Below are 63,714 nucleotides of genomic sequence, written 5' to 3'. Positions count from 1 at the left end.
CGTACAATGTAGGCCTAACAGTTACAGTGACATGTAATCCCATCAGTTCCTTAAACTTGAATTATGAATCACTGAACTTTCAATTAATTATCATAAAGCAGAATGTGGCTGTCAGAAAGAGAGTCACCCGGTTAAACGGCAACGTTGGCAGTCCAGGGGCCTCATTTATAAAACTGTGTGTAGATTCTATTCAGAAAGATTTCGTGTGCCAAAAAGTCAGAACGCACTCTTCTCGTTATAAATACGGACGTGCGTTACCTTGTGCGGTCCTGCACGAGCCTCACGCTCCTCCCAAGGTCGTCCCATATTTGTCCTTTATAAGGTCCATGTTGATCAATCAATGAATATAGCAGCCTTGTAAAGAAGCCCTTGATGACCAATCATGAAACGTAAAATATGGGAAAAAAAACATGATCGTGAGATCAAGGTGCTCCTAAGTTAGAACATCAAAACAAAATCCTGTTTGGAGGCCCTAACCCTTGTGTGGTGTTCATATTTTTAAGTCAGTGTTCATTCAGCCACCACATTATTAGGCTTTTAAATCAATACAGCCATACAATTTATGTAAAAATACTTTTTTTTTTTTTTTTTATTTTTTTTTTTTTTTTTTTTTTTTTTTTTTTTTTTTTTTTTTCTTTTTGAAATCACATTTCTGATCATATGATTATTTTCGTTTTTTGTGAGGAAACAAGGAAATTCAATTATAAAAAGGGGGGGGTGGGGGTACCATGTGCAGTCATTGAAAATAAGGTATTTGTTATGTTCTTCACAGAAAATGAATAAATTGCATAATTTTTCTTTTAGCAAACATTGAAAACCATACAATGGTTAAATATATTTATTTGTTGGATATAAATATCCATTTCTATAATTCATGGATAGACCTAATTGGTTGTTACGCTATGCTATGCATCCAGAGTACTTTATCCATGTGATATTTCGTGTTACCATTGGAGTTCACTAAAACGCAGTCTACAAAACCTTGGGAGCATCAAGCACGATCACACGCATGGTCAAAAGGTTGCGGAAAACTGAGCACATTTTTATGCATGGAAATTATTTATGAATCCTGACTTTTGCGAGGAATGTTGCGATGGCAAATTTCACCCTGCCTCACGCAACTTTTTCTTGCGTAACAGGTTTTATAGATGAGGCCCCAGGATCCAGCCAAGTCTTGGCTAAAGGTCACCACAACTCCTGACATCTAGCTGAAGGCCATGACAATCTTGACAATTGTAGTGGAAGATTTTGTGTGGTTTGACCGGGAAAAGAAATAGATCTGACAGAAACTGAGTCGTTTTGTCCATTAATTGCTTGCAAGCAAGGAGAGCTGGTTTCACTGACACAGAGTACAGAGCACAGTGAAAAAAGCCTTGAAAAAGGCACAGGCAATTGTATCATTTATATAACAGAAAACACGCCTTAAACTCCCCAGTCACACAAGATAACAGAGGTGCATTGCTGCATGTCATTCCCCCTCTCTCCCCTTTCATTTCTTCAGCTGTCCTGTCACTAAAGGCCTAAAAATGCCCAAAAAATAATCTTAAACAAATTAAAAATAAAACTATTTTCCTTTTTGCTGGGACCCCATGGAACCCCCTCAAGGAACCCTGGGGGTCCACGGACATCACATTAAGAAACAATGTGCTACAAGCACAGGATGGAAATTAAAATAACAGCCTCAATATTAAATCATATCTACCTTTACCTTAACAGCCTCTTATTGATGTCCCTCGTGAGATATGGTTTCAAGAGAACAGAACCAGATTGTATGAAGACAGTTTATCAGAGCATACATATTATTAAAACAAGATACTCCTGTTTACATAATTATGAGTGTTTTGTAAGATATATTAACTGGGTTGTGCTTTTGGTTGATGAGAAGTGGGAAAATTCCATTTCTTTTGTTGCAATTTTCCTTTTTTATGTAAACAAAACCTACGAAATATATGTAAAATCCAACTGAAATAAGATTATTAAATTAGGATTTTTTTTTTTTAAGTACGTATTACATATTAGTTGTTTGAAGTTGAACTTAATGTGAGGTGTACTCACTGTTAATAACGTGTGGTTTCTGTAACAGGAATAAAAACAGTTGACAAACTGAGTTGGGAACTCATTACTCATTGGCTCGCCCTGACATTCTTACCCTAACCATAAGCAATCTCACTCCTCTTGCCTAAACCTAACCAACCCAACCAGAGCAGGCAACGAGTACTAGCCGTTCAGGAATGAGTTCTTTAATGAATATTCATGAGTCTTCCCCTACCATCCTGCAAAAAAAAATTCACATTTGCAGGCCCTGACTTGCGCAATGACATGCAAATTATCCAATCCAAACTGAAAAAAAACAAGATCTCCTCACTGAGGAACTGAACCCCTGACTCCCAGACCATGGCTCACTGTTCTAACCATAGACAGTATATAAGGTTCTAACCACTCATCTGGCAGTTCTTGTGGAATGTAGTGCAACCGTTGACCACTTGATGTCTTTAAGCCTTGGTTGCTAGGTAACCATACTGTATACAAAAAATATGTACTAACTAACAAACTAACGGTTGTATGCTTTCACTGTAGACAGAATGTGCAACTGTAGTATCCATTTTCCGCTGGAAATTCAATTGTAATAAACTTTAGAGTCAAAACTTGTCAATATGCCAGTTTCTGTTGTCAAGGAAGAGGAATGTCGGCCATGATTTCAGACGCACGCGAGCAACGTGTTTTTGTTGTTATGTCACAGGGTATGAATAGCTCAGCTGTGTGGTCTAGGCTATTCGTACCGGGGCTGAAAATAGACACTCTGTTATTTATTTAAGGTGTTTTTTAATACAAATAAATGTTAAGACGGTTAAATAAGATGGTAAATACTTCATACTGTGTTCACATTAGTTAGTTTTTAAACTTAGTTTGAGCTGTAAACCGGAGCAGAGACCACTACCTCAAAGTCTATGTTGTCAGCAGTAATGAAATAAGGAACACAGACTCAAAGGATGTTCAACACAAATGGAACTTACCCAGCTCGTCCTGCAAGAAGCTGTTAGGTGGAGTCACATATTTCATCGTTGACACATTTAACTTCCAGTTGTGTTTTGTGCATTTAACAGTCCTGTGGGAGCAGAGCAGCCTGTCAGTTATAATGAAAGGTGCTTCTAACGCATAATTATCTCTGCTGTGTTCTTCTGCCAGACAGAACTCACCTGCCATTCAGGTCTTCAATGTCCTTGACGAACAAGCCTCCCTGGTGTTTGCATTGGTTCTTGCACGCTTTAAGGCCATGGCTGGTCTTGTGTATGATGTAACATTTTCCATATTCTGGGTTTTTCTTGAAATTGACTCCGTCTTTGAGTGAGCCGACTGCTTCAGCATCCAGTGAAAGCAACACCATCGCTCTTTGAGAAGTCATTTTACCTAAATACTAGACCACACCAAATACATATTAAGTTTAAAGTAGGGTTGAAATGTAAGCAGAGAACCACCTCCCTTATTATTATTATTACAAACAAAAATAATAATAAAGAACCTGTTGCATGCTTTCTCCACTGCCTATTGTTATAAGTTCCAGCCGTAATATTTTTGGCAACCATAAATGTCAACAACCCAGCCCTCTGATAAACATTTCTCAATCAAACAGATGGTACATATTCTTATTACATTCCATGTACAACAATTGTTTTTTGTCTTTGATAAATTGATTTTATATTTTATTAGCAGCTGGGCCTGTACAAGAAACTCACTATATTGGGTTTTAGCGCATTAGTGTTTAGATGAGGCATCAAGCAGATTAAATACTCTTGTCTATTTCATTTGTGATGAGGATTCATGCCAGTTGTCACCGCCCTAAAATTAATTACCTGGAAGTCAAACAAAGAGAACAAACTGGAAGACTGAGTGCAGCATCACACAAATATTTAATCACAAGAACTCTCTGCTGAGGTAAGACGGATTATAAATAAAGCTTAAAGTATATTTAAAGTTTTCTTTTATAGACATTGTGAAAACGAAATGTTGCCACTAAGCTATTTTTGAGGTACTTGTATTTTACTTTACATTTTATGCTACTTTATACAACTACATTTTACAAGGAAATAGTGTACATTGTACTCCAGTATTGTTACTGATACTTTGTTGATTCAAGTTAAGATTTACATCAGTTCATAAAACCATGCATTCTTCATGTAAAATGTAAAGGGATCATTTTCTACTTTACATACTTTATAGTAATAAATCTTATTTTATTTGATTATATTTTGTATTAATCTGAATATGTTATGTAACTAATAACTATAATTCTGGAATAAATGTAGAGTAACAAAGTCAAAATCTAGTAGTTCATGGCTGGATGGTAAAATAGTTGTATGGTGCAACAGTTCACCGAGCCACATCTCTCTCAAGCACAAAATGGCAGATGTAGAGATATCTTCTACCTCAACAGTATTTCTATTGTAAAAACGTTTCCATTTGGGTATGCCAAATAGGCAAACATCAGGGACGTCACTAGGATTTAAAGACAGGGGGTGCTTAGCCCCCAGGGTATTTGTAACTTGCGTTTTCAAAATCTTTGCACTCAAATCTTTTGTTACTGTATTAGAGCTACACTTATGTCAACCAGTCAAGAAACCAAGATGTTAACAAGTAAAAAGTGACAGACATATCCTCTTCTTCCATGTCTACTCTGTTCAACAAAGGTTACTGTAATACCAGGGCTCTCAAGTTTTGAACAGAGTTCAGAGTGAGATTTTGGCGGCAGGGGTTTGGGTGGGGACGGGGCTCTGATCTGATTAATGACACAAAGTCGTACAAATAATTTTTTTTTTATTTAATTCAGCATTTCTGTGTGTGTGTGTGTGTGTGTGTGTAATAATTAATACTATGCATTGTCTGGATAAAATATAATGTAACATCCTAGGCCAAAGGTTTTCACAATGGGGGCCGGGAGGTTGTGCGGTAAAAATAAAAAGAAAAACTAATACTATTCCAAATTATGATGGGTAATGTTATAAAAGTATTACGGGTAGGCCTATTATAAAATGTATCTTTATGAAAAACTGTCAGAGTAGCCCTGCAGCCGATTCAACATGTAGCTATTATAATAATAATAATAATAATAATAATAATAATAATAATAATAATAGGCACAAAAGCTACCCAGTGTTTCCTCTATGTTGATTTCTGCCGCCACAGTATCAGAAATAGGGCAGACGCACAACAGGGTTTCTACTATGTACATGTAGTATATAAAGTCATAATTACATGACTCTAGATAGCCGTGTGCTCTACTGAACTCAAGCCAACTGCCGTGACAGGACGTTATCACTCGCGAAGTCATGGCAACCAGATAAACAACAGGGCGACGTACACTTGTCACTCAATCTTAGGCAAAGTCACAAACCGCAACGAAAGCCGCAACTTGAAATCCGCAACTTGAAATCCGCAACTTGAAATCCGCAACTTGAAATCCACAACTTGAAATCATACCTGTCAAGTATCCCGTTTTGGCCGGGAAAGTCCTGTATTTTACCCTTCTTTCCCGCCGTCCTCCCGTATTAGTATTTTCCCGTAAATCTCCCGTATTTTAACCTGCGTTATTAAAAAATAATACCCGGACCCGAGCGGCGTAAAAAAAAGAAAAAAAACATTCCCAATCTGAGCTCTGTCACTAGCCTCGCGATAACTGCCACCTGCAGTAGCCTACTACAGGTACTGTAGGTGGCAGTTGTCGTGAGGTTAGTGTGTGAGGTCAGATGATGAGAAAAAAAAGAAGAAAAAAAACAGACTGATGATGGATGCTACGACAGAGACGGTGCGCTGCCAAAACTTATGAAGGCTTTACTATGCATTCCCCATAGCAATGCAAGATCAGAAAGGGTGTTTAGCATGGTACGAAAGATTGTTACAGAGAATAGGATGACGTTAGACAACAGAACTCTTTGCGCTCTACTCTCATGTAAAATTAACCACTCTGGCCCAGCCCACAAATACACTCCTTCCAAACAAGCCTTAAAGAATGCAAAGTCCGCAACAAATTTGTACAATAACTCACTAAAGAAAAGTTATGTGAAATTAAAAGAAAAACTGTAAAAGAAAAGCAATATGAAATAAAAAGAAGGTGTGGAATGAAAATAAAATGTAAATGTAAAGACAAGCAATGTTATAAATTGTAAATGTTTTCAGCATTCTGCATCAAGTGGTGATTTTAGCTTTCTTGTACACCTGTCTTAAAATGTAAGGGATACTGGAGCTTGGTTGGGGTGGTGGGACTGCTCGAGGTGGGCACCGGAAAATTTCCCTTATTTTCAAATCCAAAACTTGACAGGTATGCTTGAAATCCGCACTCACTCAGCTGGTGCGTGGCAGGGCCTTCTGAACTCTAAGGGGAACTCACTTGATTCCTCTACCGGTTCCACCGTTTAAAAAATAGCGGCGCAACTTGGTGGGCGTTATCCTGGTAATTTCTCTCCGTGAGAAATACAAGGTGTGGCGTGTGAGCCTGTGAACGGGTTGAAATGCATGTGTCTCACGCCCAATGCGTGAGACTTGAGAGGTATGCTGTAAAGTTAGCTTTTAGACACATTAAAGCTGCATGGGGGAATTTACTTAGGCCAGACTTTGCTCCTAATGAGTTCTTCTGTAGGCAATTACTTAAATGCTATCTGTCTGCTCATGTAAATGTGTGATAAAATATGGCATACTAGAGGTGGTACGGTTCATGAAAAAACATCCGAACCGCTCGGTTCGCTTGTCTCGGTTCGGAGCGTGTGTGTACCGCACGGTTCGTCAGTACACTGTTAATGTGCACTAACCTCTTACTGCCGTAGTGAACACTTTTAACACTTGTGTTAAAACACTTACCGGAAATGACAGGCGGGATGAGAGTGACGAACGCAACACATGGCAGCTGATTGGACGAACGCGTCACGTGGGTCTGGTTGCTCCCGAATTTCAAAACAGACTAATGGCGGCTCGTTCAGAATACGATCTCGTATTTTTTACGAAAAATATTTCTCCGAAACGTGTTTCTGAAAACATTTGAAGCGAGAAATAATTTATTATTTATTTATTATTTATTATTATTTATTATAATTTATCTATTTAGTTGCTGAATCTGTATTCATTTCAGATCAACAAAGGTCAGAGGCACCGAGCCGACCGCTCCTCATGTGGAGTGCATAGATGTATTAAGACAATGGTGGAGTGTGCAGTGCTGCAGGTCACGTCACGTGTATAAATGGCAAGTCGGAGAGATAAGGAAGGCTGCCCGGAGTTGGGAGTGTCGGTACACGATCCGTTCTGCCTGCACGATCCGTTCTGCACATGCGCGATACGTTCTGCACATGTGCAAAATGTTCGCGCAAAATGTTCGCACATATATATAAGTTTTATTTTTCAAAATGTATAACTGTAGGTTCACTTCACTAACCCTGAATTATAACCTTTAAAATGTTTAACCTCTTCATGGTTCCTAACATAACATCCAGTAAGACAGCTATGGAGAGGAGCACTGAGTGGGAGCATCTGAGCCAAATGACATACAGCTGGGTCATTGTGTGTCACAATCCAGGAAAAAAAGGTGGTGCACCATCTTAGATTTTGCTCAAAGTTTATGCTACCATTAATGTCCTTTCACTCTTTTTTTTCCAAATCTAGGACATGCCGTACAAACTTGTAATGGTTCAGTCATATTGACATGTTTGTCTTCCACCCTGCAAAGTTTGGGCTGCCTATGTATTTATGTCCAAATATTGCTTCCCAGATAATCTGATTTTCAGGCTGTAAAACTGAAGTCATTTCAAGGGCTAAAAATATGAAGACAGGATTTGAACAGAAATATTTTACAGGCCTTGGTTTTGGAAGTTGTGGGAAGTTTATATGGCTTAAATTGTATGTTTCATTCGTCCCTCTGTGCTGTTTCAATCGTCCCGACCAGGAGGGACGAATGACACATTACGCACGTCCCACTTTTGCTGTAATAATTCCTGAACGGTTTTGTTGAAAGCTGAAAATGCAACTGTATTTGACAGAGGACAGGTGTAGGTTGCTAGTGACGAAATATTAGCTTTCAGTGCGATATGATCGCTTTGTAAATTACGTTTAATTAAAAAGTATTTAAACTGCCCCGGCTCTGCCCTATATAATATAGTGCTAACAGTAAGAACTATGCACACACAATAAGTTCTAGGTTAACTATTACTGTATTGAACCAAACAATGCGCTCATTAAACGTGATGTGTACGTGGATATATAGGCACGATATTAAATCACTCTAATAAACTACTGTTGCTAACATATTTCTTTTGGTCCAGGTTTATATAAGCCTATTTATTGATTGATTTTTTTTCTTATAACGTTACTCGTATAATGCCTGCATATTATGACCGTTCTAAAAGCTTGGATTTTATTTGTATAGGCTTTATTTACTATTACTTCCGGGTCACGTGGCCAGCCTGTCTTTCTTTTAATGTAGATATTCAAACGGAGAAATAAAAAAAGGAATTTCAAAAAACCAAAATCGGACCGTTATTTGAATATGGTTTAGTCGTTTTTCGTTTTTGGATTCAGAAACCAAAAACGGAGAACGGCTTTTTTTTTACCGTTTCTTTGTTTTTGGTTTGAAACGGCAAACGAAAAACAGCTGGTTTCTCGTTATTTTGTTTTGTGGTTCAAACGAAAAAACAAACTATCAAAACGTACACGGACCGTGTATAAATCTTATTCCTCATTCATTTTTTTCGTGACCCGGAAGCGATCGTAGGTAGTAAGCTACGGTGGCCGACAGGGGCAAACGCCCTGCAACTTCAGGAAACATGCAAATAGACAAAACACAAGCAAATTAAGAAAACAACTACATTAATTTGACAACACATGCGCAGCATTCAGCAGACGCGCTGCAAATACACACAACACAACCAAATATAAGCGCGCTGCATTTAAAAAACGATGCAAAAAGAAAAGCAAACCCCGAAAAAAGAAGCGATGCGAAAAGAAAAACAACTTCATTAATTTGACAACACATGCGCAGCATTCAGCAAACGCGATGCAAATACACAACACAACCAAATACATAAACGCGATGCGAATAAAAAAACGATGCAAAAGAAAAGCACACAAACCCCGAAAACAAATGCAAAAGAAAAACGCTGCATCCAGATTTCACAACGGAAGTTCTCCAGACCTCTAGAGGGAACAGCTGATCAGCTGGATTTTCGACCCCTTTTCTGCCTTTTTATTAGAGTCGGGTATGGCTGCATAGTAAAAAGAGAACTCCTGTCTCATGTCCTTATTAATAACATGATATAATATTAGTAATATACAGTCTCGTTTGGTCGGCTCGTCTTCCTTTGGTGTTTTGGATGTTTTTGAACTAAACAGTACGGCAATCATGCTAATGAATACAATAACTTTTTCAGGGATGTATTACTTACAACACAATGGAGCAAGCAAAGCAATTTTGTCTTTATGTGCAGGCGGGATTTAGGCTATTCAGTTTGATAAATCCCACGGTAAATTGGCTGGTTTACCAAACAGGGGGGACTATTTTAAATAGTCTATTTTTGTGATTTCAAGAGCGAATTGCTCCACAATATGAATACAGATTGGTCACTTATTTTGTTGTATAATCACAATATTACACTTGAGGAGGTCTACACTTCAGTGATGCGCTTTCGGACCTGGAAATTAAACCCTCTTCATATGTGGCTTAAACAAACATCAACGTTAAACACTGTAACCGTTTTAAATGTTTTATTACCACGAGTTTACGGACACGTTTACAGACTCTGCTAATTGAGTAGGCCTATCAGCTGTGACCCGAGCCGAGACACACCCACCAACCGAGAGAAAACATATCTCAAACATAGACTAAATATTTACAGTCTATGATCTCACCGTTGCACACCGTTCTGAGATTGAACGTCTCTCTCTCTCTCTCTCTCTCTCTCTCATATACTAAGTATGCTCTTCCCCCAGCCCCCCCACAAAAAAATCAGCTGTTCCACTGCTAGTGTAATATTGTGATTATACAACAAAATAAGTGACCAATCTGTATTCATATTGTGGAGCAATACGCTCTTGAAATACAAAAAATAGACTATTTAAAATAGCCCCCCCTGTTTAGTAAACCAGCCAATTTACCGTGGGATTTATCAAACTGAATAGCCTAAATCCCGCCTGCACATAAAGACAAAATTGCTTTGCTTGCTCCATTGTGTTGTAAGTAATACATCCCTGAAAAGGTTATTGTATTCATTAGCATGATTGCCGTACTGTTCAAAAACACCAAAGGAAGACGAGCCGACCAAACGCAAGCTTTTATTTTGAAAGCTCGAGCACGGCACTAGCGTCCCTGCTGAGACGGGAGCAGAGACTGTATATTACTAATATTATATTATGTTATTAATAAGGACATGAGACAGGAGTTCTCTTCTTGCAGCTATACCACCGAAATGTCTAATAAAAAGGCAGAAAAGGGGTCGAAAATCCAGCTGATCAGCTGTTCCCTCTAGAGGTCTGGAGAACTTCCGTTGTGAAATCTGGATGCAGCGTTTTTCTTTTGCATTTGTTTTCGGGGTTTGTGTGCTTTTCTTTTTGCATCGTTTTTTATTCGCATCGCGTTTATGTATTTGGTTGTGTTGTGTATTTGCATCGCGTTTGCTGAATGCTGCGCATGTGTTGTCAAATTAATGAAGTTGTTTTTCTTTTTGCATCGCTTCTTTTTTCGGGGTTTGCTTTTCTTTTTGCATCGTTTTTTAAATGCAGCGCGTTTTATATTTGGTTGTGTGTATTTGCAGCGCGTTTGCTGAATGCTGCGCATGTGTTGTCAAATTAATGTAGTTGTTTTCTTAATTTGCTTGTGTTTTGTCTATTTGCATGTGTTTCCTGAAGTTGCAGGGCATTTGCCCCTGTCGGCCACCGTAGTAAGCGGCTGCATACCCGGAAATCATTTGGACATCAATGAGACGCAGTTAGAATGATACGGACGTAAACATGTTTTTAGACGAATATGCTAGTTTTATATTAGAAAACCGAAAGAATGGGATGTCTTGTGGGGATATAGCAGCTGCATTGGGTTCACAGTTTGGAACGATACGGGGGTTTTCTGAGAGGAGTGTGCGGAGCTGGTGTGCTCAGCAGGGACTTGTGGCGAAACACAAGTTGACTTTTATTATGAAGTGGTCACAGGAGATTAGCGCTGACTGCTCTCATTCATCAAAAATGAGTCTACACAACAAGACAACCATCATAGTCTAATAATAATAATAATGAAGCGAAAACATTTTCAAAACTTATAATTTTCATTGCTTTGGCAAATATCTGTAAACAAACTAAAATCGAAACCATGATTTGGCTTTCCCTTATCAAATCGCAAAAGACTCCGATTTAATACAACAATATCTGTCAAACAAACAGGGCTATAATTAGTATAAATAAGATATAAAATCAATATAAATGTGATTTTTGGAGGTTAAAAAAGTAACTACCTAAATCAGTAGGCCTACATTTTAAATGAGCTACTTTTACTAGTAATTTTTTTTCTTGTACTTGAGTAAACAACAAAGTAACAGTACTTTTACTTAAGTAGAACATTTTTTTTACTCTTTTCACTTCTGCTGATTTATTTAAATCTAAAAATTGCATAGACCTAGCCCTAGTCTGCATATCGGCCTAGCTGTGGTCAGCGTTTTATTTACTTTAAGAGGAGCATTCATTTGTATGTTTAACAAAAGCGGTTGTTAGAAGGTAAAACAACTTACACTTCATTGTATGATACTTCCACATCAAGTGATGATGAAGGTCACATGGGACAAGTGCATTAAATGATGTGAATAAAATTAAATGTAACAAGGTTAAGAACATGTAGGAAAAGATGGAGGAACCATGCTATCATGACAAAGAATAATGTGGTCGCCCCAAAGATTCGGCTGGCAGCAATTCGATGAGGGGATCGCAGAGAAAGTTGTACCCAAACTCATAATAGATTCTACACATTCTTGTGTGTGAAGGTTGTCCCCAGACTAACCTTCTTGTGTGGTAAACTACATACAAGATATAAAATACATTTGAAACATGTAGGCTGAAATATCCAACCTATCAGCGGTAAACGGCGATTGATAAAAAAAAAAAAAAAACTTGCCTCAGCAATACCTTCAGCAATTTCAACTTCAAGTTGGCCGTCAGGACAGAAGTCCCTGACAAGTCCCTGCTGAGCACACCACCTCCGCACATTATTATTATTATTATTATTATTATTATTATTATTATTATTATTAGACTATGATGGTTGTTGTTGTGTAGACTCATTTTTGACGAATGAGAGCAGTCAGCGCTAATGTGACCACTTCATAATAAAAGTCAACTTGTGTTTCGCCAGTGAATGATTTTAATATTTGCATATTAAAAGCGATATGCAGACCAGGGCTAGGTCTATGCAATTTTTAGATTTAAATAAATCAGAAGTGAAAAGAGTAAAAAAATGTTCTACTTAAATAAAAGTAGGTACTGTTACTTTGTTGTTTACTCAAGTACAAGTAAAATTACTAGTAAAAGTAGCTAATTTAAAATGTAGAGTTACTTAGTTACTTTTTAACCTCCAAAAATCACATTTATATTGATTTTATATCTTATTTATACTAATTATAGCCCTGTTTGTTTGACAGATATTGTTGTATTAAATCGGAGTCTTTTGCGATTTGATAAGGGAAAGCCAAATCATGGTTTCGATTTTAGTTTGTTTGACAGATATTTGCCAAAGCAATGGCGCAAAACAACGTTAGAGACCTTTTATGTGAAAATGAGAAATTTTGAAAATGTTTTCGTTTCATTATTATTAGACTATGATGGTTGTCTTGTTGTGTAGACTCATTTTTAATGAATGAGAGGGACAGGGAGACGTTGCACAGATGATAGCAAGTGAGATAGCGGAGAGAAGAGAGTATCTAAGGCGAATTGTTGCAGTCACTTCCATGTTAGGGAGACAGGGAATCCCCTTTCGTGGCAATAATGAAGTAACAGAAGAAGTGAGTGCAAAGATTTTGCAAAACGCAAGTTACAAATACCCTGGGGGCTAATCACCTCCTGTCTTTAAATCCTAGTGAGGTCTCTGCTCCGGACGTGTCGCACTGTGAATGCAACATTGAACATTTAGCATGCAAAAACCAGTCCTGCAGGATTATGACAGGAAAGTACTTTTTAGTAAAGCTATCAAAGCATGAGAGTTGGAGTTTATTCATCTTTGATGCTGACGGACTGGTTCAGCCTGCAGCAGCTGTTTCACTTCACTTTGTATTTCCTTGATCGATTTGATAAGGGAAAGCCAAATCATGGTTTCGATTTTAGTTTGTTTGATAGATATTTGCCAAAGCAATGGCAATGAAAATGAGAAATTTTGAAAATGTTTTCGCTTCATTATTATTATTATTAGACTATGATGGTTGTCTTGGTTGTCTTGTTGTGTAGACTCATTGTTGATGAATGAGAGCGGTCAGCGCTAATCTCCTGTGACCACTTCATAATAAAAGTCAACTTGTGTTTCGCCACAAGGGTCAGGGTACTAAAGTATAATCCGTTTTTCGTTTCAAACCAAAAACGGAAAAACAAAACTATGAGCTCCGTTTTCTCGTTTTTCCAATGTCCATACAAATTAAAAATTAATTGGAAAACTGCTCGTTTTTCAACTGTTGTTTTTTTGTTATTCATGTTTCCGTTTTAACCCAAGAGCGAGAATACGGGCTCATTTTTATAATGTGCATAATCATTGAAAATCTGATGGAACACAGGTCTCGTTTATAATGTTATTTTGGTCTTACGTCTTAAGATCAAAGTTGACTAAAACAAATCCGCTCTGGACAGGAAGTAACATTAACGTGTCAAAATAAAAGTATGAGAGCTGTAATAACTGCCAGAAGAACAATGTAGGCCTACTTTAGCTTTTGCCTGTAGCTTGTCAGATTAAGCTACAGTTAATTATTTAGGGTTATATAAAGTATTTAATTGAGCAACATTCATTAATATAAGCCACAAAGGGAGTAAGAATGGATATTGTTTTAAAATAGAAATAGGATTATAATAATTTTTAAATCACATTTTAATAAAAATCTGCATTCCCCTAGCATTATGTGTGGCGTTATTGAATAGTTTTACTCTAATCTTAAATCAGCCAGTAAAAAAAAAGGCAAAAAAATATAAGGGCTTTTTTAAATTGCTCAGCAGAATATTGTATGTGACATGGTTGACCACATTAGTTGCCAGTGAACATGTCAATGTGATGAAGAACATAAATTAACAAGTTAAAGTGTACTGGAGACTCTCTCATTCTGGTCTGGTCTCCTCAGGCCCTGCAGACTGGACCAGAGTTCACGGTGAGCATGGTAGACCACCTCACTGCTGGACCTGTGCCTGGATCATCCTGCTCGTTAGATGTTCACTGCTCATACTAAGCCCTTGAAACAGTAGTTGGCCAATATTGGATAATAAAATATAATACATGATAGGTATTGTGTGGTTGAATTACAATAAGGAATGGTCAATGGTAAGCACTGTGGCCTCACAGCAAGAAGCTACTGGGTTGGAACCCTGGTGGCCCGGGGCCCTTTCTGCTTAGGTTTGCATGTTCTTCCCGTGTCTGCATGGGGTTTTCTCCAGGTGCTCCGATTTCCCCCTCCTTTTTAATTAATTGTAAGCTTTTGGATAAAAGCACCAGCTAAATGACATGTCATTTAATGTAATGTAATGGAATGAACAAGTGAACTAAAGCACATATAATAAGACTTAGAACATAACACCATAACAACATAAAACTCAAAGAACTAAATAACAAAAATGATGTGCTGCTGTGTGCTTGTGTGCTTTTGTGTGTTGTAAATTAAATAATTGGTACCAGTCCTGACTTTGCAATGCATTATTTTTCTGATCAAGATAACTGACATCTCCTCGTAAGCAATATAAATATTTACTGCCATTGTATTGTTGGAGCAGAAGCAGATGGCACAGAATCATGCAAATGTTTAATGTTACAACCGAGATATCTCTCTCTCTCTCTCTCTCTCTGAACATACACTTTCACAAAGGCTGGTGCATGTTTATCATATATTGTATGGTGCTGTGGACTCAAGTGGCAAATCTGAATCAGCAAAGTGGCCTACTGTAATATTCTAGAAGTAAACCACAAGTGTGGTCCAGTCTGCAGGGCCTGAGGAGACCAGGATGAGAGAAGCAACATGGCAGCTTCCTCACTAATATGTTGAGAAGTTTGCAATGTGGCCCAGTTGTATCTGCAGGAGTTCTTCATCACACTCAAATTACAGTTTTTCACAATCACTAATTTCAGAACCATGATGTCATTTTTCCAAACTCTATAGACACAAAACTCAAAACGGTTATCACTTGTAACACAGACTGTCCAATGTTCAAAACATTGCATTGTGCATTCATATATTCAAAGAAATATTGCACTTGCACAATCATTTGTTCAAAAAACTAATTGATTGTGAAATACCGTTGAAATGTTACTTTAGATCACCCACACACAAGCTACCCATAGTTTCACTGGGTCATCGTTCGTACAATCATTACAGTTTTTTTACAATCACTTTGGCACTAATTTCAGAACCTTGACGTAATTTTTCAAAACTCTAGACACAAAACTCACAACCAATGATCAAAATGCACATTTTTCCAAACTCTAACACTTTTTCAATTGCTTGGATACAACACACATAAAGCTGAGATCATTTGTTCATTTAACAAAGATCACCTGTTCATTAGGACACAACTTAACATCAAAGTATTTCAAAAAGCAATTCACACATTACAGTTCAGATGATTGTCTATTCATTTCATTACAATCATCTAACTATCAATTGATACAACTACTCAAAATGATAAGTAACTGTTGCATTACTCTTAATGACTGTATGGAAACAGACAAACAATATTCCATGTTTAGATCATGAAAGTTTCTAGATAACAAGATTTATTGTCACCACTTAGCGTGGAGCATGAACCAATTAGACTACATTATTTATGGATGTAAATTTTCATCATCCTTCTTTACTGTAATATACTACTGTTTATCAGACACTGTTGCTATGCTCCCATGTACCACCTTTAAGACTATTGACTGTATTGACAGTACTGCACTGTATGGATGCAGGCCCTTGGAATTGCTGGTCCAATTCTGCCAACTTGTTACTGAAGATAGATAGATAGATAAGATAGATAGATAGATAGATAGATAGATAGATAGATAGATAGATAGATAGATAGATAGATAGATAGATAGATAGATAGATAGATAGAACACACACACTTGTACCACATTGGTCTGTAGTATTCTCTCTACTACTGCAGTACTTTTACAGGGATATATTTATATATATAGTACCATAATGAAACATATAACCTATTTTGTACTATAATATTTAATGATTGTAAGAACAATGACCCAGTTAAACTATGGGTAGCTTGTGTGTGGGTGATCTAATGTAATGTTTCAACGGTATTTCACAATAAATTTGTTTTTTGAACCAGTGATTGTGCAAGTGCAATATTTCTTTAAAGATATGAATGCACAATTCAATGTTTTGAACATTGGACAGCCTGTGTTACAAGTGATGACCGTTTTGAGTTTTGTGTCTACAGTTTTGAAAAATGACATCAAGGTTTTGAAATTAGTAGCAAAGTTATTGTAAAAAACTGTAATTGTAATGCAACAGTTACTTATCATTTTGAGTAGTTGTATCAATTGATAGTTAGATGATTGTAATGGAATGAATAGACAATCATCTGAACTGTAATGTGTGAATTGCTTTTTGAAATAGTAGTACTTTGATGTTAAGTTGTGTCATATTGAACAGATGATCTTTGTTAAATGAACAAATGATCTTTGGTTTATGTGTATTGTATCCAAGCAATTGAAACAAGTGTTAGAGTTTTGAAAAATTATCTTTGGTTTTGAGTTTTGTGTCTAGAGTTTTGAAAAATGACGTCAAGGTTCTGAAATTAGTGCCAAAGTGATTGTAAAAAACTGTATTGGCAGTTAAGTTGGTCAACCATGTCACATTAATATTCTGCAGAGTTGCAAAAAGAAGCCTTTTCATTTAAGTGGTCAGGTGGTTTAGCCCTTGTGTTGTCTTATAAATTGGGTCATTATACATGTTATTGGCATAACTAAATTGACCATTTCATAAAGCATGAAGTAATTTATCACTCAATTCTGGGTTACCCCTTTTATCCAACTTCATTCCACTCAGTTTTACACTTATTTTTTGCATTCATGTTCAACAGACCTCATTTACATGAATTATACCTAATTTCTAAGTAAAATGAGGATATACTATTAGTTGTTTTGGATTATAACAGACTGGTATATTCAATTCACTTTTATTTATAGTATCAAATCATAACAAGAGTTATCTCAGGACACTTTACAGATAGAGTAGGTCTAGACCACACTATAATTTACAAAGACCCAACAATTGTGTGTGTGTGTGTGTGTGTGTGTGTGTGTGTGTGTGTGTGTGTGTGTGTGTGTGTGTGTGTGTGTGTGTGTGTGTGTGTGTGTGTGCTGTCTGTGTCTTTATGTCTGTCTGTTTGTCTGTATGTGTGTGTTTATATGTGTGTGTGTGTCTTTCTGTGTGTGTGTGTATATATGTGTGTGTGTGTCTGTGTGTGTCTGTGTGTGTGTACTTGTAAATATATCTTCTGTAAAGCTCAATAGTGCCTTATTGCACTACCAGGACAAAATTCACCCGGGAAGACCATAACTACTATAAATTTGAATATAACACCCAAAATGTTATGAAAATTTGCATGTTATTTTTGGTTAATTTGGTTGAAAGAAACCCAAATTTCTTATAAGAAACTTTGAAAACACGACACATTTAACCCGAAGACAACACAAGTGTTAGATGCCTTTTTACTGGCTGGTGTAAGATTAGAGTAACTAGTCAATAACTGCCACACATAGGCTAATAATAGATGAATGCAGATTTCATGCGATTTAAAAATTATTATTTAATAATGAAATACTTTATATAACCCTAAATAGCTAACTTTAGTCTAATCTGACAAGCTACAGGCAAACAATGTATTCATAAAGTGCCTCATTCTTCTGGCAAAAATTATTATAATCCTATTTATAAAACAATATCCATTCTTACTCCCTTTGTGGCTTATATTAATGAATGTTGCTCCAATTAAATACTTTATATAACCCTAAATAATTAACTGTAGCTTAATCTGACAAGCTACGGGCAAAAGCTAAAGTACATTGTTCTTCTGGCAGTTAGGCTATTACAGCTCTCATACTTTTATTTTGACACGTTAATGTTACTTCCTTTCCAGAGCGGATTTGTTTTAGTCAACTTTGATCTTAAGACGTAAGACCAAAATAACATTATAAACGAGACCTGTGTTCCATCAGATTTTCAATGATTATGCACATTATAAAAATGAGCCCGTATTTTCGCTCTTGGGCTAAAACGGAAACATGACTAACAAAAAAAACAACGGTTGAAAAACGAGCAGTTTTCCAGTTAATTTTTAATTTGTATGGACATTGGAAAAACGAGAAAACATAGTTTTGTTTTTCCGTTTTTGGTTTAAAACGAAAAACGGATTATACTTTAGTACCCTGACCCTTTTGTGTAACCTATATGGTATGGGATATAGTAGCCTAATATATACCTCAGAATTTGCAAAACAACGGCTTGTAATATAGTGTTGACCTACTTGAGTTTGGCTGTGAATTAACCAAGCATTGTAATGTGTCTAATCGAATCATTCCATCCAAACTGATGTAAAGTTGTTCTGAAATCTAACTCCGAAACAGCAAAGCAGCTATTGATATTTTTTAATGAGCTTATTCATCTTTAGTGATAGGAGTTTCTATCTGGGTTTAACCAAGTGCGCCCCTTGTGGACAAAATAAAACACCATCATTAGCGGCTGTGGCTAAGTGGTAGAGAGGTCGCCTGCCAATCGGAAGGTTCCCTAGCCCTGCAGCTCCATGCCGAAGTTTCCTTGGGCAAGACACTGAACCCCGAGTTGGCCCCGATGCTGTGCCATCGGAGTGTAAATGAGTGTGAATGTTTATCTGATGAGCAGGTGGCACCTTGTACGGCAGCCTCGGCCACAGTGCGTGAATGTGTGTGAATGGTGAATGGTTCCTGTACTATGTTAAAGCGCTTTGAGTAGTCTTTAAGACTAGAAAAGCGCTATATAAAAACAGTCCATTTACATTTACATCAATTACAACATGAGAAATATCATATTCTTAGCCTTCATTATCACAAGCCACTTCCAAAAACTAATATAGGCTACATTATGTGATTGTGGACATTAAGCTATAGCCTACATTTAAAAAGTGTTGATAGAGAAATCACAACAGATATGTTGGGTATTTTAAGCTACGCCGAAGGGAGGCTACAATATTACAATAGACACAAGGAAATTATATAGGCTTATTATTGTTTCAGATCAACCCAAAACAAAATGTTGCTTTGATGTTAGCATTCACTGTGAGGCGATTAAGGCATATAGGCTACAGATCAATTTTCTTTTCGCCTTTCTTGCAATTGTACTGATTCGTTATGAATGAATGAGTTTTTGGAAGTGGCTTGTAATAATGAAGGCTATGAATGTGATATTTCTCATGTTGTAATTGCTGGTGTTTTATTTTGTCCACAAGGGGCGCACTTGGTTAAACCCAGATAGAAACTCCTATCACTAAAGATGAATAAGCTCATTAAAAAATATCAATAGCTGCTTTGCTGTGTCGGAGTTAGATTTCAGAACAACTTTACATCAGTTTGGATGGAATGATTCAATTAGAGACACATTACAATGCTTGGTTAATTCACAGCCAAACTCAAGTAGGTCAACACTGTATTACAAGCCGTTGTTTTGCAAATTCCGAGGTATATATTAGGCTACTATATCCCATACCATATAGGTTACACAAAAGGAGAGGCAATGACTGTAAATCATGAAGACCATGCATTCAAACTGGGTCGTGTAGCCTACTACCACTTTTCTGTGACTCGGTGGTAACATTTGTGTATATCGACAATATTAGACCACGAGTTATCGTTACTGTTAAAAAATATGTATCAGTCACAATGTGTAGCTTAGTAGGTGGCTGTGATGAAGTAGTAGTAGTCCATATGGCCGTAGATGTGAGGAAAGAAACGTGAAAACTATCATCGGGTATTTCCTCAACTAAGCCCAGGTAACCAGTTGTTTTAGATCAGCTCAAATCAAAATGTTACCTGGTTGATGACGAGTTGATAAATACGTGACGGGAAGCAGCTTCATACAGAGCTTTGATAGCTCACTCACACTGTGTAGAGCTGCCGACTCAGGTGTTAACTACTATATTTATGCCACAAGATCAAAACCAGCTCGAACCAAACTTTTTTTTTGGAGGTGGCTGCGATGGGGTGATTACTTAGACAAACATTTTTGCGACAGTAGATCTGGGAAACGATTTGAAAATCGGCAGTAATATGTTTGTGATTGTGTGACAAATCTGGTGACAGAGGCGGACCACATCGGCAGCTGTTAGGTAAACACAACATACGGAAACCAGTTAGGGTGGAAACCAGTAGGGCTATAACACCGGCAGCGAAATTACGAATCCCACTATGGCCACGCCAAGACCCGCCCTTCAATATCATTTATTGGCCAGGTGTCCATGATGCTTACGCAAGGTAGCGTAACCAATCAGCTATCCTAACCTTAACCACTTGAGGTGAAATTCCTAACCCCAACCAATCGAGCTGCTTCCTAGGGCGGGTCTTGGCGTGGTGGCAGATCGCAGTCACACATGCACAAGTGAGCAGGTTTAATTTTAGGCTCTCCAACATTTTATTTCTCCATTTAATAAACAAACTATTGAGTAAGTTAGGCATTTGTTGTGAAAGAAATAGTTACAATTTCAAGCATTTTCAAGCATTTTATCCAAAATTCAAGCACTTTTCAAACCTTGAAACCCGTACGAACCCTGTATATAATCATTTGTTGTGTCTAAATATGAATGGGGATACGATTAGTGATAATGAGATGCTCGATCCAGTTGCAGAATCTTTGATTCTCTGCTTTGTTTTAATGCTGCTTGGCTCTCTTGAAAGCCATTACAGAACACTAGCTGTGTGGTCATGCCAGGCTTTGGAGCAGCAAGCTGTGGGTCCAGAAGACTGAAGTTTGACTGACTGAAGAAACAAAACAAAAAAAAGACATGTACTGGGGACAAACACTTACTATACTTTTGCGACATCTTGACTTTGTTTTGCGAGATTTAGCGAATCCAGGAGAACCGCTAGAGCATGGATGTATTAAGAGAACTGGATACAGCGTTCGGCGCAAAGCCCCCTTCATGCTCAAAAGCGCATAAAGCAATCATGGAGGGCTGAATGTGCAACTGTAGTATCCATTTTCTGCTAGAAGACAGTAAATACTTCATACTGTGTTCACATTAGTTAGTTTTTAAACTTAGTTTGAGCTGTAAACCGGAGCAGAGACCACTACCTCAAAATGTGTTGTCAGCAGTAATGAAATAAGGAACACACATATAAAACAAGTATTTGTTACAGACTCAAAGGACGTTCAACACAAATGGAACTCACCCAGCTCGTCCTGCAAGATGCTGTCAGGTGGAGTCACATATTTCATTGTTGACACATTTAACTTCCAGTTGTGTTTTGTGCATTTTACATTCCTGTGGGAGCAGAGCAGCCTGTCAGTTAAAATGAAAGTTTCCTTTATTATCTCTGCGGTGTTCTTCTGCCAGACTGATCTAACCTGCCATTCAGGTCTTCAATGTCCATGATGAACAAGCCTCCCTGGTGTTTGCATTGGTTCTTGCATGCTTTAAGGCCATGGCTGGTCTTGTGTATGATGTAACATTTTCCATCTTCTGGGTTTTTCTGGAAATTGACTCCGTCTTTGAGTGAGCCGACTGCTTCAGCATCCAATGAACGCAACACCATCTCTCTTTGAGAGGTCATTTTACCTAAATATTAGACCACACCAAGTACATATTAAGTTTAAAGTAGGGTTGAAATGTAAGCAGAGAACCACCTCCCTTATTATTATTATTATTATTATTATTATTACAAACAAAAATAATAATAATAATAATAATAAATAACCTGTTTAAAACTAAAATTCAGGAATAAATGTAGAGTAACAAAGTCAAAATCTAGTAGTTCATGGCTGGATGGTAAAATAGTTGTATGGTGCAACAGTTCACCGAGCCACGTCTCTCTCAAGCACAAAATGGCAGATGTAGAGATATCTTCTTCCTCAACAGTATTTCTATTGTAAAAACGTTTCCATTTGGGTATGCCAAATAGGCAAACATCAGGGACGTCACTAGGATTTAAAGACAGGGGGTGCTTAGCCCCCAGGGTATTTGTAACTTGCCTTTGCTAAATCTTTGCACTATTTTGTTACTGTATTAGAGCTACACTTATGTCAACAACCAGTCAAGAAACCAAGATGTTAACAAGTAAAAAGTGACAGACATATCCTCTTCTTCCATGACTACTCTGTTCAACAAAGGTTACTGTAAAGTTAGCGTTTAGACACATCAAAGCTGCATGGGGGAATTTACTTTGGCCAGACTTTGCTCCTGATGAGTTCTTCTGTAGGCAATGACTTAAATGCTATCTGTCTGCTCATGTATATGTGTGATAAAATATGGCATACTATATCTAATTCCTCTATCTATAAGATAAGTTATCCAAAGAATGCTATTTAATTTGACTAATTACTGTAACTGCGCTGTGGATTGGTTTGACAAAAATTTGACAACACAAGTTTGAGTGCTTCTCAAATAAAAGATAATTCATTCTGCCAAATACAATGTATGATATAAATTAATTATTGATATGGGTAAAGCTATTGATAAGGATCCTATTTAAAGTGGCTACTGTCTAAATATAATTACCTGATGGCGGAAGGAATTAAAGATTTGGAGTAACGATTACTGTACTGTATGTAAGATTGCTTTCCTTTTATTTTCACATGTGTATCTGTGGGCATATGCTCATGTTTAGTCTAGTCTACATTTTGGCTACATAGGCCTACTACATATTTATTTAATTTATCACAGCCAATGAATGCAGAAAGTTAAGTTGGTCAGAATATATATAGCTAGCATACAGTACAGGCCAAAAGTTTGGACACACCTTCTCATTCAAATGCATTTCCTTTTATTTTCATGACTATTTACATTGTAGATTCTCACTGAAGGCATCAAAACTATGAATGAACACATATGGAATTATGTACTTAACAAAAAAGTGTGAAATAACTGAAAACATGTCTTATATTTTAGATTCTTCAAAGTAGCCACCCTTTGCTTTTTTATTAATAAGGGAAAAAAATCCACTAATTAACCCTGACAAGGCACACCTGTGAAGTGAAAACCATTTCAGGTGACTACCTCATGAAGCTCATTGAGAGAACACCAAGGGTTTGCAGACACTTCTGAAAGCTGCCAGTTAGACGGTGCATCATCTTGATAGCACATAGTACTTCTGTCTAACTTCCGACTTTTTTGTAGCTGGTTATATATAATTTGTTGCGTCCAAATATGAATGGGGATACGATTAGTGATAATGAGATGCTAGATACAGTTGCAGAATCTTTGATTCTCTGCTTTGTTTTAATGCCGCTTGGCTCTCTTGAAAGCCATTACAGAACGCTAGCTGTGTGGTCATGCCAGGCTTTGGAGCAGCAAGCTGTGGGTCCAGAAGACTGAAGTTTGACTGACTGAAGAAACAAAACAAAAACACTGTACTGGGGACAAACACTTACTATACTTTTGCGACATCTTGACTTTGTTTTGCGAGATTTTGAGTTTCATTTGCGAGATCTCGAATTTAATTTGCGAGATCTAGCGAATCCAAGAGAACCGCTAGAGCAGGGATGTATTAAGAGAACTGGATACAGTGTTCGGCGCAAAGCCCCCTTCATGCTCAAAAGCGCATAAAGCAATCATGGAGGATTGATGATCATGATGTCACGATGGAGATGCACACTAGCAACAGTTTGTTTGTGTTGTCGTAGCAACATGTGCGTTAATGAGCTGCTCTCTCGTGTCTCTTACTGTACATACACACCGCTGCCGACTTGAGCTGCAAAGAAGGGCGCAGGTCTACGCGTTGTTAGTTACCCCATTGTTTTTGTATTCATTTTTTGTATCCAGTACTGGAGGAAGTGCTCACGGTGCTAAGCTGCAGCCATTGATGAAGACTATCATGAAGGCCAGAGTTTGTATAAGAAAGGAGTACAGCATCCTCTTCCTCTCTCTGGCTGTGGCTGTTTTAATCCTTGTTCTACGCAACATGGAGGTACTGAAGGTGAGACCTTGGTTTTAGTAGAATCACTTGAAGGGTTGATCCTATTTGAAATGTTTAATTTTCGTCCATTTTCACTGTATTGTTTTCAAATGTGTGTTCAATGTGTATATATTTGTGCTTTGTTTAGTTAATTAGCTTTTAGTGCATTTGTCACCATCTCTCCATAGACCCCCAGCCAGTTTCAGCATGAGGTGAACTCCACCATCATGGCCCCGAGAGTTTCCACTGACCCTGACGTGCATTGGGGCTTCTGCACCTTCCAGCCACTGTCCCCTGAGGATGCTCTGGAGGAACGCCTCCTACTGGACTCCATTGCTTGGCCTGAAACTCCACTATTGCCAGCTAATCTTTCCCTGGAGCAGACCAGTGACCCAGCTCACAGCACCTTCACCATTCTCCCAGGGAGAGGGGGAGGACAGTGGCACGTAGGGGATCAGCTGGAGGTTAGGATCAATATGTCTGATTTCCAGGGCCGTCCCAAGAAGTCTGGGGGAGACTTGTTACTCGCCCGGCTGCACAACCAGAAGCTTGGTGCAGGTGTGGCTGGACAGGTGGTGGATCATCTGAATGGCAGCTACTCTGCTGTATTCTCTTTATTCTGGGAAGGAGACGCGCAGGTTGAGGTAATGCTGAAGACTAACATGTTAAATATGGTTGTACTGTAGCTTTCTTTTTATCTATCTGCAAATTCATTGTTCACTTAGCCCCCTTAGTTACTGTTGCTATGTCTATTACACTATTTCTCACATGGGACATGCAATTTATAATGATACCCATTGCAGATTTATCATTACAATTTCAGAAACAATGGGACCTTTTCATTTCAGGCTTAAGAGTCTCCTGTTAGCTTTGTTGCACCTGTAAGGACAGGACTAATGACAGCTTTTTCATTCTTATTGCTAGAAAAAAAATATATAAATTTCCATCTGAGCTGTGGCCCACCTTCAAAGTGAGCCCAGGACCAATCAGCCAGAAAAACTGAAATCACCTGTGTAGGTGTTCAGAGTGGGTGTGGTCATGCTGTAAACTCTGAATTTGTTAAGCAATGCACAAATAAATGCAGAGCTATGGAAGTAAATCTGTTTCATTGGATTTTGAAATTACAAAGCCATTGGATTTCTAGCAAGGAATATTTATGCACTGAAATGATGTATATTATATTGTTGCCTCTGAATTTTACTCTTCAAATTTTGAACAACACATTTTGAACAAAAAGTTCATAAATTCAGAATGAAAAAAAAATCAAGGTAAAAAAATTCAATATAACAAATTCAGCATAATATAGAATTACATCTTTTGCTTCTAATTTAATTACGTGAAATAGTTAAAAAAAAATTCCAGAACTCCAAAGTATACTGACACTCCCAGAATAAACATGTAATGGTTTCTTCTTCAATTTTACAAAATTCACATTTATTATCCACAGCCACACATCTTGACAAACAAATTTGTTATTGAGATAAATATTGTGCAACATTTTATAATGTAATAATTTCAATTTATTGGGGAGGTTAGATTTGTGTCTGACTTGATTCCGATTTGCTCTGACGTCATGCACACGTGGGCAACGATAACCTCATTACATCAAGGCGGGCGCAAGTTTTAGAGCCAGGCGCCACAATTGCTTTCCATCGACTGCAAGACCCTATCCTGGTCCTGACCAGACTCATTTGTACAGAGAGTCTGGCCACTCTCCATTGATAAGTGTTAACTTCCTTGAAGGCAGATATTCTGTTGAAGATTAAAACTATTGGATATGCCCAGAGCCTCTCTGGATCTGCCATAACCAAACACTAACGTTTGGTGGTGACGTCGGCTTAGCATTGCTAGCGTTCGCCTTAGCCAACTTGTAGCCTACTGACGTACTAAAGGAAAATGAAAATTGAGCGGAAGTACGTAGGAGGGTGGAGCCAGACTAGCAAGACCAAGGGCATGATGGGAAATGCCTGGCTCTCCGTTTCCTGGTTGAAAGACATGTTTCCCTGGAATGGTTTGAAACGGCTTTGAGACTCATTTGGTGGATGTGTCTCTGTGTGGTAACTTAAAGGGGTGATAGAATGATTATATAGGGTATTTTACACTGTTCCTTAAGGTCTCCTAATAGGGTATGTAACATTGGTTGGGCTGAAAATTGCCCGAATGCTATTTTATTAGGCCCTTAACAACCCTGTGAATATGGCTCTATTTGGAACAAGAGCTTTTCTTCCAAATATGGTATGCTCATTAATATTCTGAATGAGCTACGTGCCGATTGGTTTGAGCAAACTACATAGAAACACATGGGAGACTCTCATATTTCAGACACTGCAAAGTTATACATTGTTTATTGGGCTATTCCATTACAAAATTCACTTCTGAAACTTTTTTATGCGAGAAATCAACTATGTAAAGCTCAAATATGGGCCGCTTTACGAAAATTGATGGCTAACTGCAACTTTTATCCGACTGTGTCGGAGTTCAGCGCCGGTGCTGCCGTCTCTTGGGCTAATGACAACCAAATGCCCCTGCCCTGACATAGCTCCAGGGCCTGCAACTCCCCTCTTCCTGCTAGCTAAATGCCCGGTGTATGTGAGTGAGAGCACGGTCAGCGAGCTTGTTACGCCAGCAATCTCTTACCACAGGTTTCAGTTAATCTTTTAATGTGTGTAATTATAATGTGTTATTTAAACAAACGATTGGGGAAATAAACGCTGCTTGTCCGCGAGTCCCATTGATAGAGCCTGCGGCTGGATGTAGATTTGTAGCTACAAATCCCGGATAGTTAGCTTCATTTTCGGCGTCATTCCGAGTATATTTACAGTTTGAATTTCGTCACGCCACGTATACAACATATAGCTAAATGTCTTATAAAGTTAACGGTGTCCGATTTCAAATTAATGAATATTTGTGAAGAGTAGGGCTTCCGTTAGCTGCAACTGTCCCTTCAATCCTAGCTACCTGTGTAGCTACAAATCACAGATAGTTAGCTTCATTTTTGGTCGTAATTCGAGTATATTTACAGTTTGAATTTCGTCACGCCACTTATACAACATCTAACTAAATGTTTTATAAAGCTAACAGCGGTGTCCGATTTCAAGTTAATGAATATTTGTGAATTTCAGAGGAATTCTAAGAGGAGGCTAGCTAGCTCTCATTGATAGAGCTACATCCAGCAGCAGGCTCTATCAATGAGACTCGCCGACAAGCGGCGTTTATTTCCCCAAACGTTTGTTTAAATAACTCAACACATTATAATTACACACATTAAAAGATTAACTGAAACCTGTGGTAAGAGATTGCTGGCGTAACAAGCTCGCTGACCGCGCTCTCACTCACATAGACCGGGCATTTAGCTAGCAGGAAGAGGAGACTTGCAGGCCCTGGAGCTCTGTCAGGGCAGGGGCATTTGGATGTCATTAGCCCAAGAGATGGTGACTTTGCGCGGGTATGGAGTGCTGTGGGCTGCCAGTCGTGACGCAGCTCCAAGTACCTCACAGCAGGCCGGGGTCTGTGAATGAAGGCAGGCCGGGCGGCGAGGCAGCTACACAGGCAGCACCGGCGCTGAACTCCGACACACAGTCGGACAAAATTTGCAATTAGCCATCCATTTTTGTAAAGCGGCCCATATTTGAGCTTTACATAGTTGATTTCTCGCATGAAAAAGTTTCAGAAGTGAATTTTGTAATGGAATAGCAGAGATCTGCGTGACCTAGCTAGATTCAGAAGACTACCTGAACTCAGGTCAGTTGTGTAGCTTATGTAAATGTTGGGGCGTGACCGTTCTCTTAATACACCCATGGGCTGACAAAGGTTCCGGTTTTTGGAGGTTGACATCAACTTCCAGCTTTGTTGAGATTCGCCCGTTTTCAGCGGCAGTTTCAAAATATGAGATTTTCATAGTAAAGGGGTGTCAATGGGATTTTGAGCTTCTATGTATGTCCTATTTACCCACCGAACTGTCGTTATTCAACTATGACAGGGTAAAATCGGTTTTGCATTCTATCACCCCTTTAAAGATTACACCTCACCCAAGTTGATTTTGTGCATTGCGCGATATTGCGAAGAAACTTTTAAGCAGAAATGGCCGTGGCCTATAACATGTGATTCAGCCTGATTCAAGGAACACGTGGATGTAAGGTTTTCTGATGAGTAATGCGGGAGTTAAAGGCAAAAAAACATTATCACGCCACCTAGTGGTCCACATGTGTACTTTTTGGTAGGTGTGGTCCATGACCCATTGTCCGTCTACCCTATAAATTTAAAGTTGTTCACATTAGTGTAAGTGGTGAATCTAGACTTGGGTCCCATAGGCCACGCCCACTTTGACCCCTCAGTACCCCATTCTAGGGTTGGCGTCAGGAGTGGCCCTAGATGGTAGACATCACATTTTGTGAAAAACTGATGAGCTCTTTCATGAGATATAAACAGTTTGTACTTGTAGCGCCCCCCCATTGACCAATTTTTGTAAAACGCGTGATGGACCTCCAGAGGGTCATGGCAAACAAGAATATAAAGTTTGGCGTTGATAGCATTTATTTTGGCCGAGATATGGCAAAGTTGGTGTTTTCATAGGTGCTACACAAATTTGTTTGTGCATAATATGCGCAATTTTTATCCTATAAAAATTCTTTTAATAACAGGTCAGGTCAATCTGGAGATGCTACCTGCCAAGTTTCGTGCCAATCGGTCGCATGGTTTAGGAGAAGTTTAAAAAAGCAGGTTTTTGATAAATCATGATTTTTTCATGCATAAAAGTCCAGGCAGAAATGGCCGTGGCCTATATCAGGAGATTCAACTGGATCCAGGGAACGCGTGGATATATGGAGAAGAAAAATAAAATCTACTAGAACTGCAAGCAGTTATGACGGGGCCCAAGCCTCCGATGCCAGTCGCTCCCGACGCCCTGGGGAGCTGCACCAGTCGCCCCCGATGACCCAGGGAGCTGCGCCAATGCGCGACCTAAAGCATTACGTGGGGGGCAAACATTGGTGAATATTGAGAGGTTTGATCCACAAGGTCTGCGGTACTCTGCCTTTGCAAATGTAGTGGTTAACAGTTCATCTCCATGCATATACAGACTACCTTTAAAGGGGTGATAGAATGATTATATACGGTATTTCACACTGTTCCTTATGGTCTCCTAATGGGGTATGTAACATTGGTTGGGCTGAAAATGGCCTGGTTGATATTTTATGGGCCCTTATGCATCCCTGTGTTTTGGCCCTATTTCTAACAAGAGCTTTTCTTCCAAATATGGTATGCTCATGAATATTTAGATGAGCTGCGCGCTGATTGGTTGAGCGAATCCCCATACACACATTAGAGATGCGACAGAATCTCATATTCCATACACTGCAATGTTTCTTTACCAAATTCACTTCTCATACTTTTTAATGCGAGAAATCTACTACATAAAGCTCAAATATGGGCCGTTTTACGAAAATTGATGGCTAATTCCACATTTGGTAAGACGTGTCGGACTTTAGGAGCTCCACACAGTCTGACAAAGCGGCAGCCTGCTGGGCTCCATACCCAGGGCAAAGTCACCCTTTGTGGATTAGCTACTGCACTACCGGGGCTCGGCCGGCTGCCGGCATAACTATAATATATTTACAGTTTGAATTTCGTCATGGCACTTATATCACAGCTACCCCAAGGTCTTACAAAGCTAACAATGGTGTCAGATTTAATGAATTTTTTTGAACACCAGCTAGGGGTTTAGCTAGCTGCGACTGTCCCTTCAATCCTATGTGTACAGATTGCGGCTAGTTAGCTTCATTTTCGGTGTAATTAGAGTATATTTACAGTTTGAATTTCGTCACGCCACGTATATAACCTCTACCCCAAGTTCTTATAAAGCTAACAATGGTGTCCGATTTCAATTTTATAAATTTTTGTGAATTTCAGAGGAATTCTAAGAGGAGGCTAGCTAGCTCTCATTGATAGAGCTAGCTCCATCCAGCCGCAGGCTCGATCAATGAGACTCACGGACAAGAGGCGTTTATTTCACCGATCGTTTGTTTAAATAACTCAACACATTATAATTACACACACATTATAAGATTAACTGGAACCTGTGGTAAGAGATTCCTGGCCATGGCCCATATTTGATCTCTACATAGTTGATCTCACATAAAAAAAGTCTCAGAACTGAATTTTGTAATGGAATAGCAAAGATCTGTGCGACCTAGATTCAGAAGACTACCTGATCTCAGGTCAGTTGTGTAGCCTATGTAAATGTTGGAGCGTGACCGTTCTCTTAATACATCCATGGGCGTGACAAAGGTACAGGTCTAGGGATGCTTACGTAAGCTTCTAGCTTTGTTGAGATTCGCCCGTTTTCAGCAGCAGTTTCAAAATATGAGATTTTCATAGTAAAAGGGGTGTCAAAGGGATTTTGAGCTTCTATGTATGTCCTATTTACCCACCAAACTGTCGTTATTCAATTATGACAAGGTAAAATCGGTTTTGCATTCTATCACCCCTTTAACAATTCTCTACAATAAACAAACTTCTTAACCCCCCTGACCACAGGGGACAGCAGAGAGAAATGAGGGAGTGACTGAGAGGGTGGAGGGGGGGAGGCAGGTGTGGTGGTTGAAGGAGCAGGGGACGTGGTCAGGTTGTTGTAAATGGTGTCATAGGCGCCGATTCATTTATGAGTTACACGCATAGTAACTCAATAATTTAGCCGTAAAGTAGGCTTTCAACTCAGGACAGCGCCACTTCTGACAAATACAGATAGGATTGGCAATGAAAGGATTAACTGGCACATAACCGCGATCAGCTTCGTGGGAAATTAAGAATCAATGACACCAACATAACCAATCACACTATGACAGACTCTCCACTTAGCACCAACTGCAATGTTTAATTGCACGGTATCGGCGCCTATCAATGGTGTTGATTTTGGATTGAAAAAGTGGGAGAAAAGAGTTACATTTGTCCACTCTGAAGGTTGTAGAAACTTTTTCAGGTGGGTTAAGAAGTTTGTTTATTGTAGAAAACCAGGGGAGCACGCGTAACAAAACGTAACGGTAGGAGGTAAACATCAGTAAATATTTAGGAAGTGTGAGCTGCAAGGTCTGTGATACATTCCCATTGCAAATATTCCTTTAACATTAATTAACAGGGTTATAGCGCCCCCTAATGGCCAAGCTTTGCCAAATTTAGTACAGAGCCTCAGAGCGACATGCCGAACGAGAATCCCATCTACAGTTCTATATATTTGGAATCATCCAGTGCAAAAAGTTTCATGTTGATTGCATTTACTGTGGCAGAGATATTGCAATAGCAAATTTCCCATTTAAATGCATTGAGTTATTGGCCAAAACAAATAAACGTTGCTTATAGCGCCCCCTAAACACCGATCTTTGCCAAATTTGGTACAGAGCATCGTAGTGGGATGTTGAACAACGACCGATAATTACTGTTGTTGGGGGGGGAAGAGTGGACGAGGAGCGCGGGAGTGTGGATGGCCAGTGTCAGGAAGACAACAGTCAGCAACGGCCTTTGATGGACAAGTGACGATTTCTCACCCGCGTCCCGCAGAGGCCCCTGGTGCGTGGCAGGAACCCCTTCCCGCGACGACAACTGGTGATCCGGCCATGCAGGAGTCCTCTCCTGCGACGACAGCCGGTGATCCAGCGTGCAGCGGTCCCCTCCCACCATGACAGCCGGTGAGCTGGTCGTGCAGCAGTCCTCTCCCATGATGATAGCTGGTGAGCTGGCTGTGCAGTGGGACGAGCCGGGGGACCACCGGACACCCAAGGAGGGGATGCCTAGTCGCATTAGCCGCTACCGGGGGGGCCGGGCAGCAACAGGCCACCACAGGCACTCCACCAGCCGCCGACAGAAAGGGAGCTTCAGCAACCCTGGTCACCGAGCGCGAGCCAGGACAGCCCGCCAGGCCGACATGCAGCTCCGACAAGGCATTGAAGCGATTGGAGAGGCTGAAGGTAGGAGGCGATGCAGATCTATCTTAGGCTCTCTTTCGGCCGCAAACCACCATCAAGCCAGGATGGCTTGATGGTCGGTGTCGAGCAAGAGGATGGACGCAGGCAGGCAGATGGATCCCAGGGTGCTGTATACTGGAGGGCCGCTGAAAGGGTTGAGATCTGGAGCGACTGTTCATGAGCCACGTCCAAACAAGCGGTTAGCAAGGCGTCTTTTGCTTTTAAGTCCTCAGAAAGCCGACGAACATCTTCCTTAAGGTTACCAATGTCTTTGTTTGCATTCCTAAACAACGAGGAGATTTTGCAGGGCAGTGGGGACTCACCAGGAGGAATGGAAAAAGCCATGGAGCTAGTGCTAGTTTAGCAGCGTTTAGCTTAACTCTGATGTGATGCAGCTTAAGTCTGAATGCAGTTTTTTCATCAGTAGAAACAGATAAAAGCACCAAACCAAGATGTTAAAGGCCCCATGACATGGCGCTCTTTGGATGCTTTTATATAGGCCTTAGTGGTCCCCTAATACTCTATCTGAAGTCTCTTTTATATAGGCCTTAGTGGTCCCCTAATACTGTATCTGAAGTCTCTTTCCCGAAATTCAGCTTTGGTGCAGAATTACAGCCACTAGAGCCAGTCTCAAAATGAGCTTTCCTTGGTATGTGCCATTTCTGTGTCTGTAGCTATTGAGGAGGAGAGAGGGAGTGGCAAGGTGGAGGGTGGGGGTGTGGCCTTGACCAACTGCCACTTTGCTCATTTAAAAGCCATGATGTCTCTCTTTCTCTCATGGCTGGGCCAAATTCTCTGGGCGGGCAAAGCAGAGAAAGGGGAGGTAACCTTGTTCCTTATAACCTCATAAGGAGAAGATTCCAGATCGGCCCATCTGAGCTTTCATTTTCTCAAAGGCACAGCAGGATACCCGGGGCTCGGTTTACACCAAGCCCCCAGGAAGAGCGCCATGTCTAAAAGCCACCATGGACTTAGCGGATAGGGGTGGTACTGCACCCCATAGCCCAGAAAGACTTTTCACATAGACTTTACATGGCGAAAGAAACGTCTATATTTCAGCGGATAATTTTTTTCAGGGTATATCAACCTACCAGCCCAAACACTGAAAGGGTCCTTGTTTAGTTCTCTTAATACATCTATGGTTTACACCTATCGCCATTTCTAGCCACTGGGGGACCATATGCAGGCTGGGGGAATGCATATTAATGTTAAAAAACCTTATGAAGTGAAATTTTCATGCCATTAACAAGTAAAAAGTGACAGACATATCCTCTTCTTCCATGTCTACTCTGTTCAACAAAGGTTACTGTAAAGTTAGCTTTTAGACCCATCAAAGCTGCATGGGGGAATTTACTTTGGCCAGACTTTGCTCCTGATGAGTTCTTCTGTAGGCAATGACTTAAATGCTATCTGTCTGCTCATGTAAATGTGTGATAAAATATGGCATACTATATCTAATTCCTCTCTCTATAAGATAAGTTATCCAAAGAATGTTATTTAATTACACCAATTACTGTAACTGCGCTGTGGATTGGTTCAATCAGAGTGTCATTTCTCTGTGTAGTTTGCCTTGCATACAGTATAACCCAAGAACAAGAATTTTTAAGGTCACAGTGAAATTTGACAACACAAGTTTGAGTGCTTCTCAAATAAAGATAATTTATTCTGCCAAATATTGTATACAATGTATGATATAAATTAACAATTATTGATATGGATAAAGCTATTGATAAGGATCCTATTTAAAGTGGCTACTGTCTAAATATAATAACCTGATGGCGGAAGGAATTAAAGATTTGGAGTAACGATTACTGTACTGTATGTAAGATTGCTTTCCTTTTATTTTCACATGTGTATCTGTGGGCATATGCTCATGTTTAGTCTAGCCTACATTTTGGCTACATAGGCCTACTACATATTTATTTAATTTATCACAGCCAATGAATGCAGAAAGTTAAGTTGGTCAGAATATAGCTAGCATATATAATAAATATAATGAAATAATTTAGTTTAGGCTATGCCTTAGTGCCTAGACCTGCCAACAAATGCTTACTGTTAGAAGAAAACAAAAACACCCCAGATTTCCTTAGACCTATTGACCACTACTGACCTCAATCACGCCGGCTCCCTCAGAATCAACTGTCCTGCTTCTCTTTCTCTCTTCTAAAATATCTTATGTAGCTAAAGGTAAGCAGGTCATTAAAAACAACTTACAATTTCACTCTGCATCACTCACTACGTGTAGCTAAGTCCTGAGTCTAAGGCTGAGTCCTGCAGAGGCGCGGGTTCAAGTCTGACCTGCTGCCCTTTGCTGCGTGTCATCCCCCATCTCTCTCCCCTTTCATATCTATCCACTGTCACTGTTTAAATAAAGGGAAAAGTATTTCAAATCTGAGGGTTCACAAGGTTCAAAGAGGTCCTCACAAATCTCTCAATCTTCTATCGCGTCTGCAAAGCTCGAGTTGGAAAGTAAAAGGGCTAAATTGTTGAGCAGATGAAAATTGTTTGGGCTTTTTACATGCACTTTTAACACATCTTTTACATGTGCTTTTAACTCTGGTTCTCTAACTATCTTCTCTATCTAGGTGATGCTGGCTCACCCTAGTGAGGCTATCACAGTACTGAAGAGGCTGAACAGTGAAGAACCTGACAGGATTGGCTTCAAGAGCCTCTTCCGCTCAGGCTCAATCTCTGAAACTACCAGCTGTAATGTCTGCCTACGTCCAACCCAGCAGCCGCTGTGCAACCACACTGACCTCCGTACAGGCAATCCTTGGTTCTGCTACAAGCCGAAGAACCTGAGCTGTGATGCCAGGATCGACCATTTTCATTGGGATACAACACACAAAACCTCAGGCCCAACGAGGACAAACTCTTTCAAAGGTGAGGGAGCAGAGAGACAGGAGTGGCATTTTGAGCGACTTCTAATAAATACATACATCTCCTTGGTGGGAAGTTTCAAAGATAAAACAAATCAAACTAATCAGTCTGAATTCTACGAGTTGACTTTCATTAAGAACATTTTATTTGCTATGATTCATTTATGTTTTATTGTGAATTCATATATTTTATTTTGGATGTAGTCTTATCAATAACATTACCGGCCCTTTTTGAGCTGGTATTAAAATCTAATTTGAGTGATTGGATCACAAGGGGACAGCTCTAAGTACAAGATAAGGTGTAATACCTATAGGACGCATTGACGATGCCATCAGACCTACTAAGACCACATTCAGAGGTGGTCTGGGCCACATGTGACCACATTCTTATAGCAATGTGTACCGTTACATGGCTAAGCTAACCTGGGCTTGTACCACAAAGAACACACAGCTAGCCTAGCTGTGTTTGCATTTAGCATAAGAATGAGACCAGAGGGGTATTGCACAAAACCAGGATAAGGGATTAAGCCGGGATATTCAGGTTATCCTGGATGAATTTAGCTTTGACTTGGTTGCACAAAAGCAGGTTGAATTAAGCCCAGCCAAGTAACCATGGCGATTTATTCTTTGCAGCTAGCCTGGTCCAGAGCAGGCTAACAGCCAGGCTAAGATTAATCCTGGAGTCTGATGTGTTAAATCACCTGCCGCTCTGATCCGAAATAAACGTGTTTAACAGTTATTCCGTTGTCTTCTGAATGTGTTCTGCTTCATTTTATTAACATGCATCACTATTGCTGTCACGAGTTTGATTTAAATCCTACTACTGCAGTTGTTGAGATGGTAATGGTAAAAAGTGGGACGATACGGAGGAAATGGGCTTTTCCTCCGCCCGCTCCCTCCGTGAAATGTGCCCCCGCCCGTGCAACGCGGGGAGGCGGGGGGAGGCAGGGGGATCCTCCCACACCGTGCAGCGGACTCTAAAAGCGGACTTTTTGCATCAATAACGACGACAATGGCACCTGATCAAATGTCCTTTTTTACCAAATGGGAGTGAGAATGTGTTGGAACGCCACAAAGCTTCTTAATCATTTTATTTTGGGGCTGTCACTCGTCACCTTGGAGCTTGGGAGTGAGAAAAAAAAAAAACATGAATAATAACTACATAGCTACATTGTTTTACAGATATGCTTACAGCGTGTATTGAAGTCACTTCTTTTTCTAGTTTTTGTCCAGTCATGCTTGTTCTGTATGAACATAAATTGTAGAAAGATATTTAGAATTAGACATAGCTTATGGAGATCTGTGCATATGGTTGTAAAACATATTATCGCATTATGAATAAGCTTTGAAATTAAGCCTAGTCCATTTCCCAGGAACAAGATTTTTTTTTTTTTATATATATATAGTGCTTTACAGGCTACTCAAAGACACTTTACGCTAAAACCAGCACATTTAGCGCATAAAAACAGATACAGCAATAAAACCAACACATAAAACAAGCATATTAAAGCAATTAAAACGTGGAGTGAGTAGATTTTTTTAAATCCATACGTATTATATATATATATATATATATATTGTCTGTCGGGCTTTTTTCCGTTTGAATACAGCCGTATTTCTCTTTTTGCATATTATATAGTATAGTTTCACCTCCTCGTAAATTTCCATTAGAAGCTGCTGCTCAACGGGTGAAACATATGCTGCTCACGTCTTTTCCATTTCTGCATCAGTTAATCTGTGATTGATACCGTGGTCTATTTAAGAAATCCGTGAACGTGCACTTATCCCAGCTATGTACACCTGGCTTGACATAGCTTCACCTACTTATCCTGGCTCGGCAAACGTGCAACCGATTGAGCCGCGATGAGTGGATCACACTAAGTCAAGCTGCGCTTTTTCATTTATCCTGGATTTCTTTATTCTACTTTTGTGCAATAGGCCCCTGGGCTTGCCTGGATGAGTTTATACTGTCCTACCTGAGAGGGGTTGTGCTGTGTTAAACTAACTCACCATGCCGCTGTTTTAATTCACGCTCCGGAGCCAGGCCTGCTTGCTTCGGTGTCCTCGCCGTTGGGAGCGACCCCTCCTTTAGGGACTCCGCGAGCCCTCTCTCCGTGGTGCTTGCGTATTAAGTCCCCTCTTGTAGGGCACCACTTGAAAACATCAAGAAAAGAGAGCCAATTAACTGACTTAAGTCTCATAAAGTATACTAAACTATATATTTGGAGTTACTAGTGAAGTGCCCGTTTGGAGCGGTTGCCTGTCTGTAACGGACCAATTGCTTGGTTCCCAGTTTATTTTTTCCACAACCTTCTCTCACTGTAAGAGCTGCTCAATCAGGCGCAGCTGCGGCTGATCTAGAGATTTAGTGGGTCTTTTTCGTGGAGCACTTTTGATTTGACTATATCTCTTTACATACTACATCTATAAATTGCAGGAACGTCTGTCTGTCTGTCTGTGTGTATTAAGTGCATATCTCTCGAACCGTTAGTCCGATGGATTTCAAACTTGACAGGTGTCTTGCTACGGTTACGAGCCAAGTTTGACGTTGTTTGGATAAGAAACGCAAAAGACATCGTTAAATATAAACAGGTAAAAGAATCACACATTGGGCCTCATTCACCAACCGTTCTTAAGAAATGTGTTCTTAAACCCTTCTTACGAACTTTTTACGAAGATTCTGGCATTCACTAAATGTTTTCTTAACTTGGATTTGTTCTTAGCTAAGAACAAAATCTACGAACACTAAAAAGCACTCTTACGCACATTTGAGTGATGACAATTTGCTCCAAATGATTGGTTACTGCATTTTATTTAATTCTACAGTCGTTTACAATGATAGTATTGTAATGTATTTGATCATTTGTTGAAAAAAATATAGTATGCAAAGAAAAACACTAACACTGCAATTTACATCAGCAATTAAACTGATTAAATCCTGCGTTATTTGGCGATTGATCGCTATTTATAGGGCCAAAATGCAGTGGTAGAATGTAACAAAGTACAAATTCGTCCTAATTGTACTTAAGTAAATTTTTCACGTATCTGTACTTTACTTAAGTAGACTCAATAGTGCATAGCCTACTTTTGACTTTTACTTGGTTACATTTTGCAGCAATTATCTATACTTTCTACTAAAATGAAAACGTTTGTTTTTATTATTCCCGTTTTTAAATCAAAGTTGCTATATCTATTTCTCTCCACAGCGTCGTTTACTCCTCCGCCAGGCTGCGTAAGACGCGTTCATATCTTATTTATTTGGCTGGACCTCTTCACATCTCCCCATCTGTGCTGCTTCACACACTTTATTTGCTTACTTGCATGATTAAAGAAAATAAAATACGTCCATGAATAAAACCAACCGCATTCCGATTCTAACACTAACACATTTCCGTTTTATGCTGGTTAGGATAGGAACTTTTTTTAAAAGCCAGGCCTTGTTTGTGGTAGTGGACATCTTCTACTTTTACTAAAGTAAATAGGTCTCTGGTTATTTGTACTTTTATTTAACCCTTGTGTTCTCCTTCGGGTCCCAGTGACCCGAAGGACAACACAAGGACTATGTACTTCCCTTTACTTTGTTGAGAATTGCTCTCTAAACAAGGGTTAATACAGCACCTTAGTTCTTGTTTGTACAGCATTTTGGTCAGCTTAAACTGTGTTTAAATGTGTTCTAGAAATAAACTTTACTTACTTACTTTACAAGAAACAGGGTTCAGAGAGCAATTCTCAACAAAGTAAAGGGAAGTACATAATCCTTGTGTGGTCCTTCGGGTCACTGGGTTAAGTACTGAGATTCCTCCACCGCGGCTCCGACAATCTCCGAAAACCTGTCTCCCAGGAGGTGCACAGGAAGTGTCATGTCCTTATATGGGAATTTGCGGGGCGTTTTCTTATGCTAATTAGGAACAACTGGCACGCGCTTTCAGTTACGAAGACGTGGGATTCATCAATCCTAAGAACACAGATGCGAACAATTCTGCTGTTTAAGAACACGTCATGAATCCGGCGTAGACTTTTCTTAGGAACCTTCTTAAGAACATATTTAAGAGAAAACTTAGGAAGATATTGGTGAATGAGGCCCATTGGCTTTTGCCGCTCTAGCCGCTGACCCCTCCCCCTCTGCTCACTGAGAGAGAGAGAGAGAGAGAGAGAGAGAGAGAGAGAGAGAGAGAGAGACGGAGCTTTTGCAGCTAAAATGTGTCCAAAGTAGCACTACTTTGAGTTGGCAGAACATAACGTAGCCTAATCTCAGAGTAATTTCAGAGCGCTGTGCAATGCAAGACAATCTCAAAGCTAAACCGGGCAGATAGCCTACATCAGGTTTTATCAGACTCACCCTGGGTCGGGTTAATTAAGTCGCCAAAACACCCCCCGCAAATCAAATCCCGTACTTCACAGTTAACAGTCAAGCCACTAAACCTGTATGGAAATGTACGCCTCTGCTAGAATGTTAAATTCCTTAATGACAAACAATTCTGAAGAGCAATTTTTGAAGTGGACACAAATAATACAGCAAACAATTATTCTCGTAGAGGACACAGAGGAAAGCCTTAATACTATCATTAGTGTAGCATGGAGACTGTACCATTATCCTTCTTTTCAGTGTTTCTCTTCATTCAATGAAAAAGCTGACTAAATTGAGCAAAATATGTGATGGTTAAGCAGGAGATAGAGGACCCAAATGCAGGGAGATGCAGGGAGGCAGGAAAAGGTTTGAACTTCAGAATTTAATCCAACAAAAAGCAGCAGTACAAAGACTGGAAAACTCACAAAGTCAGGCAGGGAGAAATCAAAAGCAACGGCAGCAGGCGATAACATGCACAAACCGACGGGCAAAACACAGGCAGGAACAAACTGACACAAGACGACCTGACACGAGACAAAGGGAACACCGAGGTTAAATACATGAGGTAATGAACAAACGAGGGACAGGTGATACAGCAGGTGAAAGACATCAGGGCAGGGCAGGACAATCAGACAAGGCGGGAAAACACAGGAAGTAGTACTAGAAGAGACAAGACAGAAAACCAGACTTTCACAATAAAACAGGAAACAAACCGGAATACACAATACAAACAAGACAGAAACAGAACAAAATACAAGGCACAATACCAAACCATAACAAAATATTCTTCTTTAAAACCATGGATTTTTTTTTTAAGTTGTTTACAATCAAGCCACAAAAATACCTTAAAAAATAATGACTTAGTTTGAAAAAGTGTCCCCATAGAAAAGAAATACAATACTTTTGTACACTTGTTAAATTAGTTGATCATGATGTAAATTACAGACATGGGGGACTCGAGTCACATGACTTGACTCGAGTTAGACTGCAAATTTTAGGACTTGAGACTTGCTTGATTAAAATTCATAAAAGACTCGACTTGACATTGACTTGATATTCATGACTTGAGACTTGACTTAGACTTGAGTCAAATGACTTGAAATGACTTGATTTTCTGTTTAATAAATATATTGTTTCCCCCCTCTGATATTGAGCAGGAGTTAACTTTACGATTTTAGTGCTGTTGCACGCGCAGGAACCATTGATATGATGGCGCGGCGCGCGGCGGCAGACCATCAGTAAACAACACTGGCTATGGCTGGTAACTTAACGTCATGGATCCCTCTCATGGGCGCCGATACCGTGGGTGCTCCGGAGCTCGAGCACCCACGGAAAATACTGACCACCCACGTGTGCCAGACTGCCAGTTAATTTTTACATTAATCTAAAATTAAACACTGCAGTTGTGGAGCGTCTGTCGTAGTGTGATTGGTTATGTCGGTGGCATTGATTCTTAATTTCCCACGAAGCTGATCGCGGTTAGGGCTATTTGCCAGTTAAACTTTTCATCTCCAGTCCTATCTGTATCTGTGAGAAGTGGTGCTGTCCTGAGTTGAAAGATAGCATAGGCCTTTACGGCTTTATTATGGCGTGTGTGTTCGTGTCGGCCGCTGTCCATTTCCTAAAGTTCTGAAATGCAAACACTTTTTTTTAAAGGGTGTGCGCGTGTGAGCACCCACGGAGGAAAACCTATATCGGTGCCTATGTCCCTCTGCACAGAAAATAATAAAGTTTGGTTATAAGGATTACACATCTGACCAGATAAAGAAAAAAACGATCGGCAGTTTGCAAGGTCTGCAGTACAAAAATTTCCGATGTCGAATTTCATCGGACACTTCAAATCGGGAGAGATTTGGGTTCCAGTCCCCATATTCAGCTGAACCACTATTTGGACATTTGTGATGGACAGAACTCCCTTCAGTTTTTGGCCATGAATAAGCACACCCTCCCCTCTTTGTTCAAGGTGGCAGTAAGAGCGAATAAAACTAGGCACACACACACACACAACACAAACTGCTCTCTCTCTCTCTCTCTCTCTCTCTCATAAACACACACACACACATGCAGACATAAGTATGTGAATAAAGCTAGGCACACATACAACACACTCTCCACTCTCACACACACGCACATTCACCCACCAATATTAATAACTTTTCACTCACTCTTTCTCAAACACGCACACATTCACTCACAAATACACTGACAAATATCAACATATACTTTCCATTCCATGTGATGAGCAAAGGTGGTGGGATTCAGCTCCTCCTAAAGAATATGTTTTGTTCTTTAAGAGAAGGAAAGGTTAAAGGATGTGTTTCTGTCTCATAAAAGTGAGGCATGTTTGAAGAATATTATTTGACTTAGGAACCATTATACTTGAATTGTTTGAAGGAATTTCATGATTTGATGTCATGTTTGAGGCATATTGAACAATGTTGATTTATTGTTGGCCTAATATCAGTTTTAGGCTGTGCTTTTTTATTTGTGTTAATTTAAACTCTTCAGATGTATGTGGACGCAATGTCTTTTGCGTAAAAAATGCAAATAAAACTCCAGCAGTTCATAACCACTGTCTTTAGCTTGTTTAAAAATGGAACCTTTGGTATGACTTGACTTGTTACTTGCTTGACCAAAGCTATGACTTGACTTGCTTGATTGTCACAAAAAATGACTTGGACTTGCTTGAGACTTGAAGATTAAGACTTGAGACTTGCTTGTGACTTGCCCATGTGTGACTTACTCCCATCTCTGGTAAATTAGTGAGCCACTGGTAAAGCTCATCTGCTCACCCTGACAGTCACACACCTCCAAAAATATGAACTGAGCTCAACACACTTACCTGAGACTCTCCACCTGACTGTCCCTGGTCTCCCTGTTCCTCAGTTCTTTCTGTCTCCTTTGCCTGTGACACAGTGACATTAGTATTTCCATAAGCACCCATTCTTATAAAGATGTTACCAAATTGTCTTGATATGAGGACTTATTATACGTATACTTGGCGTTTTGGTGTAGGCCTACTGAAAAAGGATCTTATGTCTGTTTTTTTTTCTCTTGTCATTTTATCTGGGCAGCAACAACACAAATCTTTAACGTCAGATGTCTAAATATGAGTTAGGTTCATAGGTTCACCACGCGGTCATATTATAATTATAAAATGATATTGCGTCCTCCACATAAATATTAGGTTTCGTCTGGGACAGAGGATATATATTTAACTGATAAGCCACTTAACTTCATTAATTACTCAGCATCATTTCTATTTCAGAAAAGAAAAACTTCATCCGATGTTTAATGTGAATAAAATAGCCTTGAACCGCCTACTTACTACATTCCTGTCACTACCGATCTGACTGTGAGTCGAGTGCAGATCCTCCTAACGTACAGCCACTATGGGCGTTTCTCAATCTGTGTTCTTCTATAGACCTTTCAAACAACTTCCGGGTTTTTGACCGGAAATATGTAATCGTCGTGGTAAACTGTCTTTTCGGAGTTAAACTCCACAAGCACACACACACACACACACACACACAGACACCAACCATTATAATTTGAATTTCTAATTTCCATCTCCCTGGGCATATACAGTGCACTACAGTGATATAGAAATGATATTTCCACATAACACTAATAGGAACACATAGGACACACCAGTGCATATGCCTATTTATTTTTTTATTTAAACTGACTTAAATTATACACTAATAATAGTAGGGATCGCGTTCCACTCTTTTGAATAAGTAAGGGGTGTTTGAGCTAAACCATAAACAATAAAATTAAAGCTCAATTAGTTTTATTTTTCAACATTATTGCAATAGTTGTAGCATTATGAGGTTTTCTTGTCCGGAGATTGTTTTAATACAAAGTGGTTATATTCTTGTGGTTTTTATTTCTAGCTGGTATTTTGGAGCCCTGCAGGTAGCCTCTGTGCTGGGAGGGTTGAGCAATAACAGGAAGAAGGCATCGTCTCAAACTGTTAACAGTGTTTTCTGTGCTTGTGAACTTGCGAGTTCATTCTTCCAAGAACAACCAGCAAGAATGTTCTCCCCAAGAATACAAGTCTGTTCTTTGCATTCTTGAGATTGAGAAACACCCTATATCTATGATGTACAGCATGCAGTGGACCAAACCACTGTGAGGCAAGGGAGGGGGAACTCAAAATGTTTCTAAACTTAAAAAGCATTTTTTGGAGTTTGTATTGTTTTACTACTTACACAGATATTTTAAGTATACATCATTATGTTATTTACAATACACAGCACTGTTTTAATGATATTTCTAGGGGGGGGGACAATCCTTAGATGATTTACGCCCTTGTCTGTATTTGTGAGAAGTGGTGCTGTCCTGAGTTGAAAGATAGCCTACTTTAAGGCTTTGTTATCCAGTTAATATGTGCGTGTGTGTGTGTGTGTGTGTGTGTGTGTGTGTGTATGTGTGTTTGTGTCGGCCGTTGTCCATTTCCTAAGGTTCTGAAATGCAAACATTTTTTGACTACTTTGTCTTTTAAAGGGTGTGCACTGAGCACCCATGGAGAAAAAAATAAATCCTCTGAAGACTGACTGCTCTAATATACATATTATGATTTATATACAAGACTGTCTCATTCAGGCCTCCTGTTTCCGCTTTGTTGCGTGCCGCTGAAAAAAAAAGAGCCGTGCGCGACCTCGGCTCGCGCGCCATAAATCGGACGTGCCGGCCGAATATTACATAATTTTGACCTCACGATGTCGCGCCACCTTGGATGCATCTACTGTAAAAAAAACTCTTATATATGTAAATGTAAAAAACCCTTGAATGAGTTCGCCGACAACCGGATGCCAGGACTCTCAGAGTGACTGCAAGTCTCTCTTGTAAACTTACTGGGTTAAGATGAGTTCTTTTATGGTGAATGAAAGGCTTAATCCGACGAAGTAGGTCATCGAATCAAATCGAAGCATTGACGGCAATGCTGCTGCCAGTTCTGCATGGATGTATTAGCGGGACAGAAATGTGGCGGAAGATGAAGAATATTATTATAATTATTAATAAGTATGACAAATAATAGTCATTGTGCCGATTGCTGCCATTGCAGCACATCTGCACAATAACTTATTTACAAATTTAAAACAGATTTTTTACCGATTCACGATGCATCGTTACATTCCTGGTAAACACATGCACTGAGAGCTGTCCACTTGTGATCAGATTACTCAGGACAGATCTTAACATCAGGTCCAAACAGGCCCACATTTAGATGCACACTACTTATTTGCCACTTGGGGGCAGAACAACAAGCTATTGACATATCACCTTATGAACAAAGTTAATATGACTAAAGTGTTATCACACAGTGCCTTATTTACATCCAGTATACATTTATCAACATTAGCATTCATTTGGATGTGTATTAATGTGTTACAGTAATTTATAGCAGTGGTTTGTTCTCCACCATCTCCAGGGGGGAATGACTTTCTACTGTAGCTTTTAAATGTTATGCTGTTCACTAGCTAGTTATTAACTTTGTTTGTCTACTGATTAGTAATAGGTAGTGCACAATTGGAGCTGATGAAGAAAACAGATGCCTGCTGCATCTTATAAAATATGTCGATGAAAGCAATAAGACTAACCAAAATAGTAAAGCTGCTGGGGTCACAAAATGCAGTGCAAGATGTTTGTCCTCCTTTCTTGTAGTTCTGCTGATGATGTGGTTTGTGTAAGATATACTGTATAATGTATGCTTTTCTTCAGTGGTGTCAACTTGAAAGTGTACATACAGGCTTCAGGACCTGCCAATGTCACCGTGTTGCCAAAAAAGGAAGGTAAATCATAATTGTTACTACTTTAACTACCAATTTATGTTAATACTGAATGTGCTACAGACAATGAAATTAAAACAGACAAAGAAAATAACTTTTGTAAAGAACTTAACACTTTTAAAAAATAAAAGTATGGACATCTTTTTCCAAATCTGGCTGAGACATAAGTCCTTTAACCCTTGATATAAGAGGATATTAGCCTGAATTAGTAATTTATGAAGTCTTAATCTGTTTTTGAAATCCTAGTCGAAGGTTTTTAACATTGCAGATTGAAGCTGAGCGCTGACTTTTCCTTGTTTCTCTTTGGTCCACCAGCCTAAATAACCCCATCCCTATCCTTTATCTTCCTCTCAGGTCAACCAGAGATGGAGAGCAGCACTGTCAAGGTTGCACCCTCTGGCTATTACTACCAGGGTGTTTGGCAAGCACTAAGTGGCACCAAAGTTCGCCAATTCAACATATCTGCTATCAGTCAGTGTCTGAAAGGCAAGGTGGTCCACATGCATGGGGACTCCACCGTCAGGCAGTTTTTTGAATTCCTCGATGCGACACTACCAGGTAGCTGATCCACAGAGATTTATGGCAACAGTTTGATTTTGTTGACACTGCAGCTAAATCTGTTCCTTCTGTAATACTTTTAGGTCTTAGGGTGTTTGACCTGCACGGTGTGGCCAACACCGGACCTTTCATAGCCTTGGACTATCCAAACAACATCTTGATGAAATTCCGCTTCCACGCTCCTCCTATCCATAGTATGCATAGTATCTCAACCCGGAGTTGTTTTTTTTTTTTGGCCAAGAATTTTGTTGAATATACGGGGGCACCAACATTGTTGTAGTTTTTGATCTCTGGGCTCACTTTGGCACTTACCCGATGCAGATCTACATCCGGCGCGGCAGGAGCATCCGCAGCGCCGGTGCGTGCGGCTGGTGGGCCAGGCCGGGCTGGTCGTCATCCGGACCGGGGCCCCCAGAGAGTTGACACTTTATTATGGGCTAATTAACAGCGACTGGCAGTCGCTGCAGTGTTATAAGGTGCTCAGAACCATGTTCAAAGGACTCAACGTTCATCTGATCGATGCCTGGGAGATGGTCCTTGCCCACCACCTGCCACACAACATCCATCCACCACGTCCCATTATTGAGAATATGATTAACGTTCTCTTGTCCTACACGTGTCCTCAAATGGGCAGCTAGATATGTGTGTGTTGGGGAGAGAAGTGGAGATTCAAGCACACGCTGAGTTTACATCTTATCTTTTGTTGCAATTTTCTTTATTTTGTATAAAACCTGGGAAATAAAAGTTAAATCCAACGGGAATAATCATATTAAGTGGGGAGTATTTTTCTTTAAAGTATGTATATATAATGCTTGTTTGAAGTTGAACTTAATGTTGGGTATACTTACTTTTAATTACATTGTGTGTTTTTTGTAATGTAACCGACGGCTGCAGTAGCTTTAGGGGCAGGCTTACAAAAATAATGAGTGTAGTTTAAGTTGGCTTTGGTTTCATATCTACTTCAGTGATTTACATTAGTTCAGTTCATGTTTGCACAGAGAATGACTGACAAGCAACGGTGTTGTTTCTAGGTGACTCGCAACACAGACAATGTAAATTTATGTCCAAAACGTTACTTATCATCGCGATTATTTTAAGGTCCCATGACATGGTGCTCTTTGGATGCTTTTATATAGACCTTAGTGGTCCCCTAATACTGTATCTGAAGTCTCTTTTATATAGACCTTAGTGGTCCCCTAATACTGTATCTGAAGTCTCTTTTATATAGACCTTAGTGGTCCCCTAATACTGTATCTGAAGTCTCTTTTATACAGACCTTAGTGGTCCCCTAATACTGTATCTGAAGTCCTTATTGTCGCTCCGGATACTACAGCCTCCAAAGTTATTAATCTTCTGGGGTCCCTTTCTTCAGTGGTACAGTCCAATCTTAGAAACCTTGGTGTTATATTTGATCAGAATATGTTTCTTGAACAACATGTCAGGTCTCTGTCCCGTACATGTTTCTTCCAACTGAGAAACATTGCTAAACTCAGGACCATGGTATCACAAGGGGAACTTGAGATGATCATTCATGGTTTTGTTTCATCACGACTTGATTACTGTAACTCTATTTTCACCTGTCTTAGCAAGTCATCCCAGGAACGTCTGCAACTAGTGCAAAATTCTGCTGCTAGGCTGTTGACCAGGTCTAACAGAATGTCACACATCACTCCTGTGTTATCCATGTTACATTGGCTTCCAATAAAGTTCAGGATCCAATTTAAGGTTCTAGTTCTGACATATAAAGCATTGCATGGTCAGGCGCCTGTTTATATCTCTGACCTGCTCCAGCCATACATCACTACCAGGTCACTCAGGTCCACTAACCAGGGACTACTGATGGTCCCTCGCACTCGTTTAAAGACTAAAGGTGACCGTTCTTTCGAAGTGGTAGCTCCGACCTTGTGGACCGCTCTTCCTGTTAACTTACGTTCTGCAATCTCGGTTGACACTTTTAGAAAGCATTTGAAAACATACTTGTTCCAAATGGCTTTTGTCTCATGTTTGTAATTTTGGGTTTTTTTGAACCCTCACTCAAACTGCATTTATTGTTGCTTGTTTATTTTCTGTTTTGGATTTTAATGTTTTTTAATCAAATGTCTTTTGTGTGAAGCACTTTGTGACTGTCTGTGAAAGGTGCTATATAAAATAAATTACTTACTTACTTACTAATTACTTTTATATAGGCCTTAGTGGTCCCCTAATACTGTATCTGAAGTCTCTTTTATATAGACCTTAGTGGTCCCCTAATACTGTATTTTAAGTCTCTTTCCCAAAATTCAGCCTTGGTGCAGAATTACAACCACTACAGCCAGTCCCACAATGAGCTTTCTATAGGACGTGCCATTTCTGTGTCTGTAGCTATTGAAGAGGAGAGAAAGGGGGGGGTTGGGGGCAAGGTGGAGGGTGCGGGTGTGGCCTTGACCAACTGCCATTTTGCTCGTTTGAAAGCCATGATGTCTCTCTCTCTCTCATGGGTGGGCCAAATTCTCTGGGCGGGCAAAGCAGAGAAAGGGGAGGGAACCTTGCTCCTTATGACCTCATAAGGAGAAGATTCCAGATCAGCCCATCTGAGCTTTCATTTTCTCAAAGGCAGAGCAGGATACCCAGGGCTCGGTTTACACCTATCACCATTTCTAGCCACAGGGGGACCATAGGCAGGCTGGGAGAACACAAATTAATGTTAAAAAACCTCAAAGTGAAATGTTCATGCCATGGGACCTTTAAGTAGGTTTATGGAAATTCTTGACCTTTCCTCATGGGTATGTGGTGTATACCTGCGTATCACGTACACTACACACACACTGACTTAAAGGGTCACCATTATATAGTATTTTCAGGATAATACTTGTAGTTTGTGTTTCTACTAGAACAAGTTTACATGCTTAAAAAAAGCCCCCCTCCTGAAAAAGCCCAGTCTGCTCTGATTGGCCGGAGTGTTTTCTGGAATGTGCGCTCAGCAGCCTCAGCCGTTGTTTCACTAGTTGAAGCTGGAGCTACTGCAAAGGAGTATATAGGATGACTTTGTACTGGGAAAAATTCACCAATAAAATAAGAAAGGTGTAAACATTTTCTTGAGTACATCTGATTTATTAAAAAAAATGCAAACCAATCTCCCCTGTGATACCATTTTGCCTTTTAGCCCAGCTTTAATGGATCTATATCCCAGTGAAGCTTTTAACAAAGAATCTTTTATAGGTGTCCTGACCTCAGAGAAGTCTCCCTTTTCTGCAGCCTGAAATGGATTCTGGGTGATGTAGTTCTGACACGGGGGTTGCTGCTGTTCATCACACAGAGCCTCCTATTTGATGAGACAAGTCACGTCACACTCAAAATCTCACTCCCTGGCTAAACACCTCCTGGTATTTCAATGCAAGAGAAAGAAAGAAACAAGAACATGTGTTGATTTCTCCTTCATCAAAATCAAATATGTGCATTTATGAAAATGTATGTATGTATGTATGTATGTATGTATGTATGTATGTCCATATTCAAATTGGTAGACACAAAAATATACCAATATATTATGAAATGTATATTTGGCATATATCTCAATTATTTTTTATAGTGTTTCCATGCATAGATATGAAGTCAGTTGCAAATACAGTATATGTGGAATAAAAATGGACCCAGTTGGTCTTATATACCTCTGAGTTGAATCGAGAACAAATACACTTTTAAAACTCTTTAATAAACACAAGGATTTACAAAGGGTTAAGGGTTAACAAATTACCAGCAGACAGGTAGTTGTTCAGCCTATATGGGGCAGTGCAACAAGCTGTAAACACAAGATTGACCTTATAAAGTTCATAATTGTGTTGCCTAGGAAGGTGAAGGCATGTCCCACCCTACACTACCTCTGATTGGATTACCCTGGTATCCTTACCCTAACAAATCTCACTCCTCGTGGCTAAACCTAGCCAATCCAGCCAACCAAGGCAACGAGTACTAGCCAATCAGAGGCAGGGTAGGGCGGGTCATACCTTCGCCATCCCAGGAAACGCACACTTGCTTACCTGGCTACACAGCAATTCAGGTGAACGGGCTAGCAGCAGGTCGGTTTAGGCTGACTGAAGACCAAGTGTAGGTGTGCTACAATGGCCTATAATCCATTCATAGTCCTGCTATACTGAGCCTGAGAAGTCATCCTGCTACGTCCACTTTGAAAGTGATTTTATATGAAACATTTTCATAAGATAGGTTTCATTTCTGTCATGTCTGTCTTGTTATTTACAGTTAACTGTCTCCATGATCATCATTACACACTCACAAATGGTGTTCCAAACACTTTATTGCAGCCGTAGTTGCTCATAGTAAGTCATGATTGCTTTGGTTGCACTCACTGAGAGTACGGTTACTCCCAGAAAGCCTATTAATCCGGCCACAATGGGGATCATGGTCATATGCTCTGGCCCTGCAAAGAAACGGACACGGCTCATTTCATTAACTCTGTATTCTGAGTGCACATACAGTACAGGCCAAAAGTTCGGACACACCTTCTCATTCAATGAGTTTTCTTTATTTTCATGACTATTTACATTGTAGATTCTCACTGAAGGCATCAAAACTATGAATGAACATATGGAATTATGTACTTAACAAAAAAAGTGTGAAATAACTGAAAACATGTCTTAGTAGCCACCCTTTGCTTTTTTTGATAGCGCTGCAAACCCTTGGTGTTCTCTCAATGAGCTTCATGAGGTAGTCACCTGAAATGGTTTTCACTTCACAGGTGTGCCTTGTCAGGGTTAATTAGTGGAATTTTTTTCCTTATTAATGACGTTGGAACCATCAGTTTTGTTGTGCAGAAGTCAGGTTGATACACAGCCGACAGCCCTATTGGACAAATGTTAGAATTCATATTATGGCAAGAACCAATCAGCTAAGTAAAGAGAAACGAGTGGCCATCATTACTTTAACCAATGAAGGTCCGGCAGTCCGGAAAATAAAAAAAACTTTGAATGTATCCCCAAGTGCAGTCGCAAAAACCATCAAGCGCTACAACGAAACTGGCTCACATGAGGACCGCCCCCGGAAAGGAAGACCAAGAGTCACCTCTGCTGCTCAGGATAAGTTTGTCCGAGTCACCAGCCTCAGAAATGGCAAGTTAACAGCAGCTCAGATTAGAGACCAGATGAATGCCACAAAGAGTTCTAGCAGCAGACACTTCTCTAGAACAACTGTTAAGAGGAGACTGCGCAAATCAGGCCTTCATGGTCAAGTAGCTGCTAGGAAACCACTGCTAAGGAGAGGCAACAAGCAGAAGAGATTTGTTTGGGCCAAGAAACACAAGGAATGGACATTAGACCAGTGGAAATCTGTGCTTTGGTCTGATGAGTCCAAATTTGAGATCTTTGGTTCCAACCGCCGTGTCTTTGTGCGACGCAGAAAAGGTGAACAGATGGATTCTACATTCCTGGTTCCCACCGTGGAGCATGGAGGAGGAGGTGTGATGGTGTGGGGTGCTTTGCTGGTAACACTGTTGGGCATTTATTCAAAATTGAAGGCATACTGAACCAGCATGGCTACCACAGCATCCTGCAGCGACATGCCATCCCATCCGCTTTGCGTTTATTTGGACCATAATTTATTTATCAACATGACAATGACCCCAAACACACCTCCAGGCTGTGTAAGGGCTATTTGACCAAGAAGGAGAGTGATGGAGTGCTGCGCCAGATGACCTGGCCTCCACAGTCACCGGACTTGAACCCAATTGAGACGGTTTGGGGTGAGCTGGACCGCAGAGTGAAGGCAAAAGGGCCAACAAGTGCTAAGCATCTCTGGGAACTCCTTAAAGACTAATAATAAAGAGAATGCCAAGAGTGTGCAAAGCAGTAATCAGAGCAAAGGGTGGCTACTTTGAAGAAACTCAAATATAAGACACGTTTTCAGTTATTTCACACTTCTTTGTACTCAGTACATAATTCCACATGTTCATTCATAGTTTTGATGCCTTCAGTGAGAATCTACAATGTAAATAGTCATGAAAATAAAAGGAAACTCATTGAATGAGAAGGTGTATCCAAACTTTTGGCCTGTACTGTATCCACCTCACACTGAGTTACGATAACCAAAAACACAAATCCAAACACAACTGTACGTTAGTTCAATTATTTTGACTTAGTGAAAATAATCAAATCTTAAGAAATATATAGCTAAAAATGCAGTGAAGGCTAGTGATACAGTCCATTTGTATTCTGATACTTTAAAACATGATGAGCACTGGACATGTAACATTGTGTACAAGTTCTGGACTGAAACATGAACTCACAGTAAGACGCTGGGACAGCTGACGTCCCCCTCCTGTTGACCACCAGAGGTCCAGCAGACACTACAGCAGCTTGGGCCCCCTCTCCGTCCATCTGACTCCCTGACTGCTTGGTGCGCTGCTGGCTGCTGCAATTCTATTGCAACATCAGGCTCAGTTGGGGACTTTCACTCCTTTACATTCATATGTACGATTTACTTACAGATTTAGATTTTTTTGCATGCTACTGCTACCCAACAGTGGCCTACAGTACATGAAATGGTGAAATAGCTCCCCCTTGACCAACTACAACAGTAAAATATTGTGTTTTGTTATAAATAAGCGGTTAAAAGTAAGAAGTTAATTTGCCTCAAGTCTTAATGAGTTCTCTATTTATGTTTTAGCTGGTAAATGCTACGTCGCGTGGGCCGTAGTTAGGAAGTAAACGAACGCTACAAACTAACGGTTCAGTGATTCATGGTTGTAGTGTAGCAAGCCAACTACAGCTACATTTGCCTACATTTATGCCTAGAGTAGCATCGTTGGTATGTATTCATTCACGGTTTTTAATAATTACATAGGTTCATAGATCATTATTTTGATGTCAGTGTTATTTTGTGTTAAGTTTATATTAGAAATGTCCGTGATCGCTGGCGTTGGTGTTGTGACTAACGTTGCATCGTTGTTAGACAACTATAAGTCATAGGACAGGCTACACTCGTATGAATGAACGTAATATTGTTTACATGTAAAAATGTCTTGAAATATATAGTTAACGGTAGAAAGGAAATATGTGAATTGATGAAATTACATTCTGAACATTAGGCTATACTGTATGTTAAAATCTAGCATAGAATTGATTAGTCTGTCTTTGTACAGTTTCACACTTTCCTTGCAACGTCATTAAACCTGTGGACGTGGGAACGACTGTCTTCAGAGTCTTGATGTTAGGAGAGAGTTTAGCTGCCCATCAGTGTATAGAGCAATACCGAAGACCGAATACGTTGCTTACACAATCAATAATAATAATAATAATAATAATAATAAGTGGTATCAAGGGGCAATTTTGTTATGTAGTGTTATGCGTACTTTTACTTTAATACTTTTGCTACAAATTTTGGTAATAATGTACTTTTTTTTCAGTATTTTCAATGCAGTTACTTGTAATGAAGTACTTTTACATGGCAGTATTGCTACCTTCACCACTGATCAAAGCCTCAGAACAAGGCTTCAAATTGCAGTTAATGATTACGTGACTGGCTTTAACATGATTGGCTGCAACCTGTACCTCTGCAGGATGGGCACTGATGCCATCTGAGACTGTTTTAAGGTATGGTACATGGCAAATACTCCTGCCCAGAGTGGCGTATACGGCCTGCTACACCTCTGGAATCAGCCAAGAGATTCCACACCCAGGAAGCTTTAAAGACTCCTTAATGATATCAAGGCCAGCATCAAGACAATAGATTTTACATCTGGAAACTTTATGGGCAACATCATAGGCAGAGGAAGGTCACCAGTATTACACACTAGTGCAGTGACCAGTGGCTAGAACAGACCAGTTACTCAAAGAGCTGAAAATCTTCAATATGCAGAGAGGAGAGATAAGCTTGCGCTTACTCGCTGTCAGGTACCGAAATTTGGCACCGTTTGATTTAGCGTGAATAGGTCCACGGTAGTACCGAAGTAATTCGGTCGCTACCCAAAAAAGTACAGAGTTCGGTACCCAACCCTAGTATTGGGATAGATTGTGGCAGGATTGCTCAGGACAAAGTAACGTTACACTGTATTGTGTGAACAGTTAATTTCATTAAATATTGTTTGTGGGCATTTTCTTTAAGGGGTGCAAATGTTACACCAAAACAAGATCCTTCCTGAGACTATTTTGCAGAGCCACCGCCACTGCGTCCGGAGCTAAGCGCCGACCGAAACGATTGGGATTGGTGATTGTTATTTTTTCTACTATTCCAGAATGTATGTGTGGTGTAGCCAGACCTTACTCCACAGCGCTGTGGAGATAGAGCTGGCAAAGTGAGACTAATCTCAACTTGAAAACACTTTTATTCATTGCACTTTGAAAACTTGATGGTTTGTTATTACTTGTTGATAGTGTCTTTAGGCCGTATGTAGGCCTACAGAATGTTTCTGGTTACCCGTTAATATTATTTTGGTTGTTGTATGTACAGTACATTTCTCAAGTGTTTTCGGTTTTGTTTTTGCTGCATCTGAGTCGCCCTCCTTGGACAAAGATTTATAGAATTGGCCTTAGATTACCTTTGTACAGTCTTCATCATGTCCACATATGTTGACCAGGCAATGAATGTAGATGGGCAACCCTTTGGGCATGGTGAACATCTGAATGGAAAATCTGCTGTTCTGTGCCAGGCCGTTTACAGAGAGCCACTGGAACGTGTGGTCAAAAGCACAGCTGGAAGAAGAGAGTCCGACATTCAGTATCCTTATCCAAGGCAACTTAAGCAGTTCAAATAGGTCACACACTTTTGAGTGAAAGGAAATCTCTTCAAAATATAAGCTAAGCCCCGATAGCAGAGACAGCAGAAGGGCAGGGACATCCGGTGCAGGAAAGACGGGCCGGATGTCCGGGTTTAGGTCAGGCTAAATCCCGGCAATGTACATTGGTTGAGTCAGCCTACATTTCCACCTACCCATCCTGAAGAAGGACACCCTGGACTGTGTCCTAGTGGTCGGAGCTTTCAGTGGTCCAGCATGAGTCCACCTGCAGGAGCACGTCTGAAGCAAAGGAGTTGTTGGTCTGCAGGGCCACCTGGGAGAACAGAGTGTCCTCAGGCCCCATGGTTATGGCATCCCTGTAGCTGTCGGTGTAAGACTCATCAGCGTGCAGGGTCATGGTCAGGCCTAGCTGCAGGGAGGAGTTGAACGCCACCAGGGAGGCGGAGGAGTGCCTACAACCAAAGAAAGAACAGGTTTAGACGGTTTTTTGCCCTTCATTCGTTAACAATGCTTTTTATTTTTTTATTTTTTTTATTCAGGCAAAGAGACAAAATATGAAGACGTTTCTCTCACCACTCAACATCCACACTGACTTGAGCGTTGCGTACATAACGCCGCGGGTAGATGCACTTCCAGACGACTTTTAGATCCTGTCGGGTGATGATTTGATCTCTGATGGTCACAGTCAGAGTGTTTTGTAACTGGATGTGGGTTTTGTTCACCTGAACACACACACACACACACAGTTATGTTAACTCATACGTCACACTTCAAAGGGTAGAATAGACTGAGAAACTGAATACACTTTGGCATCTGCTTTTTTTTTTTTACAGTTTTAGGACTTCATTATTGAGATATCTTCTTATGGGATGACAAACTGCACACAACTCTGACCTAAATGTCAGCAGGATTGAGCGAGGATTGATGAGAAAAGCTACTGGCCCGATTACCACGAAACTTAGTGGAGGGTGTAGCATGGGCCAAAGATTCACGGGGCGGATACACGTTTTTTTCCCCACTTTCGTTAACATTGCGAGAGAGGGCATTTGTGCTGCATTCATGTGGTGTTGGAATAATCAGGGAGTTTCTTGGCAGAGGTCTGTGCTCTCCGAGTGTCCTTCTAGTTTGTGTACGTATTAAGAAGCCCATGAAGCCAATGATTACATCACTTTACAAAGATATTCTCATTCTTACTGGAAGAGGAATTGTTATAATAGGTCACAAATTGATGACATTACCTCCTCCATTCTGACTGTGTAGTGGCTTCTGGGATTAGAGGTTGTGAAGAAAAAAAGTGCAAGACATTTCACAGCAGGTTTAAAACAACGGATGCCACGTCCAATTTTCTCTGGATGTCTCGCTTGCTGCTGTTTTTGAAACATGTAGTTTAAGTTTCAAATGATCACTTTGAATTTAATCAGTAACTTTACCTGGTATGTAAAAATAACCTTGTTGGGTAAATAGGGCAAATCTACTGTAAGGCTTCTTAATTAGTGATGATTCAAGGATCTTCTGAATTCTCCGCAATTGAGAGCAATACACATTTTGCTGTGGCAGATATTGCATCTGTATTTATGTTCCCATTACTGCAGGTGGTCTGTTTGAGTCTAACCCTGATCTCTGAGTTCATTTACCCTGAGACAGGAACGTTTTTGGTTCCAGAACAGCTGATTTGAGTTGGTTGTCAACTCAGAGTTGGTTCACTCAGAGTTAAGCGCGTGCACCACCACTATATAAAGGCAGCATGAATGGAGCCATGATACTACGATTCACCATGGTAACAATCACAAACAAATCCTCATGCGCACAAACAGCGAGTTTGAACATGTATTTCGTTAAAAAAGCAACACAACAAAAGAGAAAAATTTGTGCATGGGATAAAATTACTGCAAGGGTAAATGCGTAAGCCCAATATAGTGTATTAATATATTTAATCAAAGGTATAATATTACTGGTGAAATGGTATTGAACCTATAATCCATTTCATTTACAGGTGCTTAATCTGTCAAAAAGTCCTAGGCCTACTAAGCCCATTCTGAGGCTGCAGCACCATCATTAACAGAATTATAATTCATAATCTTTTATTTCAAAGTGTTTACATCATTCACCTGCAATCCTGTGGAACTCCTTTTTAATGGTTCTTACTGGTTTCTAACTCTTCTAACGGCTTTACTAATATGCTCCGCATCACCAATGTTGCCATTTGCACAAAAAATAAATAATTAAAGAGTGCTGTGTCAGAGGGAGGAGACCGAGAGTTTCTTGAAGAAAACCTGCTCCCGACCAGTTGGTTCACAGACTCTGTTACCATAGTAACTGACTAAGGTTATCTCTCTTTCTGAAACAGACTGGAGTTACCCCTCTCTCTCAGGTTTAAAGTTTTTCTTCACTAAACCTGCTTTCTAAAAAGGGACCCCTGGTGGTCAGTGGTGCCCTGCATATCTCTGCACAGAAAACGGACCATCACTTAGTAATGAAATGTCTTTTCATTAGCTCGATCAGCCACTCACCCGCCTCTCAGTTCCACATTCAGAGGCTTTTCGTGAGATGCGGAAGTAGTAGAACATCTCCGTCTCATCCACAGGGCACCAGCCATCGTTCAGCCTCACGTCTAACTCTCCCCCGATGTGAGAAGTCAGGTAGGGTTTTGCTATACTACCAGTCATAAGTTTATCCAGACAGTGGCTGAAAAGTCCTTTTTCTGTTTCAAAACAAGGGTCAGAGTCAAGAAATCACACTTGCAGACTCTGATAATACAGTAGTATAGATCTTTGTCATATTTGAAAACGCAACAGCCATCGTAACTGCATGCTAAAACCAAAGTGGGCTCTCCTTAACATGGAGAGAGGGGGCTTTCCCAGTCACTTTCAGACAAAATCAAATACTTTTTTTTTTGCATCCTAACAACTAATTCAACTTCCGTTATTAGAGGTGTGAATCTTCACTGATCTCCCGATTTGATTACGATTATCATGTCAGTGATTCAATTCGATATCTCGATGCATCAAATACATTTTTACTATTAAAGCCATGTAGGATATTTAATTCATAGCTTTTCAAGCTTCCAAAACAAAACATTCTGCAGTGCTCTAATAGAAATTATTTACACATAAAACTACAGCCCTGAGCACATGGCACTTCCTGAATGTGCAAAACATAACAGAATATGTAAACAGAAAAGGTTGTGAGGCCTACATTAAATTGTAAACAGAAATAATTGATTATGGCCCGGCTGATTATCGATGCAGCATCGTCCATGTCCATGATTCGATGTATCAATTATTTGATTAATTTCAACACCTTTATCCGTTATGTATCTTGGTGGCTGAGCAAATTGTGATAGGAGTCTGAGGAGTCTGAATGCTTCAGGTGGCCTGGAACACAGCGATAATATTTCAGGGAGCAGTTTCCTGGCGACCTAGGGTTTATGGCACCAATAATGAGCCGCACCGTTCCTGGTTCACATCCAGCCAGGGACCTTTGTTACATGTTATCCCCCATCACTCTCTCAGCTCATTTTTTGTCATCTCTGTACTGTTAATATCAAAATGAAGGCATACAATGCCAAATAACAGCAATAAATACAATATTTCAGGAGAACTGTTTTCAGGGCACCCTCATAGCACACTTGTTAAATCAACAGTTGGTAGAGGAGAGGGAAATTACATATTTACAAACTTATAAAAAGTTACCTACTGCAGCTTTAATGGACAAAGCTAATTTTTTTTTAATTACCACTAAAAAGATATTAAGGCATTCAAAAGGGAAATGTATAGATATTTGCTTGATTGACAGTAGTCCCAAACAATTACAGTCGCCCTGATTTTTTTAACCTCCAAACCCACCAACATACTGTTAGCAGCAGGCTATAAACCCATACAAAATGTTATTTTGGTTAACTTGTTGGTACCCTCTACAGCCTTTACACGAGGCACATTTTCTGCAGTGTTCATAATGAAGAAGCTTTAGTATTATATTGCTGAGGTCCAATTATAATGGACGGGATATATTCTTAGTTTCACACCACTGCTTAGGATCAACCACTTCACATGAGACAGTTAAAACTGAATTTTCACCTGTTAAAAAGGCAACACGTGTTTAATAGGTAAAAACATATGTCTCCAAAAAGTTTACCATTGCAGATTGGATGTGAAGCCACAGGGGGGTCGATGACAGAGCTCACATCGTAGTAGCCATGTTGGCACAAACAGGCGTAGGAGCCCAGGGTGTTGATGCACAGAGAGTTAAGAGGACACAAAGTTTGTTTGGAGAAAGCACACAGATCAGGACCTGACAGTCAGTCAAGGGAATTAAAACACAAGATTATTAGTTTGAATTATCTGGCAGACTTTACACTTGAACAAATTGAGCTGGTCTTTCACTGTCACCTACCTTCCCAATAAATGAGCCCATCTGTAACTGTCATGTGGTCTGTATTCAGGGAGTGAATGTAGTCCAGCTGATCTTCAACAGGCAGGGGGATGTCTTCCTCAGTTTTGGATGCATCAAAAGACATGAACACAATGTATGTTTTGTGTGGCTCGCCTGCAGGTTCAATTGCAACCAGCTCAACACGGGCTCGCTGATGAAAGTCATTCAACATCTCCTGTAGCTGTGACACACACAGAGAGACAGACAGAGAAAACCTTATAACTTCTAAATATCGAGCGAGAGCGAGCGAGCGCGAGAGAGAGAGAGAGCGAGAGAGAGAGCGAGCGAGCGAGCGAGCGAGAGAGACTAATATCAGCTGTAACATGCTTACAATGCCAACATTCAAATATTTAGTAGGCATAAGGTTTTCCATGATATCTCCTAATTAGCAGGAAACAAAGTACAGCTGAGGCTAATGGGAATGTCATAAGTTTTGCAGCTATTTGATCAGAAGTATTGGAAAACCATTTTGCCCTGATAATGGAGCTGACAATCAAGTTATTACAATTCATCTTCTGGCTGACGGTACATTCTTGTACAAAATTTCATTGCGATCCATACAATTGTTGAGATATTTCAGCCTGGATCAAAGTGGTGGAAAGCAGAATTTCTTCGTGTGACTTCCACTCAATGTGTCAACAAAAAGAAACTTTGTATTGCCTAGATCTCAGATGAAATCATGCAGGCACAGCACTGTATAAAGTTAGGATGAAAACCGGATATGCAGTCTGTGATCACTGATATAAAACCGTGAATTTTCTTCCACCTTATCTTGAAACATCTTCTCTACTTTGCGCTCGGTTTCGACATGCCCTCCAGTAGATCCTCAGGCAGTGACCAGGGGCACGACCATTGTGAGACCCATGCTGGAACGATCTAACTGCACCTCTACAGAAGACACAAAACGGGAAACACATTGAGTTAGGTTCATCTTGAAAAGGTTATTATCAATAAAAACAAGTATATTATAAATAGATTCAGGCCTACGCGGGAAAAAGTTATTGTCTGGTCATTTTTGTACTCAACAAGTTTCCCTTTTTCTTTTTATTCTAGCTTTCTTGGATAGTCATGTCGGAATAACAGGCAGCCGTTTTACACGGTCACAAATGTTCAGTGGATTGTCAGATTAAACTAGTGACACTCAAACCAAAATCCCCAGCTACAGCAGTCGTGTTGGACTAAAGTGGGATTTATGGTTCCGGTGGGCTTTACACAGGACTTAGCAGTAGCAGACGTAACTGGCCTGAAGTTTATACTGGCGCGCTGGTGTCTGCGTTATTCTACGCGTATCTCCTTTAAGAGAATAGCAGAGCTGGTATGTGTGTGGGTGGAGAGTGTGTTGTAGACGAGAGTGGGGAAGTGACGGGGATTAGCTCGGGCAGTACAGACTCTGGAGGCGTAACTGAGATACACAATGGCCCTCATTTATGAAACGTGCGTACGACCTAAAACAGGCGTAGGGGCCGAGCGTACGCCGATTCCTACAAGCTCGGCATTTATCAATTTGAACGTGGCGTAGGCTGCGAAAAAATCTCACGTCTGGTCTGAACTCGTGTACGCAAGTTTTGGAGTCAGTGTGGACTTGCGGTGCAGCATATAATCAGTTTAACAGGAGAAGGAGAAGTCATCAGTTGATCACTTATCAGCAATGGCAGATCTGGCTCTTTTAGAAGACCTCTATGCGCCGGTCTGCAACACTGTTTTAGCCTGTGGGGTTCTGCACAACATCGCGCAGGAAAACACGGTGCCATAAATGTAGCGATGGAGCCAGATGACCCGATGCCCAGAGAGCAGTGTCCAGCACAGCCCCAACTGGGGCTATACGAAGGAGACAGGATTTTATTCCTCCCTTTTAAAAAGGTAGCCTATAGTGTTATGGCAATGATATTCAACACAGGAAACATGACGATGCACAACATTTTTATTTATTCTTCAGGTTTTTGTTTCTCTTTCAGGTGAATGATTTATTTCTGCCATTGACCGAGTTATTTCAGCTTGTTTTTCCAGCCCGTGCTGTCAGGAGACAGGGTCGAGGTGGTGGTCCAGCACGGGGGGGTGCAGGACACGCGCTCTCCCTCAGCTGTTGCCTTGTTCTGACTCATGAAAAAAAAAAAAAAAAAGTAAAATAAAAGACTAAAATAAACTCCGGACCGCTACCGTGTGTTTATTTAAAAGTGTTAAATAAGTACACCTACATGTAGGCCTAAGAGATTGCAATAGAAGCCTATATTACTATTAGGACTATAGAATACATATGTCAAGCACGTATAAATTAAATAAATAAGTAAATTGCAGGGGCGAGGCCTCAAAACCGAGAATATATTGGGGCGTGATATTTAAATTACGATCGTTTCCAGCCGCTGCATTTATCAATGTACGACCATTCTTACGCTCTGATTGGTGTGATACGAATGTTTCATGAATCACACCTGAAGCCTGTCGTAAGAGGATTTCTGCGCTCATATCTGCGCTGGTTTCTACGTTAGGTTGATAAATGAGGGCCAGTGTCTCCCGTGTTCTTTCTGACCACAGGTGGGATAGCTGTAGAGCGGGAGAAGTTAACCCTCTCCTTGATTTCATGTTCATGGAGAAGGAGAACCAGGAAATTAGTAGGGGGAAATATATATAACACTACCAAATTGTTGTGGTCTGCATCGCCACACTCAAATGTTACTACAACGTGTAGTAACATTTGAGAGGTGCACGTCAGGCTACGGCGTATGGTCCGTATCTCAATGTACCTACTGACATACATACGGCGTTGATGTAATGCAGGACCATCAATTGAGCTTAATGGTACCTCAGACTGACCTTGGTCCAGAGAAGATCCAGTAGCCCTCACGAAGAACTTTAAGGATGAATTATCTCCCTCAAAACCCACATGAGAATGTTTAGTCTTCCGCTGTTTGTTCCACTTCCCTTCCTCCAGCCCTGGCAGAGGCAGCTCTGTGTCAGTCACCCGGCTGCTCTGGATGGTGGTGCCGTTCTCCAGAGACAGCTCATATACAAAGGACACAGCGGGCTGGTGCGTGGTGCAGGGTTTCCACTGGGCGGTGGAGTCTTTGGAGTGATACCTGAGCTCGGAAACACCCAGAGGTCCTGGATACACACAGTGTCAGGCCATATATTAACAAAGATAGAAACATTGTATATGTATACATACATATGTATACATACATATGACAAATATCACCATCATTTTCCTAATAAAGAGCAAGTCAAATGAAAATGGGAGGAGTAACTCGGTGCACTTTTTGTGCCAATATCCAAGATGCTCATTAAGGTGACATGTTCTTACTTACGAGTCAGACATGCTCTTAAGTCTTTGAGCTAGAGTCCACATATTTAGCATTCAGTGCTTTTTTAGCTTTTAGTTGTTCTTTGTTTAATTTCCTTCTATGCTGTGATGGCCCTGCCCCAGTATTAGGGCTGCAGATATCGATTCTTTTTGTAATCGATTAATCTAGCACTTTATCGATCAATTAATCGGATAATTTTCTTTTGCGTTTTTAAACAACCCGAACTAGGGAAAAAAGCAACATTTTCGGAAAAAACATTTGTATTGCCTACATTGCTAACAATATCATCTCTCAAAAAACTAAAACATATTAAGTGCATTTAAGTGCCATATTACATTGTTTTTAAAGATTTTTTTTTCCAAATGATATCAACCTCAAACTAAGGCATACATTAAACATACACAAACATGACATTAAGTTGTGCAACTTAACTTTCAGAACTACAAGTTTCAACCTGAGACTGATCTGTATATACAGTAAATATTAGTTATACTCAACCTATTTTCATTTATATATTTGATTATGTCACACAGCTCTGTTACACTTATGCTATTAGGTCGTTGATCAGCTGTTTCTCCGTAGAGAGAGAGAGAGAGAGAGAGAGAGAGAGAGAGAGAACGATCAGATCGTGGTCACCACTACGTATTTTCTTGTCTTTGAGTTTGGTAGTTGTTGTGTTTGGTGTAGTTATTTACTTTTGTCGGGTCCGCTTCGTTGAATGGATGATTAAGTTAGACTCCATGTTTTCTGTTGAGATGCTAAAGCACTGACGTCGTGCTATTATTGTGGTAAGCTAGTTTGATTTTTGCAGTAGACATACTGTACAGAGTTTTAGTTTTAATTACGTTTGAACTGATTCCAAACTTTGGACACTTTGTCGTTTTCTCCAGCCTGTCTCTTCTCTTAGCCCCTCGCTATTTACGCTCTGGCATGTGTCGCCAGCAGCAGACTGAGCCGTGTCTGTGCGACAGTAATAATGCTCCGTGCGGAAACACCGTCCGTCAGCGATACAACGTTGGTAACATTGATTTAACGAAGCTTCGAGGCAAGTCATTTTGCATCGAGGACTTTTGTAATCGAATTATTCGATTCATTCGAGGAATTGTTTCAGCCCTACCCAGTATCAGCCATAACTACAGCAGACAACTTCTAAAATAACATTAAAATACAGTTAGGCCTATATAAAGAAATCTCCTGCTTTCTTTTACCTGGCTCCGCTGGCATTTGCTAACACAGGCTTTTCTGTTGTTACACCGAAATCTGTGACCCGTCACAATGTGTGACTGTAGCGCCGTCTACCTGCCGCAAATCATTCTGTGGCTTCACGGGAAAAAAAACAAACAAAAATAAAACAAAAATCGGACCCAGGCAGATGCCTTACTAAAAGTCA

The 63,714-nt window shown here is 40.1% G+C and overlaps 1 protein-coding gene, 1 long non-coding RNA gene and 1 pseudogene across 2 annotated transcripts; 1 reads left to right on the top strand and 2 right to left on the bottom strand.

The window, feature by feature from the left end:
- Window positions 1–3,789: 3,789 nt before the first annotated feature.
- LOC120553036 lies at window positions 3,790–47,029 on the top strand (annotated as a pseudogene).
- On the bottom strand, window positions 21,599–40,037 carry LOC120553039. Its single transcript, XR_005638089.1, has 4 exons — window positions 39,945–40,037; window positions 37,182–37,324; window positions 21,792–22,002; window positions 21,599–21,708 (listed from the first exon to the last, which is right to left on the bottom strand). It is a non-coding gene; the product is annotated as an uncharacterized LOC120553039 (long non-coding RNA).
- Window positions 47,030–49,544: 2,515 nt separating the features above from the next.
- On the bottom strand, window positions 49,545–59,806 carry LOC120553035. Its single transcript, XM_039791092.1, has 9 exons — window positions 59,792–59,806; window positions 58,987–59,206; window positions 58,729–58,884; window positions 57,105–57,295; window positions 55,168–55,316; window positions 54,789–55,046; window positions 54,397–54,550; window positions 52,147–52,279; window positions 49,545–50,286 (listed from the first exon to the last, which is right to left on the bottom strand). Exons 1-6 carry the CDS (start codon window positions 59,804–59,806, stop codon window positions 54,821–54,823), a joined length of 957 nt encoding a protein of 318 aa, XP_039647026.1. The 3' UTR covers window positions 49,545–50,286; window positions 52,147–52,279; window positions 54,397–54,550; window positions 54,789–54,820.
- Between the last annotated feature and the right edge of the window lie 3,908 nt (window positions 59,807–63,714).

Source organism: Perca fluviatilis, chromosome 23 (genome assembly GCF_010015445.1).
Source record: "Perca fluviatilis chromosome 23, GENO_Pfluv_1.0, whole genome shotgun sequence".
NCBI classification, from domain to species: domain Eukaryota; kingdom Metazoa; phylum Chordata; class Actinopteri; order Perciformes; family Percidae; genus Perca; species Perca fluviatilis.
This window is presented reverse-complemented; position numbering and strand designations above follow the sequence as displayed.

What these genes read in the sequence shown, in the direction of transcription:
- LOC120553035 (XM_039791092.1), bottom strand. An exon ending in TGGGCTCATTTATTGGGAAG is followed by an intron (nt 58,885 to 58,986) that starts GTAGGTGACAGT and finishes ACTGACTGTCAG; the next exon opens with GTCCTGATCTGTGTGCTTTC. An exon ending in GTCAGTGTGGATGTTGAGTG is followed by an intron (nt 55,047 to 55,167) that starts GTGAGAGAAACG and finishes CTTTGGTTGTAG; the next exon opens with GCACTCCTCCGCCTCCCTGG.